At 43.4% G+C, this 72,089-nt stretch overlaps 1 protein-coding gene across 1 annotated transcript; it reads right to left on the reverse strand.

Moving 5' to 3' along the window:
- Window positions 1-15,294: 15,294 nt before the first annotated feature.
- Window positions 15,295-51,434, reverse strand: TRAF4 (TNF receptor associated factor 4). The gene is made up of 7 exons (XM_083172361.1): window positions 51,006-51,434; window positions 24,714-24,765; window positions 23,425-23,529; window positions 21,182-21,343; window positions 20,231-20,392; window positions 19,006-19,161; window positions 15,295-17,058 (listed from the first exon to the last, which is right to left on the reverse strand). Exons 1-7 carry the CDS (start codon window positions 51,146-51,148, stop codon window positions 16,426-16,428), a joined length of 1,413 nt encoding a protein of 470 aa, XP_083028487.1. The 5' UTR covers window positions 51,149-51,434; the 3' UTR covers window positions 15,295-16,425.
- Between the last annotated feature and the right edge of the window lie 20,655 nt (window positions 51,435-72,089).

Here is a 72,089-nt window from a genome sequence, read left to right on the forward strand (position 1 = left end):
TTTCACATTATGCAACACAAATTTAGCCAAAATTCACATCATTCCACCCGGATTGAGCCAAAATTCATGTTATGTCACATGGATTGAGAATAAAATATCACATTTTGCCACACAGATTAAGTATTATGCAACACAGATTGAGCAAAATTTCGGGGGGACAGGGACCGCGGGGAGGTGGGGATGCAGGAACAGGGATCGCGGAGATGCAGGGTGGGAGGGCAGTAGCAAATGCAGGATTTTCAGAAGGGGGTTTCCAGAGGGGCGGAGCAAAGCACGGAGATGGACACTTAGGTGACCCAGTATATGCCGGGTCAGTTAAAGTATTAAAGTTAGACCAAATATATATAAATAATAATAATAATAATGAAAAAAAAAATATATATATATATATATATATATACACACATACATACATACAGGGGTGTCAACAGCAGTGTAGACCCCTGGGCATAGCAATGTATTGGGGCACCTACCGATCTTCCAGCGGTAGGGGTGGGGGAAGCTTTGATGTCCCGTGGGTGGTAGGGGGTATTATATCAACCGCTCAGCATGTATGGCCTGGATCAGTAATTTCCACTAATTACCCCTTTACTGAACAGATGGTGGGAGAAGGGGTGGGAGAAGGAGGCATTAGGCTGAATGAAGGGGCCCTGATACATAACTTCCAGGGTGGTAGAGGATGTGTAATACGCAGAGGAGGGGTGTATAGTGGAGTGGGCTTATTATTCATAATTTTCTGGTGGGAGGACAGCTTGCTTGACTGCAGATATCTCCAGTTCCCAGAAATAGATTTCTTAGATTTTAATTGAATTAAAAACTAGAGGATCCCATCTACCAAATGGTATTGGGGACTAGGGGATCAAGGTTCAGGAGGCAGAGCAATCTGCCAACGAGAATATAAAACTACATACCAGGTGCGTGGAGCTGGAGCAGTAACCAGCTGCTGGAAGGCTGATATCTCTGGTTTTGGGAACAGTAGAGACAAGCTATTAGTGTCTCTCAAAGGGGGAGAGTCCCAGCTTTTGGAATGTACCCTCAGAAAAACTCTATGCCAGACAGAACCTGAAATATCTGACTGGGAAGAGCAATTAACAGGCTTGGATGGGGACCACTGCTTTGAAGTCAGATATCTCCGGTTCCCAAGGGCCGATTTTTAAAATTCTTGTACCCATGGAAAGAGGGGACCCTCACCTTTAAGCCTAGGGCCCTTAGACTCCTGGGGGGGTTTCTGGGTACTCAGAAACCCCCCTGCGTGCGCTACTGGAGGGGGACGCAGGGTGGGGACTCAGGTTTAATATTAAAGCTTACCAGACTTGGGTATTGGAAGCGGCTCCTGACGCTTGTGTCTCTGCTTGTGTGCGACACAAGGGATCGCTTGCTGAGGGTCTGGCAGATGGAATCCTTTTTGCGGCTTTTGCCACTCGTGTCTCCATTGTGTGTGACAGACGGCCGTGCAGCTGGATGTAAGCGCAGCGTGCAGCTGCTTTCTTCTACTGGGAGAGCGGCACCCAGGGGCGTAACTAGAACTAATTAGGCCCCATAGCAACATTTTAAGAGGGGCCCACTTGTACAGGGTGACACACACATGGGTAGTGGGCTACTGGGGGGTCACGCACAGGGATAGGGGATAAAGAGGGTTCAACACGGGGTGTAGGAGGTCACATACGGAGGATAAGGGTGGTTTCACAAAAACACACAGGGGTTGTGGGGTCGCACACCAGAGATAAGGGTGGTAGGGGGAACAAGGTGTTACACAAACAGGGGTTGTGGGGACACACCAGGGATTAGGGTGGGGGGGGGGGCAAGGTGTCACACACATGGGGACATACACCAGAGATGATGGATGTTTGAGGGGGTCATACACAGAGGAACAGGGTAGGGGGTACAAAAGTTTTACATACACAGGGTGTCACACACTGGGGGGTGTATGTGGGTATAGGGCTCACCAGGCACTTACATATCTGTGGGGTAATGAGCTGCAGGGTGTAATGAATAAGGCTTATGGACCCAGGCATAGGGTGAAGGGGAGACTGGCAGCAGAGGAATCCTGAATGAGTAAGAAAGGTGCCAGGCTGGAAGCACAGGGTAGTCACCCCTGTGCATAAGCAGAAGGCAGGCCAAGCACTGCTTGCCGGCCATTCACACACAGTACAGATTCTGGAGGATGGAGGCGTCAAGGCTGCTGGGCAGGGAGAGGGCTGCGCAGATCATCTCCAGCATCTGGGGTGGGTGAGTTAGAGCCGCGTCCAGGGGGAGAGAGCGCCTCAGATTTCCGGTGTCTGGGGGGAGAGAGCGGCACAGTTCCCCGGTGCCCTTTCTGCAGTGCAGTCTGTGTAAACTGGGCACAGGGGAGCAGCGGGTCCTGGAGACGGCTCCAGTCCCACAACAGCTGCACCCCTTGCACCATCGGCACTTACGCCACTGGCGGCACCACTTGCGGGGGGAGGGTGCTGGCGGATGATATCTTCAGCAGGCAGCCTCGATACATCTGTCGGCAGAAGGCTGGCCACTTCCACTGCCTCCTGCTGCACACTTTTTTATTAAATAAAAGCACTTCTGAGTCAGTGGTCGAAGAAGTGCCGGTATGACATACCGCTGTATACAGGCCCACTTCGACCACTGATCTTTATAATAAGTTGAAGAGTGTGTGTGTGTGTGTGCGTGTCTGTCGCATTGCGGGCACACCGTTGCACTCAGAGCCACCAAATTCGACAACAAGGTACCTCTGGACCTGGTGGTATCGAAGCCGTTTTTGGAAAATGTCACTTAGAAATTTAAAAAACACCAAAGTTCAATTTGCCTTGATTGATGATCTGGGAAACCGACGACAAAGGAACAACACCACACCTGATTTCATTGCTGTCATTGAGTATGAATGCGAACACATTTTGGCATTATGGTGGAGGCTTTCAACAATTAGGAACAATTGGGGATATACCATACCTCCCAACATGACCCTCTCCAGGAGGGACACATTGCTCTGCTCCTGGACTTGGATTGAATTTTGGCTCAATCCAGGTGGCATAATGTGAATTTTGGCTTAATCCAGGTGGCATAATGTGAATTTTGGCTCAATCGGGGTGGCATAATGTGAGTTTTGGCTCAATCCAGGTGACATAATGTGAATTTTGGCTCAATCGGGGTGGCATAATGTGAGTTTTGGCTCAATCCAGGTGACATAATGTGAATTTTGGCTCAATCCAGGTGGCATAATGTGAATTTTTGCTATAGCCTTGTGGCATAAAGTAAATTTTGGTTTTCCCGGGCAATGCCGGGCGGGTCAGGTAGTTAATAATAATAATAATAATAGTTTTTTTATAGCGCTTGACTTAAAGTCACTTTTCACACATCAGAGATACGGTTCACGGTTGTACAAGGATGGTATTATAGAATATAGAAAACCAGACAAAAATAACTAAAACAGTAGAAACCTAGGGGGTTATTCTAGTCCATTCTTTCTGACAAAATCCTTCTTAGATGGACAAAACCATGTGGACTGCGGGTGGGGCAGATGTAACTTGTGTGGGTGGGGTTTTTCTTCAAAGTGAGATCTATATTGAAGTGTAAAATCATGCAGTCAGTATTTTCCCTGCACAGAAACAAAATAACTCACCCAAATCTAATTCTCTCTGCACATGTTACATCTGCCCCCCTGCAGTGCACATGGTTTTGTCCATCTAAGAAGGATTTTGTCAGAAAGAATTAACTAGAATAAACCCCCTAGAGAGCACAATAAGCGTATTGCAGGGTTAATACAGGCATTTAAAGCAATAACTTCCAAGGATTATATTCCACCCACACAAAGAACTAGGTGATGCAGCCATTTGTGTCTTATTGCAATAAGATCTGTCCTTTGCGATGCCGCCCTGTACTTCTAGGTCATGCACAGAGTGATGATCGCAGGGCATGCTGTGAGGGTTCTGTGATGGATCCCTCATACAGCTCTGTGGAAAGAAGACCATAGGCTACTGTAGGGTTTTGCCAGACTTTGCTGGTGCTACCCCCTGCAGCAGTACCCTGGCGTCAGTGGCGTAACTAACGCACCGCAGCCCCCGCGATGGCGGGGGGGAGCTGGTGCTATGAGGGCGCAGGGTGTCAGTCCAGTGGTTGCTTGGCCCGGAGCTGCAGGAGCCGGAGGCAACAAGCTGTACCCTGGGCGCTTGTTGCTGCTGGAGCTGGAGGGAGCAAAGACGCCGGAGACAGGATGATTGCAGAGCCGATCACCAGTGGCGGGCTGGGCAGGGGGCAGTGGCTGGCTGGGCAGGGTGCCTTCTGCCCTCCAGGCCAGTACAATTTTGCAGAAATAGGGACACTTTGTGTGCAGATCTGACAGCCGGGAAGGTTTCTCTGCTTCTTCCTGGCTGTCAGTTTCAGGCTGTTGCACACGCACACACACGCTGGCTGCTGGACAAGCAGCATGAGAAGGGGCCGCTACAAGGGGACTCTCCAGTCTCCAGGACACCACTGATTATGAAGCAGGAACCTGCCATAAGACGATCTTATACAAAGTCCCCCCTTCACCAGCAGTTCAGCTACGGTAGTTAACCTTCCCACGTCCTGGAGTAGCTCAGTCCTCATGGTCCCTCCCTGCTGCTTCCGTGGGCACCGCACAGGATGGAAAAACTGAGATCAACCAGGGGGCACAACACCAAGGTATTTGCTGCAGTCTCACTCAACCTCTTTCACTCTCTCTCTCTCCTGTGGACTCTCTCCCTCTCTTACTTTCCCCTACAGTATCTCTCCCTTGCCATTCTTCACTCTCTCCTGTGGTCTCTTTCACTCTCTCCCTCCCCTGCAGTCTCTAACTCCTGTGGTCTCTTTCACTCTCTCCCTCTCCCCTGCAGTCACTCTCTCCTGTGGTCTCTTTCACTCTCTCCCTCTTCCCTGCAGTCTCTATCTCCTTTGGTCTATTTCACTCTCTCCCTCTCCCCTGCAGTCTCTATTTCTCTCCTGTGGTCTCTCTCACTCTCACACTCTCCCCTGCAGTCTCTATCCCTTTCCTGCTGTCACTTTCACTCTCTCCCTCTCCTCTGCAGTCTCTATCTCCTGTGGTCTCTCTCCTGCAGTTTCTCCCTCACTATCTCCCCTGCAGTCTCTCTCTTACTATCTCCCCCTCCAGTCTCTCGCTATCTCCCCACTGTCTCCAATGCAGTCTATTTTGCTATCTTCTCTGCAGACTATCTCTCCTTCTCACCTGCAGTCTGTCACTCCCCTGTGGTCTCCGTGGATATCTCCCTCTCCCTGCAGTCCCTCTCACTGTCTCTAATGTGGCCGTCCTTGCTACCTACATTGCAGTCTCTCTCCCTCTCCCCTGCGGTCTCTATCTGCAACCTCTGGCAATGAGCATGTAGGTTAAAAAATATATAATTAATGTATTTGGGGGGGGGGGGGGGGGGGCGCCAGAAACTTTTTTGGCTGGGGGGCGCAAAAATTCTAGTTACGCCACTGCCTGGCGTGCGGGTTTTAGTGCATTTGGAAATGCAGTAAAAACCCTGAAAACAGGGGTTTTACCACATTTTTGCTTTAGAGCATTCCACCCAAGGAGTAGACTGAGGGAAAAGAGGTATAGCATACAGTGGGGATTACTGAGAGAAAATAGGCAGAACATAGTGGCATAACAGGCATTGATGAAGCCAATGGTAAGGACAGTATTCAAAATGAGTACAGCAATATACTGTAAATGTGTCCAGACTGTAACAATGCAAGCCAAAGTGGGTCTGATAGAAGCAGGGCCTTTGATGCAGGCTCGTGAGCCCCAAATACACAGTCCTGGGCCCGGGGAGGTATAAGAGAGTCCCAAAGGAGGGGGGAGGCTGTACTCACAGTCTCATAGGAGACAATACTTGCATCTCCCCACAGGAAAGTGGTGTCAGCACATATATGACCCTCAGATTGGCACTGTACAGTATATACAGGGCCACCGGGAGGCACCGGACCCAGGTATAGAGGTGATGGGTTACCCACCAAGTAAGATTTGCCTTCCATGGGTAAATCTAGGACAATGGGCCTTATTCTAGTTCACTCTTAGAGGTAAATTCCTTCTTAGATGGACAAAACCATGTGCACTGCAGGTGGGGCAGATGTAACTTGTGCAGAGAGAGTTAGATTTGGGTGGGGTTTTTCTTCATAGTGAGATCTATATTGCAGTGTAAAAATAGTCAGTATTTTCCCTGCACAGAAATAAAATAAATGTAAAAACCAGAAAAATAATGTGGAGCGCTAAAACCGGATCAATTGAATATTACAATGTTAATTTATTAAAAAGAAAATGAAAAAAGAACATCAATGACAATAAAAATAAGTAAAAGGATATGTGTATCAATTTCAAATATGGACAATGAGGGTTAATACTTATTGTATCTGGAACACTGCTAGTTGTATATTACTCCCATGGAGATAGTGACTCCTTGATCCACTAGATCACGGGTGTCAAACACAAGGCCCGCGGGCCAAATCCGGCCCGCCAGACCTCGTCATGTGGCCCGCGCAGCCGCCGCCAGCCTTCACCTTTTATTCTCGCTTCTTTTTTTGAGATCCCGGCCTGCAGTCTGCTGAGGAGATAGCACGCAGGGGCAGTGTGTCCCATGAGATGCATGAGAGCTACCAGAAGCTCTGTGACTCCTACATCATGCCGCACGTCTGACGGCTTGCACTACTACTGCATGGAGTAGCAGCCAATCAGGGCGTGCATCCAGATGGAGTTGTGGAACTTGTGTGACGTCACTCTCCCTTCAATCAGCTCACGTAGCCGGAGCTGCGGGGTTGGTGCTGGGAAATGCTGGGACTGGGACGTCACGCAGCTGGCGATCCGCGCTGGTAGTAGCGGATGGGAGCAATGGAAGTATGTGATTGGTCGCTACTACTGCTGGATTCCATGTGGTAACCGTGTGTACGAGGCGGCTGACTGGAATAGGTTATTAGTGTCAAGCTCGGGCTGGCCGCTGTACATGGGGATCTGTCACTGAGGGTGACGTTTACACACCAGGCCTTGCTCTCCTCCTAACTTGACTTCAAGGCCAAACTGTTCAGGTCGACTGAGCCACTTAAGACGTGTTAGGATAGCTATGTGACCATTTCCATCTTTCTCAAAATCCAAGCAGCTCATATTAGCCCAATAAGTCATTTTCAGGTCCCCAATCTCCCCTATCAGGAAGCAATATCTTTCCTGAGAACTTTCTCAAGTATTATCCAGGTAACTCCTCCCAAAATCATTTTTCAAAAAATTGTACATTTGAATATCTACTTGTCATTATTCTGACTATGTTTCTGCTTTCAGAGCTAGTTATTACTTACATTATTACAAAAAACAGTAATAATTGAATGCAGTGACAATAATTTATGATAATAAAGAGTGGACACATAGTCCTACAGATACAACCGGCCCTTTGAGGGTGACCAAACTGCTGATGCGGCCCCCGATGAATTTGAGTTTGACACCCCTGCACTAGATGGTATATCACTTGGAATGCCGTGCCAGATTGGGAAAATTATGCTGGCGGATGTTCTTGTTCCCAATTGTTTCTGGGGTCCTCACGATAAATGCAAAATTTGTAATCCACAGTGGGTTTATGCGCGCTGGAGGATGATCTTATTCCCAGGTGTTGGAAAGATCCTCACAATTGGTGCGGAATAGGTAATCCCCCCATGCCTAACTTTCTGCATGTTACATGCGCCCCACCTACAGTGCCCATGGATTTGTCCATTTGAGAAAGATTTTGCATTTGCAGTTCACTGTAGGTATGCCTGAAGTGCCTATAAGAATACGGAGGAATAAAGCAATGGGCTTAATTAAGATACCGCTGGATCTGAGGCACAGAGAACAAAGTAGCGATGTTTGGGAATGTGCACGGGACCTTTACTGGGCATGTGCAGAACAGGTCCTGCGTCATTGGATGCAAGAAGGCTGCAGACATCAGTAGACTGACAGTCTGCAGTGGTTGGGGGCAGGGAGGGGCTAGAGACAACCTCCATTTCCCAAAATGGTGGTGTCTCTATGCCGTTTTGGAGGAGTGCAGGCCAGGGTCTCCATCAGGCAGGGGAGATTTTCTGGTTTTGGTGGATCACGCAGCCAGGAGCCCTAGGTGATCTAATGCTGCATCCGAGGATCACAGATGCATACAGGAGGCATCCGCTTATATCAGGCGCCTCCTACTACTGTACCCTATAATATCTGTGCATTGCTGTGGCTTCCAAGTACAGAAAAGCAGCAAAGACAGTATATACAACTACATCTGAATTAGGCCCAATGGATATAGTAAATGATGCAGAAAGGGGCATATAAATCACTACGAGTCATTCAAAGGTGGCCACACTCTCAACTCAGGATCTATGTCAACCTATTTCTAAATATATTAGCATGTGCTGCAAGTACAGATCTACAATGAACATAAACTTACTTATATCAGATTGACAAACTAATCTAAAAAGGCTGAAATGATCCCCTGATATTCTGACCTATTACATCCCTTCTCCTTCATTTTGGGATTCCTGGAATTATTTAACGTATTCTGTCTTTAACCCTTTATGACCCTTTGCCATAGGCAGAAGCAGGGAGGTTCTGGTTGCCTGGAAACCCGCCTCCTCTTGGCAAGTGTATTCAATTATGACAACAATAGCACTGGTATATGGTATGGCCAATAGAGATGCCTGCCACCACATCATACTTGTGACAGATAGGACAGACCTTAGAGAGAGAGCGTATATGTGTGTGTGCCTGTGTTTTCACTACACTATCCACTTAAGAGAGGTAAGATAAAAAAAAATCCTGGTGTCAGTCATAATGAACTGTATGACCATGACACTGCTGCAGACACACATCCAGTACAACACCTGCACAAATACAGCTCTGCTCACTTATCTGATATTTGCATATGGGCATATGGTTACCGTAAGGAGACATTTATGTCACAATATTGTGCTCCCCAGAGATCGGGCTCACTCTTTTGTATCAATAGCTGCAAGGAAACCTCTGTGTAAAAACCGTAAACACAGTGCATACACCAACTGTCTGCAGTACAATTGTGGTCGTTTTACTAAGGTCTCTAAAGGGGATGTGCCCCATATAACATTTATTATTTATTTATTAAGAGTTTCTTATATAGCGCATACAAATTCCGCAGCGCTTTACAGAGCATAGTTATGAGCAAACACATAACAAATTACATTACAAGACATGGTTAATACGGATAGTTGCATCAGGGGACAGGACACAACATGCACATAACCTGTCATCATGGGGTGGGAGAGAATTCATACTATCGCTGCTGAAAGTAGTTGTTTTGGTCACTGGACGAGTTAAGAAAGGACTTCATCATTATTACAACAACGATTTGCCTTCATAATACAAAGTACTAAAAATATTTCCATATAAACAGGGTATTTTCAAATAGCTTTTCATAGAGAATTAATTAATATTTATGTGTGATATCTTTCCCCCCCACTAACACAGTAATTAGATACAATAAATGCATGGGAACTGCTTAAAAAAAGTAAACTTCATCTGCTCTTCTGCCTCCATGCATTCTACGGATACCACCATGGGTATGGATCATTGGATAGACAGCAACTAGGTCGACACCACTAGGTTGACATGCATGAATGTCGACATGGAGTTAGGTCGACGGGGTCATTGGTTCGACATGGGGTTTTTCACTTTTTTTGTCCCAAATGTTGATACAGTTGACATGGACACTAAAATAGTGCACCGCGTCCCCTCTGTGAATTTGGTTGATAGATTATTGGAGTCAATGGGAGGAACCAACATCACGGTGCGTATGGTTATCACTGACACAAGTAGATTCATGAGCATACAGCATTGTGGTTGTATCTCATTGGGCAGGTGTACCTACAAAATGAAAGTGCAGCAATGCAAATGTTTTGATCCTCATGGGTAGGTTTGGATGGTGGGGGGGGGGGGGGTTGGTTTAAGCAGTGGTGGGGACTTAGGCTGCAGGCCGGGGGTATAGGTTCAGGCGGCAGGGAGGCCGGGGGTATAGGTTCAGGCGGCAGGGTATGGGGGTAAGGGATAGCCACTAGCAGTGAGGGTTATGGTCCGGTTGTAAGGGGGGGGGCGGTTAGGCTTCTGGAAGTGAGGGTTAGGGTGGCAGGGAGAGGGTTAGTATACTTGCCCAACCTGTCAGCATCCTGATGGCCGGTCATCCATATGTATCCCTAGTAAACAATTTTACAGTACATTAGGAACTAGTATATCTGTAACTAGGAGGCCATGAAAGCCAGCTAAGATAAAACCACAATTTAGTTTTGTAAAAGTAGAAGAAACAACTGGAGGGGCAGCACTGCTGGGATGGCAGAATATACAGTATGCTATACCACAGTTGCCTATTCTCCCGTATCCCGCAGTAGGCCCACATTTTTGCCATGGAGCTGCTGTTCGGTTTTGCATTACGAGGGGTAAATCTTCTAAAATGGGAGTTCTATTGAAGATGGGATGTTGCCCATAGCAACCAATCAGATTCTATCTATTATGATTTGCTGTAATTACTGATTTTCTGTAGCTGCTCAGAAGTCCCTGCTGTCAAGTTTCATTACCCCCCTTTAGGGAACCCCTGACAGGAGGCATGGCAACACATGATTTGTGATGGTGTGCACTCATCCATAGCATGCTACTGCTGTTCTGTTAGTGAGTTTTTATTTAGCTTAAGGCGAGGGTAAGAATGTATGTCTTTTTTAGCAATATTTCTGTAGTTAAACACATTTTGTTTAGAGCATCTGGTGTCCATATAATGGTATGAAAAACAGCACATCCAATAAATATAGGTAGTATCTACAATATGCAAACATTCTAGTGTTCACAATAAAATAATATTAAATACACTGAAAACATACTTATTTCCTTACGGATGAATGCACACAAGGTCATATTACATTTGGAATTTATTGCATAGGCAATACATTCATCATGTATATTGTGCTGAGAAGAACAGAAATGTTAGTATCAATACTTGTAAAACTGCCCAAAATATATAGTTACTAATGCTTTGTAGAAAATATCTAGCAAAAATAAGCATTTTACTTAAATAAGCATAGACACACCCGTATGGGGAGCTACACACACTCTTTCAGAAGAGGGTGAGATGGCCCACATCATACCATAATCTCCCTCAATAAAACTGGAGTTTTGGATTGACAGAACCGTATATGGCGCTATGCAGCCCTGATGTTCCCAGTACCTTTAAGTGTCACCCACACTTACAAAGACATGTGTACAAGAAAAAATTGGAACTGGTATACAATACGGCGCAACAGGAGAGTGCTTGAGAATATGATGGAGTGTAGTCCTCCTTATCTTGACATATAATTCCACTCTGGTTCAGTGTCCGTTTCAGATGGATCGGTGTTCGTAGTGAAGAAATAAAGTGAAAAAAAGAAAAAATTACTTCTTTGTGTCCTTAATTTGCAATTATTAGTGTGTTGGACTGTGTTTCAGGTGTTTCTGGTTGATAGATCTACAGTGTCTAGACAGACAGTCAATAGGTCTACCCAAAAAGGTTGACATGCAATAGGTTGACAGGGTCATAAATTGATGCTGACATTAAAAAGATTGTCACATGAAAAGGTCGACATGAGTTTTTTTGTGATTTGTTTTTTTAACTGGCTTGTTCTTACTGCACCATCTATATCGGCGATGAGGGAGAATATAATACAGGTCGAGTATCCCGTATCCGAATATCCGTTATCCGAATTATTCCGAAATACGGACATTCCAGAAAGTGAAAAAAATTTTTTTTTTTGCTAAAAACTCACTGGGGACATATGTAACAGCATCACTGGGGACATGATATGTAACTGGCACTATATATGTGCATGACAATGATTGCTTGGCATTCAAATTCAGTGCTGAGATAGTACACACATTTTGTTTCACGTTTTGAAACCTTGTTTTTTGAACAATTAAAATATGTTTGTGTGTATTTTATGTGGTAATAAAATATATTTGTGTGTATATTATGTGTTTATACAGCGTAAATGCAAGATACTTCAAAATACATCATTGAAATATTAAAATATTCCGAAATACGGAATAATCCGTTATCCAAAATTCTCCTGGTCCCGAGCATTTTGGATACGGGATACTCAACCTGTAGTGAATATAATAGTGAGCCGAATGTAGCCGGGCACTGAGCCCGAAGTGAGGGTATACATACACTGTTATGGGTTCATGTCAACAGTTGTCGACATTAACATAAAAAAATTGAAGACAAAAAACTAGTCAACTTTTTCCTTTTCAACCTTTTGACCCTGTCGACCTATTGCATGTCAACTTTTTCGGGCAGACCTATTGACTGTCTATCTAATAACCAACACCCATTTCAGGTAGCAGTGTGGGCGTTCCCATGAAAATGCTGGAGGTTCCCATGATAATCGCCCGGTGACGCGAGTGCGGGGGCGGGCAGCTGACGTCGGTGGATGTCCCGCCTAGGGCACTCACAGATCAGAGACACCATAGAGGTGTCTCTGATCTGCGAGCGCTGGAGAAATCATTTGATGGTCGCCGAACATCGAATGATTTCTCCATGGCTGCAAATGGATGATTATGCAAACCATCCATTCACAGCCGTGCAGGGATTCAAGGGAGATCGCGGCATGCGAGGGGCACTGCGGGCAATGTCTGGTGGACTTGCAGCCTTGCGAGTCAACCAGAATTAGGTCCATAATGTGTGGCTTTGCTGTGACATGTTATGGGTGAATCAGGAGTAAAATACATATAGAAACAGGAGGCCACAAGGTGGTCATTCTTTGAACACTTGAAAGGTTATGAGTGAGATGATCTTCCACAAAATGATCAGAAAACACAAAGGTTTGGATTTTCAATATGGAGAGGATTTATTATACAAAAGTATAAAGGTAATCAGCTGCCTCTCCCATACAATACATTAATTCTTCATTCAACAGAAATTCGTAGACAATAAATAAGAACAACGATAACAAAATAATTCATACACACTACATAACACCATTGTAACCATTGACAGATCCATCCCACTGGGTTCCGAGATCTACAACCGTCAACAGGTTCCAGATTATTTTGGATAAACAAGCAGATCATTTCCTGGTAGCACCATCGCTGTAATGTACATAGCTCTGGGTATGGCTCATGAGTTGGCGTCATCTGCTATATATTATCACAGCGCACCGCAGACTGTATTGCCTATTGGCACGTCAGCAGTAGATTTATTTACATGGAAGATGTTGCATTAATCAGAAGTGGGTGATTATACCGCATGTTTTATTTCTAGAGAACATAACATGAATCCCTGAAAATGGGAACAGCAATACCTTTAGGGGATATCAAGTCATTTTGATTTGAATAGTTGAACCAGAGAATGTACAGCATGGAATGGAATTCGGCTTCTGCAGTAACAGATGCCATTTAAACAGCACACATTAAATATTCACAATACAAGCAACCACTGGCTGAATAGAGAATGCATAAGGTCACTGGGAAACTGTCATCACTGGAGCATCACGACCAATATGTACTGGGTATGTGTGAGTTCATAGTCTGTGTTCCTTTGAATACTGGTTCAGTCCACAAATGTCTTCCACGTACGTACGTACGTGTGTGTGTGTGTGTGTGTGTGTGTGTGTGTGTGTGTGTGTCTGTGTGTGTAGGAGACTGTAGTGTACATGTTTTCCTAACTGCTGAAAGCTTTAGAAGTGTCAGATAAATATTCCATAATAAATATTCTTCCTGCAATCTGCTCATTGGTAACATGACACCCATTAGTAGTAACGTATTAGCAATGTACTCTGGGAAAGTGTAAAATATACCATATATAAATACATATTAAGCATGTAAAATATACCGTATATAAATACAGATGTGCCTTTGCACATCTTACAGCCTAAACACAGCAAACACGACTAATTCTCATCTGCGCCTCATTTGCATGTAAGGTGCAAGCATATTTTGTATCTCAAGATATTTACCCCAAAATGGAATTCAAGTGTTTATAATGACATTCTACCCAATATGACTAAATCAGGACAGTTGGGAGCAGTGGCTCCAGATGTGGAAATAGGGAATCCAAACCAACTGCCCCAAACACTGCTAGAACCTATCACTGCCGGCACCCACTAATTGGGAGATACGCCCACACCATAGTCTTTAAGTGTGAATTTTAAACCTGTCACCGTTTTCAGTGTTAAACAAAAGTTACAGGGTCGGTATTAATGCTTATGTTGTGAAATAAAGCCAAGTTGTATAAGATCTTGTTGAGACTGACAGATGACAATACTGTAAACACAGGTTACCGGGTTAGTTTCCTATCGAGACTGAAGAGTGAGTAACATGATCTTTTGTATTCATGTGCAGTTAGGGTAGGGTGCTCTGCTACAGATCATGTTACATATATGAGTATGAGAAAAAAAACAATGAACACGGAAGAAATATTTTTGAATAGAAATCTATTCACAGGGTATAGATGTAGAGCTGAACCAATATTGAGGAGCGCTGCCATTCAATTCAATAGAAACTAGTGAGATGGCACCGTGCTTGGTGTCTGCTGGCATCGCTAGTTCCTAGTGCACTGACTGGCTATTGTCCAGGTAACACGACACGGTTACAAACATTGCACTGAAAATAGAATTGCTTCTCGTTCTCTTTACAAGGTATGGATGTACGGATAACCTCATCTCCGTCACTGCGGTTAGGTCACTTAGTGTTGTGCTGTAGAGCCATGTACAACATTATTTCTATATGACAGGAGATGCTTAAATCTCAGTACTGTGCCCCAATGGTTACTGTAGGTCCTTTAACTGAAATGTACAGATCTGCAGAGCTCACATCAGAGACATCACATCAAACAAAAACATTGGTACTTGTGAGTTATCCGGGCGTCCGATTTTTAAATCGGGTCGGATCGGGACATCGCATCGCATGCGACCATCGGATGCGATGCGATGCGATGCGATGACCCGATTTTTCCATAGGAATCAATGTTAAAATGGACTGAGTCCATTTTAACATGGAATTCAATGGGAAAAAGGGTCCTTTTCATACCCCTACTATCCAAGTGGGCATGGAGTTGGATATAAACCTGTGGCGAGCGTAGCGAGCCACCGAGCCCGAAGCGTGGCGAGCGTAGCGAGCCCCGCGAGGGGACACGGAATACCGTCCCCTCGCGGGGCTCGCTTCGCTCGCCACGCTTCGGGCTCGGTGGCTCGCTACGCTCGCCACAGGTTTATATCCAACTCCATGCCCACTTGGATAGTAGGGGTATGAAAAGGACCCCTTTTTCCATAGGAATCATTTTAACATTGATTCCTATGGAAAAATCGGGTCATCGCATCCGATGATCGCATGCGATGCGATGCGATGCGATATCGCATCGCATCGCATCTGATTGTATGCCTTAACTTAAGGCATACAATCAAAAAATCGGACGCCCGGATAACTCACAAGTACCAAAACATTTTTTGTCATAAAACTGATCAATAATTGAATCCCCCAGCTACGAAATCATCAGAATCAAATCCCAAAGCCATCCAGAACATCTCATAATCAAACTGTCAATTACAAAATAAGGAGTAAAAAGACTATAAAAGAGTAGAAAATGCTTCTGCGTAGAATACAAATAAACAGCTGCCATACTGTGCGAGGAAGAACCTCGACATACGGCGCTGCTCTCAGGACATGTGCATTGTATAGTGTATTTATTGGCTGTGTCTTCTATTAAAACACTTGGACCCTTTGCAGCTGAAGAACTCAGGCAGGTTAAGAGTTCTATGTACTCCTTTGCACACAAGGCCAGCACTGCAAATACCCCTGAGGTAGACCCACTCCTCTTCTATTGCTTGGGGTACACCTCTCCAACCTTACTCCAATTGGACACTTTGGCTTCATGTTAATACGTGTCTTTAGTTTTCAGGTAATAGTGTTGACCTCAAAAACATCTTTCAGCGCCTAATAGCGCTAAAGGACTCCAACTGTCCACTGTTACATCAACGTAATGCACTGCATATTTCTGTTGCATCCGAGAAACAGACAAACCCATTGTTGCGTGTCTAATTCCAATAGGCACACCAAGAGTTATTGTTACGTGCCAGGTGACGATTTTAGTCAAAATTTTGTAGCAGTTGTTATATTTTTGCCCAAAGAGAAGAATAAAGATGAACTTTTGGTACACTTTTGCTGCTTATTTTGGGACATCATCATCTCCAAAAAACCAAAGAGCATGAATGGTGCAGAAAACCATCTTCTTTTTCACAGTTGACTTGGTCATAGTAACTGAAAATAAAATGTACAGTGTTGGATGACGAGTTTTTGTACCTTAATTGTAACTATCCTCCTTCCTGGAGCTCAAGCATCTGCGATAGTGATGCCAATCAGGAACTGAAAGCAAAACATCACTGATTTTAGTAAGAGGAGAACCTCTTCTCAAATGGGTCCGTAATGCCTAATGATTATGCAATGATTTTCTGAGGAATGTCCACAGATGCTTTAAGGAATATAGCAGCGTCTCGTACATAGTTACGCTTTCTTATGTCCTCATGAGAGATAAACTTGGGATATCCAAAGCCAAGGGTACTTTCGTCCAGGGAATTTCGAGAGCCACTTGGTTTTTGGAAGTTCTTCCAGTTGGGGTCAGGGTTAAAAGTCTCAGTAATATGTTGGGGTTTGGACAAGGATGGATCACTTTGGTCAAGCAAGGAAAAAGTGACACGATAAGAAAAAGGCCATTCTAGTAGGTTGTCGTACTCCCCAGGGAGGACCCTTATGTAGACAGAAAGATAGTTGCCTTCACCACTGCCATTTCCATTTAAGAAAACAGACACCTGGAGCTTGTATCCATATCTGTGTGTGTAAAATGGTGGGCTAAATGACTCGTAGTTGCCCCGAACCTTTGCTTCCTGCACTTTTCGGGTGTAGTCGCTGATCTTCCAGATAAGCACCCCTTCGCTGCTCACAGACAGTTCCTCCACCTGCTTTCTAAGTTCTAGGATCTCTTGCCTCTGTCGGCTGACCAGGGAGGACATCATGCTGAGGTGAATTCTCATATTTTCTTCCAGATGCCTGCTCATCCCAATCTTGGGGCACTAGTAAGTGTTAAGCAAAATACAATTAGCATCATCTTAACCATGGAAAACAACAGCTCTCATAAATACATAAATAAGTGTGGTCTTAGCCCTGCTAGGTAAGTACCATATCTAGTGAAGATTTGAGGTGGAATGGGGTAACAAGTTGAGTTTTTCTTTATATATAATTTGTTCCAATGCAGGGATATTAATGTGATGATCTGCAAAATATATCTACTATATGTATCTGTCAGGAGAATTAAAAAAAAAAGACAATGGAATGGCTGTAGGGTGACTACCGTATATACTCGAGTATAAGTCGACCCGAATATAAGCTGAGGCACCTAATTTTACAACAAAAAACTGGGAAAACGTATTGACTCAAGTGGGACCCTCACTCAAATATAAGCCGAGGGGGGGGGGGGGGGGGGGGGGGCTTTTTTAGCATAAAAAATGTTTTGAAAAAAGTAGGCTTATACTCGAGTATATATGGTAATTAGGATATGGGAAGCAGGCAGATTATTATGCTGTTTGAAATTGGACAAATATTTTATTGCTGGAACAATAAAAGGTAATTGTTCATCACAGTTTAGTCTTGTTATTAATTTTGTCTTGCCACTATCACACAAATTACCCATTGGGCCTGAATCAGCCCCAATCGCTCGGCTGCGATTTCGGTATGCTGTGCGCATCCGTATGAAGGCAGCCAGCGATGAATAGCCATCACTGGCTGTTAGTAGGGCGAGTAGTAACATTTTTACATTTTTCTTTTTTTTTTTTGAGAATTCTCTCATTGAATTTACAGTTGCTATATTGTTTATATTGTCATCGTTCATTATATAATTGATCCAATGTACTTGAATTTTTACACGTGGTAGTGTCACATGATTCAGGCAAACGCAAGCGATGTATATACCCTTCTTTGAGTGACACCCTGCGGCTGTTTGGGGGCGGAAACTGTGCGTTTTCTGGGTTCGTCCTAGAAAATGCAGGTGTTCATCGGCCGTTGGGAGGGAGAGCCGCTGACGTCATCAGTGGCCTCCTTCTCCCTATGGCCATTGCAGCACCGAGTAAGTCCTATTGGGGAAAACCACTGGATGGTGATTTAGAATGGTTTTCCCCTCATGTACACGGCTGCTATCGCATTTTCACATGGGGGAGAGGGGGGTTGGCAGGGTGGCGTTTACCTGATGGGCTCTGAATACTCACAGCCCAGCAATCAGGTCTGGCCCATTGTACAGTGTAATATTCCCCATATCAGTGACTTTTTTGTTCTAATATATATTACTTATCTGGAACCCTGCTTCCCGTGTTTTAATTTGTCTCACTAGTAAATTTGGTGTCGTTCTGATTGCTAGATCAAGCTACAGATGGCTCTAAATAGAGGAAGTAGAATTATGCCCATCCTATACTTGATTGCTATTAGAATATAAATTGACATTACTGTTGTATGTAGGAGGTTCATTCTCCCAGATATATTGGAAATTAAAAAAAATAAGCAAAACCATTTCCCCTTTAGCAGTGCACTGGCATTCACTTGGAATAACTTTTTTTTGTCTACCTTACAAGTGACTCTTATTGATTTTTTTTTCCAGGACAAATACAATTTTTAAATGTATGGGTTTTTTAAATAAATTTTTTGCTTTAGCCAAAAAATTAACGTATTCTTTTAATTTTGAGCTAAATGTGTTTACTTCGTTGGTTGTGTGGTCTTTGTATTTGAGCCATACTAAAAATATTAGATTGTTTCAGAAAAACAAAGTGTTTTTGCTTCTAACTTGCCAGCTGCTGCGGGACTACACAAACCAGCATGCTTTAAAAGCAAAACTATGGTCGGACATGCTGTAATGTGTAGTGCCACCGGTAGCCTACTACCAGCATATTTATCTTACTGCTTCTATACCTGTCCTGCAGCCATTTTAAATTGGCCATTTTTAAAAAAATTCTTATTCTTATACAGAAACTTACTCGATGTTTACAGCCAGAATCCTTGAAAGGACACAGAACTAACGCAGAACTGCAGCTCTCTTTTAAGTGCCCACTTAAGTCTTCCCTGGCAATGGTGGCAACGCCACACTGGTTGGGACAGGAGACTGGGTAGCGAGGACATTGGAACTGGTGACTCTGCAAAAAAAAAAAAAGAAAGAGAAAAGCCACATAGTATGATAGCCAATATAATCACTGCCAGTGGAAATAGAAATCATAAAACAGGATCTAGTCCAACTATATAAAGTAAGAACGTATACAGGTCAACAGCAATTTCAGGTGACAAACTGTTTCAATATAACGTAGTAAAGATTTAGAATTTAAGCTTATGCGAGCAGAGCTCTCTCATTTTTGAAGAAGTGTGTACATGGGGTGACATTACTCTTGTGAGCACAATAAGCTTTTGGCACTGCAGTGACATAATACCTACAGTAGCTTCACAAGGAATCACTGTCCCCCTGCTGTACTGGAGGGCACATGGAGCTATGTAAAAGTACTAAAAGTTATTTTAATGTATTATTTTATGTATAAAAAAAATAATGGGTAATCCTTGGGAGACAGTTTAGCTTTAACAAGGAGACTCCTCGCTAAGATTTCCTTGCTTTAATTACTAAACTAATAAAAGGGTCACACATCCTGCAATTTATCACATGTTTACTGTAATAGATAGGAGCAACCAGCTTCTGTCTTAGTTTTCTAATCAGTGGGGAGTTATTATAGTGGATTATACCTAGGGGATGCAAGGAAGCAAACCCTCCCATCCATCTGCCTGCCAATGATTGCAGTGGCTTCCTGTTGGAAGCACTATCTGCTAAACACATGCTAGACTGTGATTGGCAGATTGGGCTTCCAATTGTAAGCCTTCGTGCCAACTCTAATGTGCTTCTAAATGTGGTTCTCTAACTTAGAAAAAAAACAACTATTTACTGTCGGTGTTCGGTACAGAATAAACAGTAGCCCCAGTGCCCCCTTCTTGTACGATCATGCAGATGTCCGGCGAGCCTACACTATCCTGTATTCTCATGCTCAAGCCACTTAATGTGAAGCCATCCCAGATAGCTGCAGGATAAATTAAGATATGACGTCTCGCCCAGCTGCATGTATGCTGTGTACAGGACAGCATAAACCCCAGACTTTTGCAGAAACATGGGTGACACCCATCTACTCTACTTCTTGTACCCTTATATTATAAGCTCCCAATCATTACCTGGATGGTGTCGAACACAAACTCCTTGCTGCAGTAAGGGCAGGGCTGAGTGCGCTTAGGGCACTCGGACAGCGAATGTTGAGATAAGACACGTCTCATCATGCGGGCCCCGCACTTGTTCTCACAGTATACGCTCTCCTGGGGACAGCATCCCTGGTGATCCTGCAGAGAACAAGGGAATATGGGATGGGTTAATGCCGAGAAATGTTTCTCCCTATTCTCTGCTGAAGCAAATGCGTGAGAGAGAGGAGAGACATTTACATGGTTTGACAGAGCTAATGTATCAAAGATTATCGCAACTTATTGTAAATGTGTAAGTCATTAGCTGGAATTGGGAAATGTTGGGATGAACACAGAGCTCAAGCACTGTAGCTGGCATAGCAGGAATTTTCAGAGGTTTTTGGAAATTGCCTTATAAATAAACTGATTAAAATGGTTCTAAATATAGCAACAGCAAAAATAACATTAGAGGGAACATGTTCAAAATGTGTTTACTATTAAGTGTGGAACAATCTAAAAAATATCCAGCATCAGTAACAGATATACACATACGCTCTCAGCTCTCATGCAGCACTGGTCTGTTCTTTGTTATTACTTTCGATCCTTTTTTGGCCAATAAAAACAAATTTTGACTGATGCTCATTATCGGATACACCATTTTTATCGGCCAAAAAAGGACATGGGGATAAATTGTTGATCCCATGTGTTATCGCGGTTCCAGAGGCTGCGTATTGCCTATTGTGCGTAATCCCTGATAAATGCAGCGTATCGGCGCTAATTGGAAAGCCACAGTAAATTACTCCAGCTGATTGGATACTGGCCTAAAACTACTCGTATATTTTAACAAAATAGACCCAATATAATATATTGACAAAGATCATAATCTTCAGGGCAGTACAGTCCTAGGTAGTTAAGTCGCTCGTGCTCAGCGAGGAACGCAGGAAGTCTCACCTCATAAGCCTCCCCCGTGAAGTCGTTTCCACAGAACTCACAGCGAACTTTGCGTTTGGGGCAGTCATGCTGCATGTGCTCCGGCAAATCTCGACGGATTAGTTTGGTGCTACATCGGTTAGGGCAGGGGATCACATTGAAGGCACAAATGTTGAGATGAGTCTGAGGGGACAAGAACATTACTAAATTAGTCTATTTCTGAAGTTGCAAATTAGAATGGTTGTTTCAAATTTTTTTCGTTTTTTTTGTTTAAATGGGCACTAGTCAAAATGCTTTTGATAACCCTGAATGTTCCGCCATCGAACATTTCCTTAAATGCAGTTTTCAATAACTTAAACCTTGCATCTCATTGGTGTATAGGCAATACATTTTTTTCTCACTCGGGGGTAGATTTATTAAGCTTGGAGAAGAGATAAACTGGAGATAAAGCGGAGAAAAGGTAAAAGGAGATAAAGCACCAGCCAATCATCTCCCAACTGTCTTTTTCAAACACAGCTGATTGGCTGTGCTTTATCTCCTTTTACCTTTTCTCCGCTTTATCTCCAGTTTATCTCTTCTCCAAGCTTAATAAATCTGCCCCACAGTTACCTAATATATTTTAGGCTCCTACATACTCAAGCCTAAAACAGACCTATATTCTCAACATTTCAGGCACGTGCATGGCCAGTGGCCATGCTTCTAAAATGTAACACAATCTGATTTACTATTATGGTGATGTCTTCTAATGTCTTGTGACCCAGAGCCACTAAACCAGCAGTCAATTTAATCAGTTTTCTACAAGTTAGACACAGGAAACAATCGTCTCATTGTCCTTACTGCACATGCTTATTCTACGTCAGGTCAGACCTATGCCAAGGGGCTTGGTAATGAAAAGGTTAATGTGGCGGAACTGGTTACCTTTGTTAAAGGTCACACGAGGGATGTCGGTGATAGAAAATCCAGTCCCTGTAATGCAACTGAAAGGACTATTGCAAAGATCAGGCAGGCACACATTACTTCCCCAGTTACTGGAATTATAACCTGACTTCACAGAAGCACTTTAAGGAACTTGGAAACAGGGATTGGGTACCAATGTGTGCGATGAAACCTAGCTCAGAGATTGATTAAACATGAAGCATGTTTTTTTATAACCTCTAAAAAGCTGCAACCAATTAGAAGGAAAATGGCATTCTACAATGTAATGGAAACACACAAACAATAATCAAGTCATATTTCTGGCTTTTAGCTCCTTGCTGGGTGTAGAATTGCCTAGTGCTTATGGCTTTCATATGCCAGAGGCCTAGAGTTCTCCTGTTTTTGGATAAACCCCCCTGCAATGACTTAGGGCCAGATGTATCAAGATTCAAAAGTGATAAAATGTAGAGTGATAAACAGCCAGCCAATGAGCTCCTACCTGTCATGTCACAGGCTGGGTTTGAAAAATAACAGGTAAGAGCTGATTGGCTGGCTGTTTATCACTCTCCATTTTATCACTTTTGAAGCTTGATACATCTGGCCCTTAACCTTGTAGAAACTTTATGGCATAAACCAGCTATTTTTTATTCAAATATCAAACAATGCTGTGTTTCCCTTGCTGGCTATGGACATGCATTGACTTGGGCGCTGGGGGAATGTGAACTGTTATAACTGGAGCGCTGGTCGGACTCTTATAGATTACATTTATTTCAGCTCACGTTTTCCGGGGTGTGGATCAGTTGATCACCAGCAAGTTGTTATACAGTCATTAGGTCGACACCATTAGGTCGACATGCATTTAGGTCATGTGTCTAGGTAGACATGCAGGAAGGTCGACATGAGTCTAGGTCGACAGGGTCATTAGGTAGACAGTCAAAATGTCCACATAGGGTTATTCACTGTTTTTTAGCCGAATGTCAACTCAGTCGACATGGACACCGGTTAAAGTCCGCTGGCCATGCTTCAGGCTCGGTGCCTCGCTGCGCTCAGCACACTATTTTATTCTCCCACCAATGCCCTAGTGGATGGTAGCGCATGAAATACCGCCTCCCGGCACATGTTGGCTCAAAAAACAGTGAAAAACCCCATGTCGACCTTTTGACTGTCTACCTAACCCATGTCGACCTAATGACCCTGTCGACCTAGACTCATGTCGACCTTCCTGCATATCGACCTAATGATGTCGACCTAATGACTGTCTAACAGCTTGCTGGTGACCCAATGACCGTATCCCGTTTTCCGTATATGACTGCAATGTGTCACAGAGTCCTCCCTGGTATTCTCCTCACCTGGAGCTGCTTCAGCTGCCCACTCCAGCGGCAGCCCTCCTCACTGTGTATGCATCGAATAGTCAGACTGAGTACTTGAGTTTCCAGCTCTCGGTCTGGGTAAATCTGTACAAGGACAATTAGAAACACGGATGAGATAAAATGAACAGGAATGTGGGTTTTACAAAGAAGGAAAGCAGATTCTAAAAAAAAAACACAATGATCACATTTTCCTCAGGATGCCACCTGCCACTTCTGAGTGTGCCCATGTCTTGTGCAAAGCCAATGCCAATTGTCCACAAAAATGTGTAGTAAAACGCACATGACAGCTGCTGGCTCAGCTGTGTCTCTATTAAGAATGCATTTGTCATTTACAGCCACAGAAAAGAGGAGAGGGGGGGAATCAAAGAAACCCAGCCTCAGTCATATCATTCATCCTTCCTTACGGAACACGTGCGACAGAGAACAGTACAGATTTACCACAAGGAAAGGGGACAGCGTTGTTCTCAGACTCTCTGTGTATAATTGTAGGCTGGACTGACAGGACACATTCACACAGAGGCATGGTACACACCAAGCACAGACTCCCCTAATGCAGCTATCACAATGCCCCTTTTTTCTAGTGCATCTCAAAACTGTACTGATGCTGCTTTATCTCCAGTCTGTGCTGGGTTTGGCTCGGACCTGAGATACAAAAGCATGGTTTATGCTACTCTACGAACTGCATTTAAAAAAGCTCATGGAACAGACTGGCATTGTTGTAGGATGCAGTGTCTCCTGGGCTCAGCACATAGAGGTTCTGCAGAGGTTTTCTTTGGCAAAGCTCTATTGGCTCGCACTGCCAGTGGCTATTTTAGAAGACAGATCCTCAAGTACAGCAACAATATCTGTCTCTGAAGAGGAACAAACATAGCATTTGCATACTAACAAACTGGCCTTCGAATGGCTTGAAAAAAGACATTTCCCTTTTAAGAAGAGAGTCAGAGTCCTAGAGTTCAGCAAGGACATTCCCTGGTAAGAGTGAATGTTAAAAATGAGGGATCTGTTGTCAAGTCACTAGTAGGGTGACAAATTCCTTTAAAAATAATGCAATAAAAATAAATGGGTGATCAGTCAACACAGAATAATCCTCAAATTGAAGCATAGATTTGGATAGTCTGGTAACATTGGGCCTGAGACGCAGGTTAATAATTTGACAATTGCTATTTTCATTGAAATTGAATTCAAAGAGCGTGCACTTCACTTATAAAACACAGAACATCAACAGCCAGGTCTGATAAGAGGCGTATAAATAATGAATATACCCGTACCTTTGCGTAGTCAAGCGGCAGTTGGTCTTCTGGACATTTAAACACCCCTTCACTGCAAAGGAAAACACAACAATGTTACACAGCTGACTATGAACACTGCAAAAACAATTACAATATTTAAAAATCTATCCATGACATAATCTATCAAAGAAAATAATAGGGAAATAGGCGGTTACCCAAGTGATACACTTTGTGAGCCTTAAACAAAGTCCTGTTATTTGTGCATCAATATATGCATCCAGCAACATTTCGGTATTTTATATCAAAGCTGCAAATTCATGTTAGCCCTGCAAGCAAGCAATACAATTCACGTCTCTTCACTGCCCAGTTCCAGCCATGATGGATAGAATAGAGGAGCCATCTTACAGATAACATTAATTGGTACCATCTAAGGTTAAAACATGGGGTCATTTCAGATTTGTGGATTTTCCTAATGTTGTGGTTACAAAAGTGTTAAATATAAACTGTACATTTGTACTTGATGTTAACTTTTTAATTTTTATTACTACAGTTTATTTTAGTTTAACTCAGGTCTCCTTACATCACAGAAAAGGTTACGGGTCTCCTATTGCAAGTCTGACACTGGTGATTCATGGTGTCATGCAAAACGATCCTGGAGGAACTACAGTATTGTAACATGATTATACGCAGTATGGTATGGGTAATTATTTATTGAACGTTATTTGTTGTTGCCGTGGCTCATCCAATCGGCCTAGCTAGCTAAATTTCCAAGTGTCCGTTCCTTCTCCAGCCTGACACGTGCCATGTGGTACTACAGGCTACAAATGGGAGAGATTTTAAACTTGTTGATTGATCAAAGAGCAAGCTGGCTCACAGAGACTCAAAGTTCAGGTTACATAATCATTGATTCACATTATGTGCACTGCAATTCCACACTGTAGGGTCTATGTAATCAGCCTTGGAAAAAATAAAGTGGACGAAGAGAAAGTACCAGCCAGTCAGCTCCTAACTGTCATGTTACAGGGTGGGTTTGAAATATGATAGTTAGGAGCTGGTTGGCTGGTGCTTTTTTCTGCCCACATTATCCCTCCTCAAGATGCCTGTGGGGGTGATGGAGAAGTGGACACAGGGAAACCATGAGCTGCAAGTGGTTAAGGTTTTCCCTCTCTGCCTGTGTCCATGCTGTGATGGTTACTGTACAGAGGTTCAGATCAAAATTGCACAGCAATCCATGCAATTTTAATGGGTGTCCCGAGTAGAAACTAGGGGGAAGCTACCAGAAAAGGCCATGCTGCAGCCATGTCTGTGTCAGCAATTGCGTCTAAAGACACCGTTGCACTGATATGGGTGTGCTCGGACATTTGTGCCTGCCATAAGGCAGGTGCAATATCCAATCTTGCACCATTACTGAGTCTTTGTATATACATCGGCGGCAAAACTGGTGGGTGTCTCATTATGATGCTCATCAGTGGTTGCCATAACATACCAGGGTTCACCTCTGAATCGTCCCCCCTGTATTTGTACATTGCAACTATGTTACACAATGTATAGAGAAAAGTTGGTGAATCAGCAATTAGCTGCAATTCTATTCGCAGGACGCTCCCCATCGAATGATTTTCTAGTGTGTCGGATGACGTCACATAACTTCCCCTCAAACAACTGGCATGCCTACGTTTTCCCTGACACTCTCAGAAAATGTCCAGTTACCACTCACAAACGCCGGCTAGCTGTCAATCAACTTGTGTACGTCCAGCGATAAAAAAAATTTGCAGGATTTTATTGCAGGATGGCCTCGCGCTACGAATTATACGCATGCGCAGTCTATCGATAATTGCTCATGCAAATTTGCAGCAATGTGATCAGGCCTGAATAACCCGCATTGTCATTTTGAAAAACAAATATACTTAAATGTGAAGAAGAAGATGACAGCCAATTACATGTTTGTTTTATTTTATATATTTTTTTAAATAACCCTTAACAGTATTGCACATCTGTACAGGCCGCCGCGTGGTTAATGTTCACTTCTATTTCAGGATCAAAATCTAAGGTCACTACCAGGCTTTGAACTCTTTCCAGAAATGTGTATAAAAATATGGAAAAAATATATTTATAAGATGGATAATGATTAGTTGGGGAAAAAAACATACGCTGAAATAGCCCACAGCCCTAACCTTAATAATAAGACAGAAGGGTTCCGTCTACTATTCGGCAAGCTAGCTTATTTTATGTTTCTGTGATCAAAGAGTTTGCTTGTATCTAGTGCTAGTATTTTCTGTATTTAATGAGGTTATATTACAGCCGTAACTAAATTGAACAGGAGATGTCTGGGAATAAGGCCATTTTCTATAATGTAGTAAAAATAGAATTATGTATATCAAACACAACAGCATTAGAAGAGCCTTTACGTGTAGATAATTATAGTGAAATTAAATTGCATATTATGTAAAACAAATAGTGCATGAAAAACAATTTGGCAGGGAATAACCCTATACTGAAAGTAAAATAATCTTTAGATGTAATGTGTACTTGAACCCTCTGACAGCTTCAAAATTAACATTTGAATCTACAGTAACTGTAACGACCTATCAAAGGGCCAGGCACCTGATGAGCGTCATATGTAGGCCAATTGTAGATGTTCCTGCATTGTGGGCCTGATCGCTAATCAGCGACTTTGCAATTAGGCCAATTTTGGAATGACTGCGCGTGTGCATCAGATGAATGGCGCATGCACAGCCACAAATAGCGAAAAAATTCCTGACCGCTATGTAGCCACAGTTTGATCACAGAAGTCGCACTTTGATTGACAGGAGCGTTTGGGAGCTAATACCTGCCGTTTATTGGGTGCGTTTGAAAAAAAACACAGGTGTCCAGGCGTTTCTTGAGGAGGGTCTGTGATGTCAGTGATGACCACTTGCAGCCTGTCTCAGTCATAGATTAGAGCAGCGGTTCTCAAACTGTGGGTCCTGACCCCAAAGTGGGTCCCAACCTCCTCAGCATGGGGTCACGACTCCATGTTGCTGACCATCAGGCTGATGACTTTTCTAATCTCAGTCAGTGATTCAAGGAGTCTGAAATATCTGTTAAATTGTCTGTTATTTTAGACTCCTTACACCATTCTGTGCCTCCACAATGCTGCCATGTATGTGCTGTCTGCTGACTACACATGTGATGTGATGACCATCTGCAGTAACTTCCTGGGGTCCTGACATTATTTTTATTGTCTGATGGGGTCCCAGAGCAAAATAGTTTGAGGAACCCTGGAATAAAGGAAGCCTCAGACCTATTCACATTTGCACAGACGGCAAAGACGCAACATGATTTGCAAATGGATTGCAATTAGCGAAGCATTTGCAATCCTCTCGCAATTAAGCAAGGGGCGGTTACTCTTTCTGTCTGGGAAACGACTTTCTTGATTAATGATCAGGTCTGAATCAGGCTCGGTGTACACAGAAATAAAGATATATATTTGCAAGTATGCTTAGTTCTACGTATCTTTGTGGTAAACTTGCTCCTTTATAAGTTCACAGGGAAGTCATTATAGTGTGGTGTTTGTCACACATGGAAAAGCTCTGAGTTTCCTGATAGGAACTATTGAATGAATCAGCATTTTACAGCGCAGTAAACCATTGTGGTTAGCACATGCTAACCTATAGATTCTGTGCAAAGTGCGGGAATCCCTGCACATTAAAGGAAAAGAAAATCTTGCCTCTGAGGATTCAAAGATTTGGTTCCTGCCTCTGAGGATTCAAAGATTGGGTTCCTGCCTCTGAGGATTCAAGCATTGGGTTCCTGCCTCTGAGGATTCAAGCATTGGGTTCCTGCCTCTTAGGATTCAAGCATTGGGTTCCTGCCTCTGAGGACTGAAGCATTGGGTTCCTGCCTCTGAGGATTCAAGCATTGGGTTCCTGCCTCTAAGGACTGAAGCATTGGGTTCCTGCCTCTGAGGATTCAAGCATTGGGTTCCTGCCTCTGAGGATTCAAGCATTGGGTTCCTGCCTCTTAGGATTCAAGCATTGGGTTCCTGCCTCTGAGGATTCAAGCATTGGGTTCCTGCCTCTTAGGATTCAAGCATTGGGTTCCTGCCTCTTAGGATTCAAGCATTGGGTTCCTGCCTCTGAGGATTCAAGCATTGGGTTCCTGCCTCTTAGGATTCAAGCATTGGGTTCCTGCCTCTGAGGATTCAAGCATTGGGTTCCTGCCTCTTAGGATTCAAGCATTGGGTTCCTGCCTCTGAGGACTGAAGCATTGGGTTCCTGCCTCTGAGGATTCAAGCATTGGGTTCCTGCCTCTAAGGACTGAAGCATTGGGTTCCTGCCTCTGAGGATTCAAGCATTGGGTTCCTGCCTCTGAGGATTCAAGCATTGGGTTCCTGCCTCTTAGGATTCAAGCATTGGGTTCCTGCCTCTTAGGATTCAAGCATTGGGTTCCTGCCTCTTAGGATTCAAGCATTGGGTTCCTGCCTCTGAGGATTCAAGCATTGGGTTCCTGCCTCTTAGGATTCAAGCATTGGGTTCCTGCCTCTGAGGATTCAAGCATTGGGTTCCTGCCTCGGAGCATTCAAGCACTGGGTTCCTGCCTCTGAGGACTGAAGCATTGGGTTCCTGCCGCTAAGGATTCAAGCATTGGGTTCCTGCCTCTGAGAACTGAAGCATTGGGTTCCTGCCTCTGAGGACTGAAGCATTGGGTTCCTGCCTCTGAGGACTGAAGCATTGGGTTCCTGCCTCTGAGGACTGAAGCATTGGGTTCCTGCCTCTGAGGATTCAAGCATTGGGTTCCTGTCTCCAAGGATTCAAGCATTGGGTTCCTGTCGCTGAGGATTTAAGCATTGGGTTCCTGATGGTAACGGAAACGGGGAGTGCGCTCCATTAGCTGCAGAGTAAACAAAGTGGCTAACAGAATCTACCCTTTGTGATTTGATATCTACCTATCTATATATCTCATACAAAAACATAATGCATAATGCCTGACAAAGTAGTGATCCTCACAATGGGGTTTATTCTAGTTCATTCTTTCTGACAAAATCCTTCTTAGATGGACAAAACCATGTGCACTGCAGGGGGGCAGATGTAACATGTGCAGAGATAATTAGATTTGGTGAGTTATTTTGTTTCTGTGCAGGGAAAATACTGACTGCATGATTTGACACTTCAATATAGATCTCTCTATGAAGAAAAACCCCACCCAAATCTAATTCTCTCTGCACAAGTTACATCTGCCCCACCCGCAGTGCACATGGTTTTGTCCATCTAAGAAGGATTTTGTCAGAAAGAATGGACTAGAATAACCCCCAATGAGACTTTAAAATCTGTTGCAGGATTTGTCTTACGAGCGCTCCCTCACTGCTACAAATGACTCAATATGAACCCAATTACAGAGCACATCTGGCCTAACGTGCAGATGCTGCTGTACTCCATCTTGCCAGCTGGCAGCTGAAACTTTTTTTCTGAACTATCTCCCCCTCTGGTAACTTCCTCCCTTCACATAACCACAGCTTTGCTGCAAGAGCAAATACTGTACATACTATAATGATGTGTGTGTGCTTCAAACAATGGTCCACGTGTAAAGTGCTCCTCGTCCTGACCCTTTAGTGCATTTCACAGAAGGCTCATGTGGGCTTCAGGCTTGAGGAAAACTCTGGTATAATTATAAGTGTGTTCCTGTATTGTGCACAAAGATAAATGAGGATTTCACTACTTGATTCTAAAAATACTCAGTTACGGGGCCAGATGCACTAAGCTTCAAAAGTGATAAAATGGAGAGTGATAATGATAAACAACCAACCAATCAGCTCCTGCCTGCCATGTCACAGGCTGTGTTTGAAAAATGTCAGGCAGGAGCTGATCAGTTGGTTGTTCATCACTCTCCATTTTATAACTTTTGAAGCTTAGTGTATCTGGCCCACAGCCTGTTACCTATCGCCTCAATAATACCCATGTCTTTCCAAACAACAAAGTTTACAATAGAATGTATTGTTGCCCTTCAGGATTAGGGACAAAAATAGGAGACAGTCAGGAGTCTGTGTGTACATTAGGTCAGCTTTAATGTCTCTGTCCCACTGGCTAAAACATACCCTAAAACCAAGCTAATATATAACTGTACTCCTGGCAGAGAAATTAAACAAGAACACAAAGCCACCACCATGTGAATGGCCAAATACAAGGACGCATGGGTTATATTATAACTTGTGACAGTCTCTTTCTGAACATTAACCCTTGAGCAAATAGTTCCCTTCACCCACCTCACAGACCAGGATCGGGGACCATCACACTGACAGCCAGGACCTAGAGCAGGGAGCAGCACACTGACAGCCAGGAGCAGGGACCGGCAAACTGACAGCCAGCAAGCAGAGCAAGGACCAGCACACTGACAGCACACAGCAGGAACAAGCACAGGACAGCCAGCGCCCTGGCACACTGACAGACAATATTACTGAGCACACCTTGTCATCTGGGGAGTGGAAAATTCTTCTGCTCTTACTGTCAGGGGAAAAGGGCTGTCCCTGAGCAAGTCACTTTCTAGATATGAAACAGAACTAATTATAGATATTATATCAGGTAAATAAGTAAGGGCACAGCAAAACTGAAGTAGATGACGTCAGTAAGGACAAAGACCATTTCTAAATACTATTTACACACAAAAGCCCTTATTCAGATCTGATCGCAATACAAATTTGTTCTCAAATTGGGCAAAACCATGTGCACTGCAGGTGGGGCAGATGTAATATGTGCAGAGAGAGTCAAATTTGGGTGGGGTATGTTTGAAACTGAAATCTAAATTGCAGTGTAAAAATAATGCAGCCAGTATTTACCCTGCACAGAAATAAAATAACTCAACCAAATCTCTCTCTCTGCACATGTTACATCTGCCCCACCTGCAGTGCACATGGTTTTGCCCAGTTTGAGAACAAATTTGTACTGTGATCAGATCTGAATAAGGGCCAAAGTCCATAGGTTATTCCACCTAGAAACTGTCTATGTATAAACAGAGATCAGCGAAATCTAGTGAACGGTGACCATTACTAGCAAACGGCACGACTACACGCCATGATTAAACACAATATAAATTGCATATATCTCATATATATATATATATATATATATATATCTAGAGAAGGGCAGAAAGAAGGCGCTTCATAGTGCAATAATTAAAATATCAAGTTTTTATTTTAAAATAACAATCCACGGTGCAGTTTAGTATAAACTCGTACCATGTGTAAAAACTCTGTGGACTGGGTACCACAAGGCATAGGTAAAAACCAAAGGCATATGCTGCTCACACTGTACCAGGACACCGGTTACACTCGAACGCCGCAGGGCTGGTTTGCAGAGAAGCGTGCGGGGATACACCACGTCCAGGATACCAGTGATTGGAGGAGAATATATATATATATATATATATATATATATATATATATATATATATATATATGATCAGGCCCTCTGATAAGACACCAAGAGTCTGTATGACGCCAACAGCAGATGTCATATACAGTTGTTGTGTCCTACAATACACAGATACTGCTCGGCTGTGCCAGGCAGCTGCTTGTCTCCACGCCCAAGAATGCTGTGAGAATTCTTCTATGGAATTCCCACTTTCATTGAGAAGGGCCAAAGCTGTTTCCTGCCAATCACCTGCTGTGTAACATGACATGGGGGTTCCCTGTGGAACATTACTGGATGAAGTGTGCGCAGTATGCCGGCACCTGTCCTATCCCGTGCGCTCATAAAATGCTTTGTTCCAGGAAAAGTAAATGAATCTAGCTCTCAGCAAAAAAATTAAAACAATAATTCCTTACATACAACTTTAAGTTACTGGGAACAGCAGTAAAGTAAAAATGCTGGTGAGAAGGAGTATATATATACCGGGCGATGTAGATCATGCATGCATGATAAATCTAGTCATATCACCAGTGTTCTCGCCGGAGAACACTGGCCCTGACAGATCGCTCAGCACACAACGCTGACACATCACTGTGCAGCATTGTGTGCTGAGCAATCTTGCTAAGTGATCTAGCCCCTTTACCCCTTTACCCTCTATTGTAAAGGGGTAAAGGGGCCCCTTTACCCTCTATTGTTGAATACAATAGAGGGTACATATTCATAGCTGCATCAGTAGACGACACTGAAATAAGTATCAACGTGGAAGTGGTATGGATCATATGGTCGACAGTCATTAGGTCGACACCACTAGGTAGACATATTGCAAGGTCGACATGGGTGTAGGTCGACAGGTCATTAAGTCAACACAAGCATTAGGTCAAAAGGTCAAAATGTTTTTTTTCACTGTTGTTTTACCACATGTCAACACAGTCGACATGGAGACAGGATTAAGTGCACCGCGTGCGCTCTCCATGCTTTGGACATGGTGCCTCACTGCCCTCGGCACACTATTTTATTCTCCCACTATGCACTAGTGGATGGTAGGGTATGGAATACCGCCTGTCGGCACATATTGGCTCAAAAAACTGTGAAAAACCCTATGTTGACCTTTTGACTGTCGACCTTGCAGTATGTTAATCTAGTGGTGTCGACCTAATGACTGTCGACCATCTTTAGGTCGACCAACCGACCGTATCCCCGTGGAAGAATCCCGCAGGATTTGGTGCCATCGAAGATGGTTTAAGTAAGAGAAGGAAAAGCATACGAGTGAAGAGGGCCCTGCTCGTGAGAGCTTCCAATCTAAAGTTGGTAATGCAACTGCGTCCTGCCCACCTCTGAATCAAGTCCATAAAGACAACCTAAACAGCAAAGCAAGAGACTAGTGTCATAGATAAAACTTCAACAGTATAGCCAAAAACTTATGTCAGTGCGGCAGCTTCAGCAGTAGCAGCACAGCCAGAAACTCGTGTCAGAGAAAGCAGCACTGAGAGCCAACTGTGTCTGTCAGAGGCAGAGAACATCCAGAGTGCAAAGACAAGCAGAGGATCCATTTAATGAGCCCAGAACAATAGTGACCTCTTCAACTCCAAGGCTTCCAAGTGATTACCTCATGTGATTATGTACTGGCTAAACACACGGAAAGAAAGTAGTATCAATTTAAAATGCAGACAGTTTGCTCTAAAACCCCAAATAACCTGCTATCTCCCTCTCTCTATGTATATATTATACACATTACAGAAATGTAGCAAGTACCACAATTATGATGTATACGGTCTAACCTGCTAAATGTGCTTGTGTTTGTGAGTGCCAAGCTTCCTTCCTGTATCATCTCATTCCCTTATAGGAACTGAGTTGTTTGATACCGTATTTACAGTACATGTGGCTTGTAAATAATGATATGGTTTCAATTTCCGAGCCATTTTCTACAAGAGGAGGTTACAAACGCTGACTCCAGTGTCCTATAGAGGCTGAAAGGAAGTACGCTGTGGGCCATATATAATAGGGTGCTAGAATCAGAAAGGTTATAGGAGGGTTGCCCACCTTTCCAGGGCTAGGGCCTGGAGGGGGACACGATTTATGTGAGCCTTCCAGCCATTCCGGGACGGAAGGCATCGCTGATGTAAATACCCTCTACCCTCTGGGGGGGGGGGGGGGGGGATTTTTGGACAGGTCGAACCATGCTACTGTTAAGCCCAGTGCACACAGGGTGACAGGAGCTGGAGGTGTTGAACATTTTGCTTAAGCAAGATCACTCATCACTGTGCAGGACAGCGTTCTCTGGTGAGAGAACACTGGTGATGACTAGATTTTTAATGCATGCAGTCAAAAAATAGCCAGGCCATAGCGGTGCACGGGACTGCGCATCACCATTGCCGGGGGGCCCTCACATCCCTCCATGTGTATGCCCCTTTAGACTCTAATAGGATGGATCACAGCCAATGAAAGCACAGGGAAACAAAGAAGTTTGTCTCTGGTGCATATGTTTGTTTCATTAATATTCCAAAATATGGATTATTTCCCTCTGTTGGTCAATATGTAGTCATGCATAGTAGTTTGTTCTCAATGATTGAGCCAGAGTCTTCAATTGTCCAAACCAATAATACTTGAAGAAGAAGAGAACAGAAATCTCATGATGTGTCAACACGCTTGTGTGAAACGTGACTTCATACCTGTAATCTCCTGATCTCTAAACAGGTAAAGCTGTGAAGAACCATTTTCCAAATAATAGAATATTAAAGGACTACTAGTTTCACTTCTGCTGGAGGTTGTCTTTTGGTAGCACTGTAGTTCGCTTATCCTAAAATCACGCAGTGAGCAGTAGTGTATTATTAGTACAAAAATATATCTTATCTTTTACTAATATATATCTAATCTTCCATCCCCCGAACATCCCCTCTTCTCCCACTATCTCCATCAGCATTGGTGAAACCGAAATCACCTCCACCGACCAAACCTGCCTCAGTGTCATCATTGACTGCTAGGCTGATCTTCCTCTCCCGCCGCTCTAACTCCGCCTCCCCCCTCTGTCTATCTCTTCACCAGCTTCCCATTCATTTCCGAGTTCTCTTTAAACTCCTCACCACCACCTACAAGGCTCTCTCCTCCTCCACCGCTCATTACATCTCTTCACTGATCTCTATCCACACTCCCTCCCATCCTCTTCGCTCTGCCACCGACCGCCGCCTGACCTCTCACCTAATCTGCTCCCACTCCCGTGTCCAAGACTTCTCTCGCACTGGAACAACCTCCCGCCACCCATCAGGCTTTCTGATTCCCTTACCTCCTTCAAGCGCTCCCTCAAAACACACTTCTTCCGACTAGCCTATCCCTCCTCCTAACCTCCTATCCCTCCTCCTCCTATCCTGCCTACCCTACCCCTCCATCCATTCCCATCCATTCCTACTTCTCCTATTGTTTTTCGTTCGTCCACCCACCTCCTTTTAGTCTGTTAACTCTTATGAGTAGGGCCCTCACGTAATCACCCTACCTCTTTACCTCACCAGTGCTCCTGCCCGGTTCTTCCCTTCCTCTACTTCATCTTCAGTCTCCTCGACAATTTCGACACCTACTTCAGAACTGATGCTAATTTTAGTTCTACCAGCTTTTTATGCCCTATTTATGCTGTATTTTATCAACACACCCTGTACTTTACCTCGTAATTTGTTTTTTGTTTGCTATGTACAGCGCTGCGGACACTTTCTGGCGCCTTATAAATAAACAAACTACTACTACTTTTACTGCGAATGAGGTCTTCCATATTTTTGTTCCCATTTTCTTCATAATAGTCCCTTGCTATTGTTATTCCTTGTAGGAAAGGACTGGAATTTCCTGGTTCAAGCACAGAGTAATGCACGCAGGACATGGCCAACAAGCAATGCCGATTTCAGTCATCATACCACTTTCTACTATATGAGATAAGTGATGCAATTCTGCACACTCCCTCAGAAGAAAGTGCTGTATTGTAGTGTGGCCTTGAAACATGCACATTTCCGTCCTATTCACCTCTGCTTCCAGCCATCAACACTTCCCATGGCTAAGGTTATTCAGGGGCACTAGAACAATGGGGAGGTTCTGTTCTCTTGCAGCGGAGGAGAATGCAGGTTTGAAAATACTTGCCAACATTTGACATCTACTATCAGGGATATTTGGTTAGGATGTTTGCGGTAAGAGAAGCCAGCAGCTGTTTGCTTTGAAAACGAGTAAGTGTGCATTAGGATAAAAGACATTTTATCCAAAAGTCAGAAAAAGAATAAAAAACGGATTGTTCACAAGAGATATCTCAGCTGCGATGTGAATAGAGCCATTAACTTTAGCTGATAAAAAAACTGATTGTATTTTCAATAGCAGTCATGCTGGCAGCAGGGAGTGGTTCATACAAATCTGCTACTTAATCCAGATTGGGGTTTTACAGAGCACAATGGCTAAAAACAACCTATATAAACTATGTTTCATGTTATGTGAAAAGTGTTGGGTCTCAGGCAGATTCCGGAACACAAGCTTTAAGGTTAAGTTATCGCAACCAAACATACATAGACTATGCGGCCAAAAATCTGTCCCTACTGTGACATCCCCAAACATTTATAGGAGCACAAATAAATAAGCCATAATATAAGTACGGTTCTTCTGATAATCCTGTCTTATTACTGGTAACCTGAGATATAACGGCTCAAATGTAAATCTATACGAAAAGCACAATATGATGGCAACATTGGACATGATTGCACCAACTTTACGCTGGTCACTGTTCATACGAAGCGGCACTCATGCACCTACATCCCCCCCCCCCTCATACGCCAATTTCCCCTTGCTCCATTTTTTGAGTGAGGGGGAATTAGCGTATGCGGCTCCTGAAGCAGCGAGACTCGCGGCTAAATACAGCGAGTTTTCTGCATTAGCCGCGGGTCTCGCTGTTTTGGGGAATTCTCGTCGTCCTGTGACGGCGAGGATTTCACCAGAATGTTGAATAGGGCGAGCGGCTGGCGAGGGGGTTAAACAGGGATGATCGCTGGTTTTCTGCATCGCTGTTTAACCCCCTCGCCGGCCGCATTGAATACCACAAACTGTGTTTTATGACTCAGGCGGCAGGCCACCAGGCTTGAAAATGCATGCATGTAGAAATTAAATAGATACATCTATTTACAATGATGTATCAGTCTCAGATCATGCAATAAGGACAAAGCAAACTGGTAAACAATAGCATTTAAAATCAATAAGATTTTTTTTTATAAATAATAATTATTCATCATCATCATCATCATCATGGGGGCTTTCTATTAGTTCCCTTTGAGCGGAGTGATAAAAAAAAAAGAAAGACAACACCCCAGACCATAATGCTTGTTAGGAGCCAAATGGTCCAGGTCTGCCATCAGTGTGAGTTTCAGCGATACTGCACCTTTGACCTTTGCACAGACCCAGAAGGAGACGACATATTGCAAGAAGTAATGAGACACAACCCATCAAGGTCTCTCACTGAAATTAACATGATACTGAGGATCACTTTACACTTCCTGCATCTTTCCCTGACATCTTTACTCTGGGGACGCTACAGTCGCATTTTTACCTACAGGAAAACATTACGGCTATATAATGTGTAATAGATGCAAAACATCCATAGGCAAAACAATGTCAAGTATGCAATAGTTAATACTTATGTGTAAGCAATTAATATAGAGAAGGAAAAAAATATACTGCTCTTTGTCTGAGCATAGCCTTGCAGAACAAAGCCCAGGTCTCCTTCCTCACACCTACTACAAGCAGACAGATGTCAGCACAGCTACACCATCTGTTGCTAGGCAGAGTGCGCTCGTGGTGAGATCTGCAACCTATGCAAACTGGACTAGCCAGTAGGAGGCTATTAAACACCTTGTGAGTTTGTTTTATCTGCAATTAACCTGGATCTATTGTCTCTCTGTGAAAGCATTACTGTCTGAACCGCTCTCCTTTTCCTATACAGATTTTGCTGTACGGTATATTATCCGAGCCTCAAGGTTGACACCTTGAGGCTCTTCTTCTGTGCCTGTGGTGGAACTGCAAGACCCAGAACTTCCATGTCATTTAATTGCACCAGAGAGGAACACTGATTTACAGTGTGTTGTAAGCTCCTTGCTCGACATAGGATTCCTTCCTAGGTCACAATGCGTTTTTTTATTTTTGTCTTGCATAATTTAAATTACCTATAATTACAGTACAAAGTATTATTCATATAGTTGGCACTGCATATGATAACTCATACAGATGACCTACTACTTTTATTTGAGTCATAGACAGGTTAGTGTGGTAATAGTGCATTACTTGCCACTGCAACCCTGACTTAGTCAGCGGAGAGTCAGCAAACTTCTGTATTAGCCTAGTTAGCAGAGAATGACTTATGGTGGTGCATACACATGTGGTGATTCTAAGCGACCTGACAAGATCGGTAAGGAATTAGGCACAAATCGCTGTGTGTGTGCACCCCATAGCCTTAGCGATGTGTGGCCACAGGCGTCATTATCGCCGGGCTAGATATTTCAAGCATGCTTAAAATATCTAGTCATCTCCCGTGTTATCACACGCAAAGCAATGTTGGGTCATTTTCTAAGCGATCTAGTCAAACTAATTCAGATCGCTTCCAAAATGACACAAAATTGTTACGTGTGTAGGCCTCATTACAATCCAGGTCTTAGTGATATCCATACTGGAGCACACATGGTTAAATCAAACAATTGATTAGTTGTGGAAAGACATTTCTTACTGCAGCCTCCTAAGGTGCCATAAGAAAGGTGTCCATTGTTTGAGGGCCCTTACCACTTCTTTAGACCCAGCGCTTTTTAGGTGTGTAAATACTAATGGGCACCTGAACGGAGAATTAATAGAAATGCTGACCTAGAGGAAAGAGTTGGAATCAAAATTAATTTTGGGTAGTTGTGGCTGACAGAATTTCAGGCCTTGGTCTTAAAATATAATTCCATTTTATGGTCATTTCTACAATAAACCAACATATTTTAATGAAGAATTCTGTTTCGTTTAGTTTTTGAGACTCCAGAAATACATTTTGCTTGAATTCTAAAAGGAGTTTTCAGAATGTACTTCTTTTATAATGAGTATAGGGTAGCAAACTGATCTCACAGCACTGATTGTGACCGTACAACTCCCAACTGAACAGAATTGGTCTTTCTCCTCTGACACCGCCACTATACTGCTTTATGTCAGACTGGAGCAGCTAGTGTTTGAACTGTACTTTCACAAACTGAATAGCGCTTTATAATGTGTAGGAGTTCTTGGCAGTACACAGTATGAAACCTTATTTATTTGAGTGCAATCTATAACTATGTCCAAAAACATGAAGAAACCAGTGAAATAATTTCAGAAATTAATAAAATAAGCATCTGAAGGCTTATCAAGATGTGGAAGCTGCTATCAAATTTGTATCAACGGTACTTATGTATTATCTGGGCTCCCATGTTAAATGCACCCCATTTTTTCATACCCCTACTATCCAACTACGCATGGAGTTGATATTATATAGTGTGGCGAGCGCAGCGAGCCACCGTGCCCGAAGCGTGGCGAACGCAGCGAACCCCGCGAGGGGACGCGGTCTCATAAGAAAAACGGGAGCCCAGATATTACATAAGTACCGTATCAACAACTAAAAGTGCCCATACACTTTGGCCTGTTTCGACCCTATTCCGACAGTTCAAGTGGCCAAATTGTATGTGCGTGACGTCCCATCTGATCCAATGTGGGTTCCCGTACACAAAGGGTCGGGCATGCTGCACATAAGATAAATCGGATGTGCCGCCATCAGTGCACCTCGGGGGAGGTTTTTTAGCACCTGCGATGTATCGCATCAAATGTCCCTTGAAATCCCCCAGACAGCTCCCTGGGAGAGTAGTCGTATGTAAAAATGGTGCATCAAGTTCCAAATCTGATGTCGGTACTCCATGGAAGCTACCGGGGACGTTCAAGGGAAATTGGGTCCGACTCGTGCCTTAGACCAGTCGGACCAGTGTATGGAGTCCTCAACTTTAATTTTTTTTTTTTTGCCACAACCTTTTTATAGAAAAAAGAAAAGCACCACATAGGGCTAAGTTTAGATGTGTAAGGGAAAAGCTGTACAATCTATTCAGGGATTCTTATCCAGGTCCCCCATGGTGTTACAAAATGTTCTAATTAGTTGGCTGAATGTATATCTTTCTCCATTTGTTCTTGTGAATAAAATTATCAAGTTATTGGTCATTTTAGTATTTTGGACAGGGGGAAATGGGGTGGACGAGATTTTTTATTTTTTTGGGGTTTGGTGAATACGTCTCTGAAGTAGGGATGGATCCTTTGTCATTTTTCTAATATTAGATTTTAGGATGGTAGGTGTAACCTCAACTGAGGCTTGTCATACAGACCTATTTATGTCATTTTCTATAACAAAGTGATTATATATAATGCCCGGCAAGGCTGTACAAACAAAATCCATTCACAAACCTCTCACCACCAAATGATTTTCCCAGTGTGTGCAGTCTGTGTGTAGCCCAGCTGATACTCGGCAGCTGCGATAGAAACGGTTGGATCGTGGCCAGAGCTGACCTCACACCTCCTACCTTCAAACGCATGCGCATGCCTGCATCTTCCCTAACGACCAGTTAACACCCACAGACGCCGGCTTCATGTCAATCTACTTCCGTACGGCCAGCGATAAAAAATGGAGAAGGATGTTATCATAGGATGGCCTCACGCATGCGCACTACGATCCATACACATGCGCAGTCTACAAATAACCGTCAGGCCTGCAAATGTGCAACTATCGGTCTGAATAACCCCCACGTTTAGGATGTATTCACTATGCGAAAATGTGTTCCTGCAGCTAAACGATATAGCGCCAAGTACACCGGCTTGTGTATAGGTCTATAAATGAGGTTGTTCACATCAGTCCTACAGCGCAGCATACTGCATGTAGGCAATCGACTGACACGTTTTGCTCTCCGCAGGAACTGCTGACAATGACATACCAACTGGGTGCGCAAATTTAAATGCCTGGTAAATTGTGATATTGAGTGGTCTGTTGTTAAATGTCTATAGCTTACCAAATCAGATGCTTGGTCGAGCAGTGGGTCGTTTTGGTGTGTGCCCAGCCTTACGCCATAGGTGGTCTAAAAGTGCCAATCCAATGCTAATAGATACCACAATGCATTGACATATATTTATATTTCAGCCTAATACATTTCATTGAATCCATTTGGTGGAAAACAACCGTGCATAGTCCCACCACTTATTATAATAACTGGTTAGGCTGTGAGCGGTATGTATTGATTGTAAGGGACCAACAGCATTTAAATTACTTTCGTGGATTGCCTGAAAAAATGAGTCTAGAACTCATTTTCATACAAAGTAGAAAAATAACGAGTATTTGTAAATGTCTGCTGCTTTTTTTTATCTTTACAACAATTCTTGCACACTGTATTGTGTCTATGATTATGTGCCTGAATTGTGGTATTAGGATGTTGATAGGGGTCAATGAGTCCCTTACCAAAGATAAATATATTCAACGTCGTCTGGAATGAACAGGAAATATGATGAAACAAAGTAAGCAAGAAGAGAGGATAGTGTGCATGGCCATACTCTGTGCAATGTTTTCAGGTGAATATGCAGTCACGCTGGTTTCTTGTGATGTGTATAACCATACATACACGCATCCATGTGTATCCTTGTCAAGTTCCTTGATGATATATTAGGACAGGTATGAGCAAGCCCTGTCTCTGCTGCTCACACTATCATTGAACAATAAGGTTTCCACAAGACAGGACCTGTCCCCCACGCTTGGTGCACGCACCCGTTGTGCAGAAAGGGTTATATTAATGATAATCAGGTTATGGCAGCCAGAGGTGCCGATTTATGTTTTTGCTGGTGGGTGCTCAAGCCAAGCAAATACAGTGGCCCGACATTGGGACTCTGGAGTTACGGGCACTTGGGTGCTCATTAATTCCTGTGGGTGCTCGGCCCCTTGAGCCCCCACAGCATCGGCACCTACGATGGCAGCATTCCCTATACATTATAGAGTTGTACGATAGTAAGAAGCCTCTCTCTCCCTGATCATCTCCATTACCAAACGATTACCAGGTATTTAGAGAAATATTATCACTTCCGACCAAATCACTTTTGACCGAGTGGTAAGGTGCTAACCGCAGTAGAGGAAATAAAAATTTAAAATAAATAAAAATAAAACACAATGGGGAAAATTTACTAATGCAAATACGACAAAAATTCTAAGTAAATTCCCCCAATCTGTGTTTGACCACATCTTTCTGGATAAGCTTCATTGACAAATGTTCTACCTGGTTCTTACGTTCATTATAAAAGCTTGCATGGTTTGTTATTTGTATTATTGTAGCCTTTAATGCTTTATATAGCAAGCTGTGTTTTATGCTAATCTTGTTATAAATAGCCTACTGGCACACATGCTCCTGTGTAGAACCACAAACAAATGCATGTCCATCTAGGCCAATCCTAGGTGTCTGGTGGAACTGATGGCAGGTATAATTTGTGTGTATACATATTTGAGCACAGAAGAGTATTTTTTTTTATTTTTTTTGCTGAACCTGCAAAATCTGATCCCCTCCCCTCCTAATGCACAAACTCAGAAAACTGTCTGAAAATGCATTAATCAGATTGACAACTGTGTATAAAGAGCCCGTGGGTGAGCTGGGGGTATCAATGCACACGTGCACAGACAGCAATATGAGGAACAGCTGCTAAATGAAACCCCCTCCCGTCCTTTCCTTGTGTGTATCCAACTCCTCCCTGTGTCACTCTCAGCGCAGCAGCCATTGTGTGTCAGCCAAGTGGCACTTAATGAAGTCAGGGATTGAGAGGGGATATTCATCATGCCCCAGACTATGGTGGGGGAGGGAATGAATTAATGGTTATGCAGCTCTTATCTCCAGTCCTCTGCTTATCCAATGAACTAGGCAATACAGAGAATACATTAGTATTAATCCTTTTTTAATGGCTACATATCTCAAAGGCCAAAACACCCTCTCTAACAAGGATTCACGTGCAGACAAGAAGTCTGTCATCTCAAAAGAAATATAAATATTATTTGGCGTAACAGCTTTCTATTTTATGCAAGCCTTCTTTATGATGATGTAAAGACTCTTCCGCATGGAAGTTATAGTAGGGGCACACATGCATGAATGGGAGAGCAGAGAAGGTTTTGGGAGTAATGGGTGCAATGTACTCACTATGGAAATGAGAGGTGGCTCCTTGCAATGTTCTAACATGTTTACGTGTATTTGTGTATGTGTGTTATGCGGTGAATAAGCAATTTGTCCCAAAGCAGCTGATAAGATATCTCACCAGGCATTTGCAAATCCAGTTCTAAAGCACCACCGATAAATCCTGTTTTCTGAATATCTTTAATCATGAACAGGTGGATCTGCCCAGTTGCCATATCATCATCATACCCTCCAACTGTACCAATTAAGCTGGTACAGTACTGTTTTTAAACGGTCTGTACCGGCTAAAATTCACTGTACCGATTGCACCGTTTTTTGAGCTTCTGGACAGTCGGCGAGTCCTCCACGGGCAAAATCCCCCAAAATCCAGACCTGGCAACCTGTCCGGGAACCCTTCCCAGAGGTGCATTGCGGGTACAGGCCAGCGTGAGTCGCATCATGACATCACGCGACACCGCAGACCCGCCCGCACTCAGAGGGGTTGTCTGTGTGAGCCTTCTTACAGATGGCGCATGCGCAGTTGCAATTTGTGGACGGAGCTGTTAGGGAGAGCAGCACAGTAGTTACTTTAACTAGTTTTAATTATGTGGCAATTCTATTTTCAAATATGTGGCTGATCGCTGGTATTTTATTTGCTTTGCAGTGTTTTTATAAGCTTGAAGCATATGTGTCCATTGGCAGTATAGAAAAAGGGGTCGTGGTCACTCCCCCTTTACCCATGACCACTCCCCTTTTCTGATGTTGTACCGATTTTTACTCTTCAAATGTTGGAGGGTTAGTATCATGTCAGTTGTCACCAAGGAGCAAAATGAAGGAGTATCCTTGAACACTTCAAACAATTCCAGAATTTTACTAAGAGAAATATAACAATTTTATTAAGTGTCAAGTATTTCTGTTCTCTAACCAACTTAAAAAAAAAATGTATGCGAATGTCAAGCGGCTCATTTATTTTTATTGTTGTTTAAATTGTCTCTATAAGAGCATTACAAAGCATTCAGCCTCATGTGGGGATTTGATTGTACCAGTCAGTCAGCTGCCTCAGAATCTCTCTCTCTCTACCTTTATGAAAACAAATTTAAATTACAGTGTTACCCCTAGCAACCAATTCGATTATAACTCATTAGCCTTGAGTGGTTTTGAAAGGTATGCTTCTAATTGAGAATATATTGACCAAATATGCCATTGAATTGGTTTTTAAAAATGTTAAATTATACATACTTTTGTTATTAGTTATTGAACAAAACAATTTTTTTCCGCTACAAAACGTATTATTAAAGGGGATGATTAAATGTTTGTCAGATGCCAGGAAGCTGTTGCCAAAAGATACTCAGTCTCAGTCTCAGTCTAATATTTTCTGGTCACAATCATCACAGATGATGTGTGTAATATGTAATTGTGGAAGTCTCTGGCACAAACATTGGAGGCGAATGTTTACTAAGAAATGGGGACATTTTGGAGGATGGCGCGTCATGTCTAACTGAGACCATTAGTTATTAGTGTCTGCATTCATTGTGTATGTGACAGGTTCATGTGTCAGCTGTCAAGACACCACATAGTCTAAAATAAACTCTTATAACAACTTAAAAGTGACATTTCCTGCTTTTTAAATCAAAATATGACTTCTACGAAATAGGGAAGGAAATGCCCCTGCATTGCCATGGTCAAAGTCATTGTTGTAACAACAAACGCAATTGCCTTGAAATGAGAGATAAGCAAGAGACACATGGAAAACAGAGCAAACCAATGCCAATAAGGGAAGGATCCAGGCCAAGGTTGTTTAGTAAAGGCTTAGGAAATAATTAACATGTGATGGATTATATGGTGTGAAAACTGAGTAGTAGCCAAGTACAAAAGGGGAAATTTACTAAGATGGGAGTTCTGTTGAGGATGGGATGTTGTCCACAGCAACCAATATTGCATTATATTTATACTATGTGCAAGGTAGTGTTAATATAAAAGCTTACAACCCATGAGTAATCATGTTATCTATTGACAAGTCAGATGCAGAATACTTCCTCTATTTGCCTAGAGGACATCAGTTGCCCTACTCTCTAAAAAGAAAAAGAAAGCCTGCAATACATCAGATAAGATAGTCTTACTGACAGATGTTCACACTCCAGAAAGCATGCCGATGAATTATGGGGGCAGTATGGCCATAGTTTAAGAGGAGGGAAACATATCATGTATGCTTCTTTGCCAGACTCTACTGAAGGCAATGTGGGGGCGACTCAATTCAGCACAAGTTTTTTAAGCCCTGGGAATGAAAACCTAATCCATTCAATTGCTTGCACTGTAAACCCATGAATAGCATATTTCTGCTTGACCCTTCCTAAGTAAAAATTAGACGCTAACCAGTGCCTTGGGGCTAGTTGTGGTAACAGTCTGCCCAGCACTTACTTCGGAAAATGCGGTTTACCAAGACTGAGCTCATTTGTAGTAAACTGCATCTTCCAAGTTAAGTGGGAAAAAACAGTGTGGGCAATTGAATAGTTCCAGCCACTCGCCGTCATAACTTACTCAACTTGCACAAGACCTCAGTGCTGTGAGGCAATAATGCTAACCATTACACCATCCATATACTGTATGCCCAGATAGACACAAAACTATTTAGCTCAGTTTGTTCTGGACTTTACGAAAAGCTATCAGCTATAAAAATGAGAGTGGTGAACAGAACCAAAAGTCAGTCAAATTTACATCATGGATGTTCTACAGAATTTTATCCCCTTTCAGATGTACTTGGCACCTTTCATAATATATTACATTATTTCTGTATTTTTCTGCAAATGTAACCTCTTTATTATGTTCATGATTTCCATTAAATGCATTGATTTTTTTCTGGAGAAAGCACCATATAAATAAAATTATAATTATCATTATTATACTGGTTTGTGGAATATGAATGCTGCCTACTGCAATGCAATGTCCTTCTGTCAAACACATTATTACTATCTACTGAAACTAGTAAACAATTGCTTCTCAGTCATTGTCATGTGAATTGGGCAATGAGCACATGTATTACTTTAGGGGCCCTGTTTAAGAACAAAACTTATCACTTGCTAAAAGGGTTATGTCTGTAATCTTCGTTTACCACTGTTAGTTGAATACTGAAAGGAGTTTCAGTATTCAACTAACAGTGGTAAACGAAGATTACTGCTGTGTGTCACTGGACCACTTATTCCATCAATAGATGGAGAGAGCGTTATAGTGCCCATTGCTGGCAATGGGGACCCAGCTAAACTTGTTCAGGGTTCAGTGAAGCCTTACAGACATTGCCGGGTCCCTACCGGTGAGAGAATCATAGACATATGTGGACTGGCTGTCATGCATGCACATGAATTGCAGCCTGTACCTGGCGGCAACAGCGAAGAAGATGCCGTCGAGAAGGGGGACGTCGCTGGTCCACACCAGAGAGGTAAGGAATGTTAAACACCAATGGCATATTCATTAGTATCCCTGCGATACCAAACATAATATGCAGCTGGTATTAAGACATGCTGATAAATGGGGTTCTAGGTTTTAAAAATAACTACGTTTTAACAAAGTCCTCTGTGGTTATTAAACACAACTGAAATAGAGATAACCCTTTGAGTTCCAAGTGAATGTGTCAAACGGGGTGTGAAAATTGCCAAGCAAACCATTTTATTTATCATAATGACCTGTAATGTTTACCTTGGATAGGAAATATAAACTAATTTTACACAATTTTATTTTAATTTATATAACAAATGTGAGCGATGATGGCATTTTAATAATTAGATAGGTTAAATCAGGGGTGGCCAACCCATCCTCGAGATCTACCAATATGGTCAACGGTTTCCAAATCACCTAGCTGGTGCTCAGCTGTAGTCATTACTAACTGTCACATGACCAACATCACCTAGCTGGTGCACAGCTGTAGTCATTACTAACTGTCACATTTTCAAATATTCTGCATTCATTCCTACTATAGATCCACAGGTTGCCTGAAAAACATGAACTGTTGATAGCTCTTGAGGACAGGTTTGGCCACCCCTGGGTTAAATAGTCCATCAAAAAAAGTCTGAAACTTCAGCTTGATATTTCAGAGTACACCGATGCATTCTACAAGAGCTGGTCATAATGAACACATGGCGGAGCTTGGAGACGCAAATATTTACCCAGGTTAAATGGTTTCACATAACTTGAATAGAACAGGGAGCAGTAACAATAACTTTCTACAAATACTGTAAGAGCCAAGCTTAAAAATCTCATATGAGGGGGAGGTGGACTGAACACAAGCCATTAAATATTTATAATCTCTGTACTCCGTTTTATTAATAACCTCATGCAGAGTGAAGAATGTGGAGCACTCCCTCTAGAACCTATATTGTTTAGATTCTCAACTGATCATGTTTCTCAACAGGCCACGTTTATAGTAATGTGTGGGTTTTCTCATCGCTTCACATTATGCTGGCTTAAGTGCAAATGTTCTACGGGACCTTTAATGGCTCCAAGTAATTGGTGAACCAACCCCTGCAAAAGCGATACAGTGCCACAACCCAACACACCGATCCGAATTCTACAATACCCAAATTCCCATTTAAGTTCATACTGTAGCTTCCAGTGCTAAGGTCATTAAGGAGTTTTGTTTTAAATATGAATCGATCACTACAGAAATACACTTAAGTTGAAATCCTGGACGCAGAGAACATGATATGGTCAAAAGCACTATATCGCTATAAAAAGCATATATTTGTTTTCTGCAACTCAAAACCTAATCAAACTGACCACTTAAGCCACAAAGTCTATAACATGAATCATTAATGAATGGAGTGAAGTTATCAATGACTTCTTTTGTGCTGGCTTAATGACGTCTTCATAGCACGTTTGGGATAATGGAGGAGTGTGTCCAGCACTGCTGTAATCATTATACATCAGAGCTGCGTCACTACAGATCCTTTACCCCTCAGAGAAGTGAAGAATTACCATCATAGGCATCATAAGCAAGCACTTAAAAAGGAATAACTGGGACCTACTATATAGGAAGTAAGAAGTAAATCACTTATTCTAAATGAACTGCCAGAGTTCTTAGATAACCTTGTATCTGAAAAAGTTCCCTCTTGTGGCCAATATGTGTGTCAACTCTCTAGCACAATGGTTAGATTTGCACAAATGTTACATATTTAGTTGTTCACCACAAATAATTCATATATTACATTTAGTATTATTAGTAATCTACAGAATACACTAATTTTCCACTTTTAAAAGAGTACAGGGTAAATTTACTGATACCCCTTTCACATCACAACTAATTAACAGGTACAAGCTGGTTTCTTGCCGGCTCAACCAAGTAATTAGTGCGATGTTAAAGGGGTTAGGCAAACGGGTAGCAACACGGCAATAAGAACCGGTAAGAACGCAGAGTTCGTACCGGCTCATTGCCGTGCGGTGTGAATGGGCTGACCCGTTCCCCATTCACACTATGGAGGAGGCAGCGCTTGGAGCAGCGCCAGCTCTAAGTGCTGCCTCCTCCCCTCCCCCGATGAAGCGCCGACTCCCCGCGGCAACCCCTGATGATGTAAGCGAACCGGCAATATTGCCGGTTCGCTGTTTGCAGTGTGAACAGACCGCACATGCCGGGTCGCACCCGGACTGAACTGGTTAAAAGTCCCGGTACGACCCTGCATTTGCGATCTGAAAGCAGTATTAGATTATATCTATTATTTTCTAGAAGGTCCTAAATAAATAAGTAGAATTTGATTGGTTATGGGAAAAATCCCATCTTCAATAAAACTCCCATCCCAGTAAATTTACCCCTACATATATTAAATAATTCAAAAATATTTGAAGTTTAGGATTAAGAATCTGACATCAGTAGCTGTGCATGAGTATGGGATCCTCCCTCCCAACATTAGGATGAGGTGTGTGGTTGCATGCAATAGGGTGGATCCCCCCATGAGACATAAGAGAGCCGGATATTGTATGGTTACTCACCCTAGAACTTCACAAGACCAATGTACAGAGAATCTGCAGCCTTTACATCACACACACCTTTTAAATCCAAAAATGATTCCAGAAATGAGCTGACTGCATATAGAAGTAATATATCCCGCCCGTCCGCTCTGAACTTTTTTTCTTTTAAGAAAAAAGCTTGGCTACAAGCCCAGTAAATGAGTTACCCCGCACACAAATGCAGCAGGTGAGTCTAATGCTAATGACGTCTTGTGTACATATAGGCCTAAACTACCCCGGCAATTTATAGTCTTTGCGATTAAATCTGATGAGATTAAGCTCACTACAATCTCATTACCCTTCTCAATATTTCCTGCCCCAAATCGCCTGAATAGGAGATTCATCCTATTACTGTCAATGGACACGATTAATCGCTTAAAGTGCAGGCAACACAGTTAAATTGCAGCATTGCACAATGGAAGGCAATGGTTGGACTACATAGCAATCAAACGCCTGTTTAGTCCCATCCCAAAGTCAACAGGATGTTGCAAAAAGCGCAATACTGGTAGGTGATTAATTGCCCACAAAAAGTCATTTAGCCCTTTACTTTCAGTGTCAAACCTTTGTGCTTATTTTATTCCACAAAAATGACGATGGTGAGTATTCATCCAAATTTAGCACTATGGGTCCATAACTTAATGCTGGAATCTAGGCCAGGTATGTACATATAATTTGGAGAATGTAGACATAAATTAATTTTATTATACCAAAGTCTTGGTTTGTGGCAATTGTGGTTTGCCATAACCGATTTACATGCAAAATAAAATGTTGTAATAAGGACACATTCCCTGCAAGTATTTATAAACTCTAAACTAAGCTGCACCCTTTTTAATGACATCAATAACAAAGGTGCTCCTGGGAGCTACGTACAATGCTGGGACATAAGGTATATTTACATCTGTAACTGTTAATGTCACAGAGCAAATGTTGAAAGGACAAAGTAGTGTGAAGGATACAAATCTGTAGCTTTTTCAATTAAGCTACTAAAACAGGGGATGAAATCCAGCTAAACCACATGGATCCCCAAGAGTTTACAATCTAACAGGATTTAAAAATGTAAAAAGTTAGGAAGTGAAATCCCACTGACTTGAATCCTACTGAGCTTGTCCCTGTGTCTGGCAGAGAGTGTGCCTGGGGAATACCTCTGGCAACAAGGATGATGCTTTTTTGGCAGTTTTACAGGCAACAGAAGAGCTGAGGACACTGTAAATCCTCCTGGCAGTAAGAGGCAGCAGGAATCTGAACAAAGGATTAAGTTGAAGGGCACCACAGCCCCTTGTTCTGTCCAATATTCCACCTTCATCTCCACCTATTTCCCAAACACGTATGTGCATTTCCCCTGCTTCACAACAAAGTCACTTTCTGTTGTTGTGTTTGTTGTCAACCAGCAACCATTCAACACAATGCCCCCTCCTGCTGCTCCATTCAGCTGTCTTCCTTGTGCTGGAGGTGACAGTCACAGGACCTGCTCAGCACACAACCAGCAGAGCAGCCTTGTGCAGAACATTGCACCTCAGGGCAAGGGTGCAAATGTGCAGGAGATTTACATGACAGACACTGGTATGGAGACTCAGATCTGCAGACAAATGCTTACTATGCATGGCACTGCACTGTCTGAGCCTGGGGAGTGATAGGCTTGTAGGGACAGGTCAATATGAGAGAGACATAGGCCAAGCAATCATATGGCAACAGGAGGAAGGCAGGGAGAAGAAGGGGCACAGTGGCACACACAGGGGCACAGTGGGCAGGAAAGGACTACAGAATGACAGCCCCCCGCTTACCTGAGGAACTCCTGCAGGCAGGTGTCACAGAAGCGATGGCCACAGGTGGACACCTGCACCGGCTCCCGCATCGCCTTGCCACACAGCGGGCACACAAACTTGCGCCTGAGCTTCTCCAGGAACTTGTAATCATAGCCTGGCATCTTGTGTGGCAGCCAGGTAGCAGCAGCCACAGGGGAGGAGGGGGCGGCCGGCTACGGGCTCTCTCCTAGTCCAAGGTCGCTTGTGTCACTCTCTTGCCCCCCACTGCCAGAGACCGGGCATCTATGGGGGTAGGTGCCACCGGCAAGATCCAAGGGTAGGGCACCAGAGCAGGTTGTCGGATCCGTGCTTCTTCACCCAGACACAGCTCCCCCTCCAGCTGTCTGTCTGTATACCCAGCACTCGCTCGCTGCCTCTGTCTGCTCCTGCTCAGCTGCTCAAGGTACATCCAGCCCCTGCCCCTCCTCTGTGCTGGGAGCAGGGAGGGGACTCAGGCCGGCTACAGTGCCCGCCCTCCTGCATGGGTACACTGCCCGCCCTCATTCGCGGCTAGTACGGCTACACGCTACACTACAGCAGGCAGTGTGCCCGACTCATGCATAGTTACGCTGCCAGTGCCAGCCTGCCTACTGTACGGGTTTGGGTACAGTCGGTCAGTGTCCGCTTCCTGGGTACCTGTCCGCCCTCCTACATGGGTACACACTACCCGTTCACCTCCTGTACGAGCATGTGTACAGTCAGCTATGCCCGTCATCCTGCATGGGTATACAGACAGCTCTCCTGCATTGGGTACACACATACAGCTCTCCTGCATGGGTACACTGGCAGCCCTCCTCTATAGATACATTGCTTGCCCTACTGCATGGCTTTGAGTACATTGGAAAGTGCCCGCTTTCTGCATATGTGCCCTGTCCCCCCTCCTGCATGGGTACCCTGTCCACCCTCCTGCATGGATACACTGCCTGGCCACCTCCTGCATGGGTATAATAAATCAGTCAGTGCTGCCTGCTTTCTTCATGCCTTGCCTGTCATCATCCTGCATACTTATAATCAATGTCAGTCTGCATGGGTACACTGTCCAACTTCCTTCCTACATGGGTAGTAGTACAGTGCACGTCCTACTGCATGGGTATAGGATTGGTACATTCTACACATCACTAGACACACTACATTAGTCCTTGCTTCTTGCATGGGTATGCTATCTGTCCTACTGCATGGATTAGGGTACAGGTATCCAGCCTGCCCTCCCACAGGTTACACCGCCCACACTCAACGTGCATGTGTACAGTAAATCAGTAGTTGCTTTTTGCATGCCTGGGTACACTTCCTTATTCCTGCATGGGTACACTCCTGTCCCCCTGCATGGGCACACTGCCCACCATACTGCAGTCGTTTAATGGCTGCTTCCTACATAGGTACAGTGAAGTCCTCATCAACAGAGCCCATTTCCTGCATGATTGTACTGCCCAGTTTCTTGCATGGGTAAAGTGTGTTTTTTGAATAGGTACAGTGCCCGGTTCCTCCATAGGTACAGCGTTGACCCTTCTGTATAAATACAATGCCAGCCCTCCTGTATGAATACACTGCCCGCTAGTCTGCATGTGTACCGTGCATGCCCTCTTGCATGGTAAGGGGCAGCACGGATGGTGTAATGATTAGCACCTAACTGTGCAGAGTTTGTATATACTCCCCGTGGTCGCGTGGGTTTACTCTGGGTACTCCGGTTTCCTCCCACAATCCAACAATATACTAGTAGGTCAATTGGCTCCCAACAAAATTAGCCCTAGAATGAATGCGTCTGCAAGTATATAGATGTCTGCGGGAAAATAGATTATAAGCTCCCTTGGGGCAGGGATTGATGTGAATGGTCAACTATTCTCTGTAAAGCGCTGCGGAATATGTGTGCACTATATAAATAACTGGTAATAAATAATATATTTCCTGCTTCTTTGGGTACAGTGTCCACGCTCAGTGGCGTAACTACAGAGGGTGCAGGGGGTGCAGCTGCTATGGGGCCCGGGCCTTTGGGGGGCCCCATAGCATCTGTATCCCCTGCACCCTCTGTACAGCATGAACAGAGGATGCGCCAGTGTACCTTTTCAGCGCCAGAGACCCGGCCGGCAGGAGGTCGCATAGGAGAGCGGCGGCTGAGCTCCCTCAGCCGCCTGCAGAGAGGAAGCCCAGCGCAGGGGAGCGGCGGGTGACAGAGAAGACCTGGTGCACAGCCAGGAAAGCAGGGGCTGTGTCTGAGCCGCTGGTGGACAGGAGACGCAGCCCACAGCTCTCTCCTGTGTGAGGCAGTGACAGCCGGCCGGCTCTATGCAGCACCCCCCTCCTCCTCGTCGTAGAAGCTATGGGCACTGGGCACCCGGTCTGCGCGGCGGTCCTCGAAGCACCTGCTCTAACCAGTCAGAGGAGGCGGGCCTGCCCGGCTCTATGCAGCACCCCCTCCCCTCGTCGCAGAGTCTATGACCACTGAGCACCCGGTCCGCGGCGGTCCGAGGAGCACCTCCCCACTCTCCATACGTCGCCCGGCCAGCATGATTCATTCCGCTCCCTGCAGTCAGCGTGCACTGAAGTCAACTCCCCAGTAAGTTACCGGGGAAGGTGCAGTGGCCTTGTTGGAGTGGCAGCCAGGGGTTGTGTTAGGGGGGACAATTTTAAACATCTATGGAGCTGCGTTGGGTGGGGTTGTTGCATATCTGACTAGCTGCACTATGTTGTGTTTGTGGATGTATATGAGAGAGACACTTATATGTATGTATGCAGTGGCGTAACTACCATGGGTGCAGGGGATGCAGCTGCTAATGGGCCCGGGCCTTTGGGGGGCCCGAAAGCCCAGCAGGCTATCCCCTGCACACTTTTGTTTTTTTTCCCTCACATACTTCAGTGCGGGCAAATGCTGCTCCGCTGTCCCATCAGTATTGGGAACCAGCGAAATCGGCGGACCGCATGCAGGAGCCCGTGCCCAGCCAATTTTCGGACCGCATGCAGAAGCCCGTGTCCAGCCAATCGGCGGACCGCATGCAGAAGCCTGTGTGTCCAGCCCACAGCCACAGGACATCTGGCCCACTGATATCGGCGGATTCCTGAGCCCCTGCGCAAAGAACACGCAACCATCCAGCACAGGAGACTGGCGTCTGCCTGTTATGCCTGAGCCGCTTAGAGGAGCCGGGGTGCAGTACAACGGCAGCTGCATGATATAAGGAAGAGCGGAGGCCGGGTTAAAGATGCCATTGCTGAAGCCTGATGGCGGCCGGGTGAGAAATATGCCTGTCACAAGTCAAAATCCTTTCATTGCTCACCCCTTTCTTTCCTCACCTCACTCCCTCCCCACAGGACATCCGGCGCACATTTCAAAAGCCCCTGCACACAAGAGACATGGCACCTCACCCCTTCTAACTCTTCCCCACTCTCTCCTTGTTCTCCCCCACTCTCTTTCCTCTTTATTGCTCTCTGCACATCCCCTTTTCTCTCAACTCTCTTTATATCTCTGCCCTATGCTCTCTCTTTATCCTCTCTCTCCTCCCCTCCTCTCTTCCCACACTTTCCCTCTCTCTCTCTCTCTCTTTCCTTCCTCTTGAAAATGGTGGGGAGGGGGGGGGGGGCCCATAGCAATAGTTTGCTATGGGGCCCACACAGTTCTAGTTACGCCTCTGTCCACGCTTCTTGTGGAGCTGCAGTGCCAGCAATCGAATACTGACCAATTGCAGAGAGAGATCCCCAATCAGGAAGAGCAGAGACTCCTGGGGACAATTAGATTACTATTCCAATGTTATTTATTTATTATATAAAGTAGCCAATAATTGCTAATGGGGCCATCCATGTATATTTGACTGGCGAAACAATATTTCTGTAACTATCAATGATGCTCATATCACAAAAAAAAATGGTATATATTATTATCGCCCTATCAGCAATTATTTGATATTGGCAACTTAATAATAAATTTTAAGGATCTGTAATGTATTCATTAAATAATAATGCCCCCATAAGATACTATCAATCTTTAATGATTGCCCATATGTGTTGTGCTTCTTAATCTTATGATTAGCCAAATCACTATTTGGTGGATTTGCAGCAGTTGGTGGAATCCACCAGTGGTTTTACATTTATTAAACACCAGCAGTCTAAATCCATCACAAGTTCCGCACATTAGTAAATTTTTCTTAAATATAAAATTTATAATGGGAACAGGACTACATTTTTAATAGCTCCTGTCCCACAGGCTGCTGTCAGTCACCTCTTTTTGCCAGTGTTGGAAATACCCAAAAATGGTCTTACTGCCATATCTTCATCTTCCTCCCTGCGGCACCTTGCTATATGACATGTTAATAATTATGCCACACACACAGACATTTATGCAGAGTCTCTTTGTTCTATGCATGCTTCAAAATTGAACAAATGCAAGTATGGGCCATATAGAATCATACATGTTTCACATGCATTAAATACACTTATATTGTAGAGGCAGTACAGACAGAGCATGGGTACAGTACAGACAGAGCATGGTCAAATAGGTAAAGTACAGTCATTTTAGACAAGAATTTGTCAAGTCAGGTCCTTTCTTTGTGTGAAAGGGTCTACCCAGGCCCAGATTGCCAGGACTACTCACTGGGTGCTGCCCTTTTAAAGGGAGTGTTTAACGTGACATGCTAGACAGACACGAGTTCTGTGTGAAAGGATTTCACATGAGAATAACCCAGGACCGAGGTGCAGCGTGAAAGCAGTATACGAGCTCAAGCCTGCGCCCAAAACATGTTTAAAAACACATAAACAAAAATATGCCTTTTCTGGAAATATATATTTTATTTATATAAGTAGCAGATTAGCACCATATACTACAGATGCGGGTGAATGCACCTCTGCAGGTTTTCCATAAACGCTTCTTTTGAGCAATTTACTTCCTACTACATTAAACCCATAAAATATACAGTAATCCAACTCTAGCGTAATCTACAAGTGCAACTGTACAGCAAATAGGGTCTATGTACTAATCCTTGTAGAGCGATGAAGTGGACAGAGGTAAAGGTCCTAATTAAGACTGGATTGCAAAGCACATTTTTTCTCTAATTGGCAAAACCATGGCGGTGATTCTAATTGCTTCAGTCCCCCCGCGCGTTCGCACTTCGGACCAATGTTTTTCTAGCGCGTATGTGCATAACGATTTATGCGCCTGTGCGGGGTTCTTTGGCAAAACTCTTTTTGGCAAACATTTTTTTTTTGCGTTCCGGGGGCGTGGGGTTCCTGTAATTTTTTTTTAATATAGCCTGTAACTTATCAGTTAGGAGCTGAATGGCTGCTTTATCTATCTCCACTCCTCGAGGCTTACTATATAGAACAGTGATGGCTAACCTTGACACTCCAGCTGTTGTTGGACTACACATCCCAGCGTGCCCTGCTACAGTTTAACTATTTGGCCATGCTCAAACTGATGCAGGGCATGCTGGGATGTTAGTTCAACAACAGCTGGAGTGTCAAGGTTAGCCATCACTGATATAGACCCCTATATGTTTATAAAGGGTACTGTATTGCTGCCACCTGATGGTAAGAACTGGTATTGTGTCTAAAAAAACAGATTTTGGATCATCTTAATAAGGGACTACTGTCTTTGAATTCGATTTGTTTTGAAATGTTAATAAATATTAAAGATAAAAAATACTGAATGTGTGCCACTGACAATGCGCACCCCTGCTCGTCGTGAGCGGCATCCTCCGAAATGCAGCATGGCCGCCACTCCATGGATGCTGGCATCGGAAGTCTGTATTCACTTGCTGATATCGGCTCCATTGACAGTTCCAGTCACAGGTGATGTTGCAATGTTTACGCATCGTATAGCATCCTATATTATTTATTAATTAAAAAAAATTGTATTGTGTTTAAATTTTTTATGTCAACTTACTGACTGTTGACCTTTTGACCCAGTCAACCAATGGGGTTGACTTATTGATTGCTGACCTATTTCTGGGTGACCCAATGACCTAACAACATTTTTGCCCAGAGCAAAGGAGTTATGGGTCTTGGTATACTAAGAATCATTGGTCTTTGTGCAAAACTAATTTCTTCACAGAAACTTTACCTCATTACGGGCCTAATTCAAGTTTGTATACAATGGTCAATTATCATGCAACTGAGCAATTATCAGTACACTGCGCATGTGCTGCAATTGCAATGTCCAAAGGTGATGCTGAGATCCCGCTCACCATGGGAAAGTGATTGGCAGGAAGTGTTAACAAGGAGTTTGTAGGGAGCGGTTGGGAAAAAGCAGGCACGTCATGGCCATTTTCAGGGAGCCTATCTGCTGTCAGCTAAAAGCTCGTATGTACAAAAACATGGCGCCTGTGTGGCTACTGCTTTGTCCAGTCTGCTTAGCTATAGCCAACCAATGCAAACAAGCTTTCTGAGTGCAGGTTGTTATATTCTGCACTGTAGATGTTTCTACTAAGAGGATTTACCAAACCCCTTCTGAATACAAAACTTGGCACAAAAAAAGAAATTGAAACAGCGCTGTGCAAAGTGGCAGTGGGAATGCTTCTTAAACGTTATTTAGCCTCCAGGCAGTCCCAGTGCCTGATGAGACCTAGTAGTTCTCACTTTGTGCATGTGTAATGAGTGCACGTGCATAATAAAGAGCCGCTCATTAAATATGCACATATGTAATGAGCGGCTCATTAGTATGCACATGCACTCATTACATATGCGCAAAGTGAGAACTACTAGTTCTCATCAGGCACTGGGACTGCCTGTACCCTGCATGGACCCCCGCTGCCTCCCCACTGCCCTGCATCCCCGTGCAGGCAAGTACAAGGGGAGGGGAGGTGGGGGCACAGGGCAGGTACGGGGGGTTAGGCACTCTTTACACTTGGGGGGGGGGGATTAGGCACTCTTTACACTGGGGGGGGGGGGGGTTAGGCACTCTACATTGTACACGGTTCACTGCAATGGGAATGGTACTTAAATGGTATTTAAAACGGTAATCTGCTGCAGTGGGAATGCTAATACCCTTTTAAATACCATTTAAGATTACCAGTACTTTAAACTGGTCTGCAGTGGGAAAGCAGCATGAGTTTGTGATGGCCACTTGCTTTATATTAATAATCATGAAATATTAATAAGTTATTTATTAAAAAATTGCATTTCACTGTATCTAATAAGGGCAGACACCCCCCCCCCCCTCTCAATATGACATCATTTATAAAATGAGCTGTTGCTGTGGCAGTGATTATCCCTCTTGCTTTCAGAGAAATCCTCAGAGGAGCTGTTGAGAACCACTGGTATACAATATAGGTCATAAGGCCTAATTTATGTTTGTATGCCAATGTACATGTTTTAGGCCAGTGGTTCTCAACTTCGGTCCTCCAGTACCCCCCAAAATTGCATGTTTTCCAGGTCTCCACACAGAATCACAGGTGAAATAATTTAAAATGTTTCAGTGAATAATGAGTACACCTGTGCACCTGCCAGATGACCTGGAAAACATGCACTGTTGGGAGTACTTGAGAACCGAGGCGGAGGACCACTGTTCTAGGCTATAGCAAGAGATGCTGTTGCCCAGGAATGAGAAAAGATGCCTACTTCATCCATCACAATCTCCATGGCAATTGTGTACACATTCACAAACAAGACACAAAAATTAGGAATATTGGGGCAGATGTATTAAGCCTTTACAAGAGATAAATCCAAGGGTGATAAGGAGAGATAAATGTCCAGCCAATCAGCTCCTTACTGACTTTTTTCAAACACGGCAGATAGCAGGTGATTGGCTGGACATTTATCTCTCCTTATCACCCTTGGATTTATCTCTTGTTAAAGCTTAATACATCTGCCCCATTGAAACTAGAGCTGTGTTCACGGGTGTACACGGGTGCACGCTTCCGTGTGCAGCCCCTGATTGTCGGCTGTTTCCCTGCCTCTTCCCCCTGCAGAGTCTCCTGTTCATCAGCGACCATCTCTGGTCGCTGATGAACAGGAGACACTGAGCAATATATTGCTCAGCAATATATATCCCCCATGTGTACACAGCTTAAAGGTGCGTACACACGGGGGAGATATATTGCTCAGTGTCTCATTTTCATCAAATATATTGCTCAGTTTCTCCTTTTCATCAGCGAACAGAGATGGTCGCTGATGAAAAAGAAACTACCGGGGGAGCATGGCAGTGGTAATCAGCTGGTCGCAGGAGCATGTTCCTGCGACCAGCGATCACTACAGGGGTAAAAATGGGAGCGCGCACCCAACAATATATCGCCGGTGCACACTCCCATCGTGGGCAATATGGTCGCTTAGTGATCATATTTCCCGCGATATTACACAATATAGCCCCCGCGTGTACGCACCTTAAGTCTATGGTTAAGCATTAGCCACACAGGTGCCATGTATTTGTGTGTACAAGCCTGTAGCTGATGGCAGATACACACCCTAAAAATGGCACACCTGTATCTTCCCAACTACTCCCTGTTAATGCCTCCAAACGGTAAAGCCCCGTACACACGGGGGAGATATATTGCTCAGCCATATATTGCTAGCAATATATTGCTCAGTTTCTCCTTTTCATCAGCGACCAGAGATGGTCACTGATGAAAGGGAACCTCTGCCGGCGGTGCCGCAGAGGTAATCAGCTGGTCGCAGGATCAAGCTCCCGCGACCAGCGATTAGATTAGAAAGGGGCTGAAACCGGGAGCGCGCACCCGGCGATTTATCGCTGGGGCACACTCCCATCACTGGCAATATGGTCGCCAGCGATTTCAGCCCCTATCGCCCCCGTGTGTACACAGCTTAACTTCCCGTCAATCACTTTACTATGAATTCCTCATTGTGATCAGGATCGCAGCAGTACCTTTGCGCAATGTGATTATAGCAATGATAATCGCTTCATTGCATGATAATCTGCCATTAGGTCCTAACATAAATTAGGCCCATAATTAGGGTTATGTTTAAAGTTAGGCTAAAGAAAATACCCAGTATGTCAACATTTATGAACAAATTGACATGTTAACTGTGTTAACATTTGTGAATGTTGGCACGTTTTCTGTCGACCTGTTGTCCATGTGGACATTCTGAATGCCAACTTTTCATATCACACCCACCCAGGATTATCTAAGTATTTTTGCAAAGTATTAAAAATTCATAGGTCGCCAAGCCCATGAAGATATATTCAGATATATTCAATCAGTACATTCCGTAGCGTGTCAGAGCCTGCAGAACACGTATCAGTAGTTATTCGTGGAATACCTTTTACAGTTGGCATTCTTAACTTTGTCTGTTATGGAACTTACTTCCCCCTCAGTTCGAGAAGCTTCCACTCTGGAAAAATTCAAAATTAGACTCAAGACTTTCCTGTTCACCCAAGCATTTCACTAATGTCCCTTGTTAAGTTTGTTTTGCATTTTGTGTTGTAAAAGGCTAATGCAAGCACTTTGAGTCCTATTAGGAGAAAAGCACTATATAAATAACATTATTATTATTATTATTATTATTATATACATATTCAACAGGCCCTGCCCACTTGGTGCGTCAGACTCATTGCTCATTTTGAAATTAATCTATAACAAAAAAACCTCTAAGGATTTTATAAAAAGACATAAATAGTTGCATTATAAAAGTAAAAGCACTAAAACCTCTCTCCTCCCACTTAGATAACAGTGTAAAACAGTGTAGATGCAATCTGATTTATTGTTATAATTTCCTTATTATCTTAAGTGAAAGCACTGAGCACATCAGCTGTCACTGATGTAATTAAAAGCCTGAAAGTCACTGCGGCAAACTCAATATCATATTTCATGAGTCGTCATACAACTGGGATCAGCAAGCACGCAACAGACAACACATGATGCTTTTGTGGCGTTCTAATCTAGTGCAGAGAAAGAGAACAAAAAAACTATAAAACTTCTAATACTATAAAGGCTTGTGGTACTGAGAAGTTTTATTCATTATGTGTCATCCTACCATTGGAAAACGCATCAGAAATAATTGGAGGTAAAAATGTTGGTGGGTGCTGCAGTGTCCCACATGGCAGGGGAGGACTGGTGCCCACACAGACGTACGTTATACTGTCACAGTTACATAATGAGGTCTTACTTCAGCACAGTGTGGGCACCCACATCATCTATTCACTGACAATACAGTTTGTTCTGTACCAGGAGCTGTCTGACTTCATTCTGTAAGGAGGGATGGCTTAGTCAGTCCACATTTCAATTGCTAATTTTACATGTAAATGTAAAACCTTTCTAATATTTTAGAACTCAAGTTAACTTGTCATAATTAAAAAATACATATACATAAATAGATCAGGTTAACTCAGCATATTCATTAATTCTAGAGAATTAGTTGGGTACGGGAGGGGAACACATCCTACAGATGGGGCCATTCTCTGTGTTGCCGCCGGCGCGCCATCCGCAGGTACAGTATCTGGTGGATGGCGATTCGGTGGCCGTGGATGCGCGAGCATCTCATGCTCGCTCGTCCATTGTTGAGAATGGCGGCTGGGGGGGTGGGCTACGGTAGGAACCACTGGAACATACTGAGGAGTTTGTGCTATGCTGTGACATCGGGTGTGGTATAACACACCGACAGTCGGGATTCCGACAGTCATTACTCCGACGTCGGAATCCTGACTGCACAACGGGGGGAGCACAATGAAGCCCCTTGCGGGCTCGCTTCGCTCGCCACGCTGGACCCCCACGAGGGAGCAGTCGGGATTTCGACGTCGGAGTAATGACTGTCGGAATCCCGACTGTCGATGAGCCGTCCGGCACCCGTGACATCTGTATCGACAGTGAAAATGTTGACATGGCCAAAAGGTCAACATGGAAATTATCGACATGAGTTTTTCATGTTCTTTCGTGTCTATGTCAACATAGGTCGCCATAGACACCGTCTAAGTGTGCCGCGTCCCCTCGCCATGCTTTGGGCTTGGTGCCTTGCTGTGTGCCACGCTATTGTATTACTGTATATTTGCTATTATATTTGTACAAAAATGCATGTCGGCCTTTTGACCATGTCAACCTTTTCACTGTTGACCCTTGGACCCTGTAGACCTTTTGATTGTCAACCTATTGACCCTCTCGACCTTTTCACTGTCGAACAACAGTGGTCGACCTTATGACTGTCGACCTAGAGTCAATTTATCATGAGTCCGGATGCCGCTGTAACCATCCTTGCTTGTTTACCTGCTACAAAATAAAGACCAAGACTTCATCTTATCCAGTGTATGTGATTCCTTGTCACAATGGCTTATTCATTTTAGAAATTGCTATAGAGTCTTCCTGAAAGTTATCCTGAAAAGTTTATCTACATTTATTAATCATGAAGTTAATGTGCAGTAGGAATAGGAATTGGCATAGTTTTATAACTACAAATACCACAGAAAAACTATGAGTGCTCAGTCTGAGTCAGAGGACATTTTTCATCAGAGTCTCTAGTAAAAACAAATATGTCATATTCAGTATTCAGCAACACAAATGGAACTATTGGAGCTTTGGTGACTAAGCACATAGATATAGAAATACATTTTTCTAGTAAATCTCCCACTTGTCTAATATTACACACTGCGATACATCATTGTTGTCTGCTAAAGGTTAAATACAGTGGGCGAACTACTGTGATTGCAGGAGGTGCAGCTGTTATGACCTGGGCCCCCTTACCTTTCCAGGCCCCACACCCACCTATGAACAAGAAACAGGCTCATGTCATAAATGTTTAAAATAAACAATGTAAGATAAATACATCCAAAAAAGTATCACAGTTATTTACTCACTTATACACTAGCTGTTCTGTTGAGGTCTAGGTGCAGATCCGACCCTAGCTAATTTGATGCCCTAACCAAGATATTGGTTGGGCCCTCCAGCACTGCCGTTAGTCCCCCCTCCCCCCAACCCATTGTTCCTAATTCACATTACAATATATCATACTCCATGTTAACATTACACCACACTGTATTGCTTATTATTCACAAAGCACCACACAGTAGTCTCCTTTATACACATTACGCCACACAGACCCTCCTCCAGGAAAAATGGCCATTTTTGTTGCATTGGCACTCCCACTGCTGCTGGCTAAGTGGTATGAGCTGCATGCACCTAGGTACATTCCTAGTTTGCCTTTGCCTAGTGTTGGCTCTGTCTAGGAGCCAATGACAAACACAGATTCTTCCAATGAGCTTCTAGGATAGATACGCAGTGAGCATCAGAACAGGAAGATTTCTAGCACAACTGGTAAGCCAGATGGGAAAGGGTATAGGACTTGCCAGGTGTTCGCCAGGATATAATCTTTCCTCGAGTCCTTCCCCAACTGCACTACAATAATACCTTCTATCAAAAGCTAATTTCTTAAGGCACTAGATAATATAACAATTTTATTGCACGATAATACCCAGTCACAATAACATTCCCCGTATATGTGTGTGCAGTGTGCATCTGATAACGATGTTCGCTCCTGCAGGTCGTTAGTGATGTCATCTGTCGTCTGTACATGCAGCTCAATCTATGGATGTCATCAATGACAGCTATATGGCTGGGTGTGGCCACAGAAGATATCGAACAATATCGTTTGTCTGGTGGTTCAAGAGAAACCGTGAGCAATATCTCATCGTTTTCATTTCGTCTATTGTGTACCCAGCTTAATTGTCAATAGGATAGTTTATGGACCAAAAATGGGAATCTTCACATATTGTCAAAGGACAATTGTGGGCAGTGGCGGATTCAGGGGGGGGGGGGGGGGCACCCGGGCATGTGCCCCCCTGTCATTTCATTTTGTAGCTGAGGACCAGGGCTTTCCAACGAGCCAAGCCCCGTGTCTCTAGCCCCCCGGGAACCGGAGATATCGCCTGGCAAAGCTGTAACGTTTTTTCCCCATAGGATAATATGGGACCCGTCAATTACGACCCCCACCCGTTTCCGATGGGTGCCAGTCCCCCCCACGGCATCACAGAAGCTTGTTATTGATCTCATTTAATTCCAAATCGCTGGGCCTTCAATATGATACCAGGCTGGTCCATATCGGTCATTCGGTTCCAGAGATATTGTGTGTAAACCGATTGTTTTATTTCTGAAATGTAATTTCATGGCTGTTCATGTTCTTTGAGGGCAGATTACTCTGGAACCAAACGTTCCAGTTTCACTGGACCAAAATCATTCAAAGCCCACTCAAAAGTTCTTCAATGTGATACTTGTCTCATGTAAATGGGTCCGTTGGTTCCGAAGATATAGCTGGTTAAATGAGATAACTGGTTAAAGGGGAGGGGTGGTTTTCTCTCCCCCTCACACCAGAAAATGCAGGGACTAGGCTGGTGTAAAAGGGGCCAACCTGGGAATGCATTTTCTGGTGTGAAAGGGGTATTATTTCAATTAGCCGGGACCTGCAGTGCTCTGAATACAGCCAGGCTCTGCCACTGTCAGTGGCTATCACTTCTGCATGGCGGCTGTCCCCCATTTACCGCGAGCATGTATCCCCCTTGGCATTGAACCTCTGGCAATGAGCATGGAACCCTTGGCAATGAGCATGTAGATAAGTAGCACTTGTGTAGCATAATTTTCAATAGGCATTATGGTGTTTGGCATAATACATAATGGACATAATGGCGTGTAACTTAACGTGTAATGGACATTATGGTGTAAATGTTTAATGCGCGCCTTTGGTGGACAATGTCCCTGTTTATGAAGCATATTATGAATTTTGGCTTAATCTGTGTGGCATTATGTGAATTCTGCCTCAATCCGTCTGGCATTATGTGAATTTTGGCTCAATCCAGGTGGCATTATGTGAATTTTGCTCAATCCGTGTGGAATTATGTGAATTTTGTCTCAATCCGTGTGGCATTATGTGAATTTTGGCTCAATCCAGGTGGCATTATGTGAATTTTGCTCAATCCGTGTGGAATTATGTGAATTTTGTCTCAATCCGTGTGGCATTATGTGAATTTTGGCTCAATCCATATGGCATTTTATGAATTTGGCTCAATCCGTGTGGCATTATGTGAATTTTGACACAATCCATGTGGCATTATGTGAATTTTGGCTCATTCCATTTGGCATTGATAACGCAAAGATTTGATTGATAAGATTAGATATGATTAATAACCCAAACTTGTATATATTTACTTTATTACCTTTAAATATAATGGCAACGCTAAAAAAGATTGCACACCCACACAACCTTGTTATAAAATGTATGACAATGCTTTACTTAAAGAATAGCTTCATTACAGGTATTTGCAAATGTAGACTAACAGAAGAAACATAAAACTGACTAGCTAATACTTAAACAGTAATTCTAAATCAAATCAAAATGGACACCTTTCAAGGACAGTGATCAGCCATGATTAAAAGTCCTTCATAGTTACCTCCAGCCCCCTGTGCTTGCTTGTTCTTCCTCAACTGCCCCCTCCTCCTTCTCTAACTCTGATATTTAAACCTTAATCACATTAATTAATTAATTACTCATAAGCATTGAGTCTTATTGGAAAGCTCTGCTTTCAATCATGATGTCATAGTTAACCCAACACCCAACTTCATTGTAACAAGGCAAAGATTCAGTGGCCTTGGGGTCTACGCATGTGTGGCCCTGTTCCCATATTATTCAGTTTGTGGAGACTAGCTTTCTGTCCTTGCTCTATTATAATGTCAACATCACATTCTTAAGCTTCTAAAACCAAAAACAATTCTCTATAAGAAATCACTTTTACAGCACTGTTCTGAATGATCAGCCATTTTATAATGTTATTATGCAAGTCATGATTCAACAAAATGGCTGCTGCTTCTAACAAACACCTGCTGCTTAGCACAAAGGGTAGGCCTCATACGCCGTGGCTAGTACCCTGTGCAACAAGCTAACGCCACCTGCAGCAATAAATACCAATATTTGAGAAAACAGAGTATAACAAAAGTATAGAATTATTGATGCGTTATTTCTGTTTTAACAGCATCATGTGTAAGGGGCAAGTATAATGGGGTCTAGTATTTTGTTGCATAATGTGTAGAAGTTGTATATGGTGTTGTACACTACACTCAAGGACACGCCCCCTGTTGAGTGGCCACACCCCCTTTCCCGGAGCGTGCCTTCGGCGTGCGCACAACTACATCCTTCACTTTTGTTGCCATGGTGGGCCTGCGTACTTTAAATGCCAGGGCCTATTTTTAATCCCATTTCCACCCTCTCTCTGCCGCTCTCTTAGCATGTACACTGGCACCACTAACACCGCCCTCCCCCACCTAAGCACTCTTTTATCATGGTGCCCCCCCTGTCATTTTATCCTGGATCCGCCCCTGATTGTGGGACATCCCTCCCAAAACACCCATTTTCAGGGAAGGTATGTGCTTTGTATTCTTTCAATGTATGTATGGGGGTAATCTGCTGCAATTCTAAGTTTTTGATTGTAAAAGCAACTCCTCATAGAAACTGTTTCAATGCCGTATTTACCAAGTCCAGAATGCAAAGCATTACCGAGCTTGCCCCTGGCAGTAACACCATCTCCTATGCAGCTCCTGCCCCTGTCAGGCAGTGGTACTGAGAGGAAGTGAAATCTTAACATTGGTTATTTGTATGATGCAGCGTGGGATGCCAAAGGGAAGATAATTATATTACAGCCAAAAAACAACATATACTGTAGCTGGTTATTAGGCTATCAAGTCAGACCGTCAGTTTACTGTATGTATAGGGACACTTAAAAGCTTAGGCTTTATCTCACAATATGAAATAGCTGATAATCTTTGCAGAGGTGAGATGTACAGAGACAGCAGTATGAAATAAGTACATAAGCAAGGGTGTGTAGTGTAGTGATTGCTGCTGAAAGCCTCTCATTCTGTCTGAGAATTCTAAGGTTTTAAAAAGACTAATTGTACCAGTTTGACGGACTATAAGGAATTTCCACAAGCATTGGGCAACACAGAAAATCATACTAGCTGACTAAGGAGATAGCTGCAAGCACCTGTGTTATGTAACAAGGAATGTAAAGTACACATTTTCCTCTTTACAGTCATTTCCTGTCTCTTGTACTGTTCATAAATATACCTCAGAGCTTGGCCCTCTAATACCATACAGACAACGGTCCAGACAAGTAATCCCATCAGTTTTAAGTCTTAAAGAGGAGATAAGCTTAAACATCTATGTCTCTTTGTATATGTTCACATTTAGATGTTGATTTGTTGTTTTAGCACTTTATATTGGGCGTAATTTAGCTTGAGTTTTAATTTTGTGAGGATTCACAAACGGCGGCGGTAGCCTGCGGGGACCTACCACCACGGGGCAAGGTCGCCCCTCAATCTGGATCTCTCCCCATGATGCATTTGAAAAATTTAGCAAAAGCATCATTATTGTGCAAGCCATTGGTGGAATTTGTGGTTGTTGGACACAGGTGCAAAAATATAATTTGGACCCCCTCCACCACCAATGGGTGACAGGGTGAGGCAGTGGGTGACATGAAGAGGTAGAGTGTGACAGGGAAATACAGTGGGTGACAAGAAGAGAGTGATAGGGGCTCTAGTGGGCCATTTAATCCTCAGAAGAGCTTGCACATTAAGGGTAGCCCCCTGGCTGTGTAGCCTAACTGTGAAGCCCGTCATAGGACCGGCATCTTTTGGGTCGCATCAGCTGTATGTGACATTATGTAGCTGACGAAGCCCCCCAAAACAGTCTGGACAGTGCAGAGTCGAAGCCCCATCACCACCATCATTTTTCCCTAGACTGCGGTGGCAATTTTCCCAATATGTCAGCAGTAAATGTGTGTATTCGCGCATGCATAGATTGCTTTAAAAAACTCGATTAGCGATTTTAGCCAATTTGTATCCAAAGCTAAATAAGGCTCATTGTGTCTCATTGCTAGTATAACATGTGTATGCTCTGGTTAAGTATTACTTTGAAACGTTCCATGCCTGTTATATCCCACACCAAGTGGGGAAGGTAATGTCCTCCAGTTTTGTAAGCTGGCGTCATTCCAGTGAGTTTCAATGAGTTTTAATCCTCCTGGTTTAATAGTATGCCAAAAAAAAACCACCAGATCAATATTGGTAAGTCTCGATTTCTTTCATTTTAGACATTCGTGATAAAATTGATATTAATCAAGGTCCTTTCTCAAGTGGCTCCATATCTAAGATCATGTTTTATATAATTAGATAATAGGAAAATGTAAAGGGTCCACCCAAAATGTGCAAATAGCACTAGCACTTCTGCTTCAGCTAGTACAGTGATGGCTAACCTTGACACTCCAGCTGTTGTTGAACTACACATCCCAGCATGCCCTGTATCAGTTTCAGCATGGCCAAATAATAAAACTGTAGCGAGGCATGCTGGGATGTGTAGTTGAACAACAGCTGGAGTGTCAAGGTTAGCCATCACTGAGCTAGTATTTAAAGATCAGGGGACAAAGGGCATATGTTCCTTCCATCATAGTGCCAACTACCCAAGGCCCAATAGCATGGGGATGGAAACCTTAAGGCCAGTACACACTGGACAATCCCCGCAGAGGGGAGATCACAGGCATTAGGTTGTCATGAGTTTTTTATGTTTTTTTGGCGTCTATGTGGACTTAAGTGTGTCTAACGGACTTTATCTGATGCAGTGATGCAGATGTGTAAAGCCTTCAAAAGAGATATACGCTAACTGTCATGTGATAGGCTGTGTTTGAAAAATATGTTAGGAGATCATTAGCTGAATGTTTATCAAATATCCAGGTATTTCTTTTTAAGGCTTAATACATCTGCCCCAGTGTGTCAAATTGGCTTTAGCTGAAGCAGTGTGTCTAAGGGGCTCTACCTGGCAGTGTGTCTAAGGGGCGCTACTTGGCACAGTGTGTCTAAGGGGCTCTACCTTGCCTACCTGACCCTCTCCATGAGGGAGAAAATGCTCTGTTCCTGGACTTTCCTGGTAATGTATGTTCACTTGTGGTGAAACACCTTTCTTATCGATTACCTAGCTCCCCACAGGTGATGGCAATCATACATTACCAGGGAAAGAGCATTTTTTCCTTCATGGAGAGGATCAGGTTGGCAAATATCGCACAAAGACCCTATGGGGATCTACCTAGCTCAATGTGTATAAGCGGTCTACCTGGTGCAATGTGTACAAGTAGCACTACTGTGTGGTGCAATGTGAATAAAGGACACTACTGTGTGGTGTGGTGTAATGTGAATTGGTACTATTATTTGGTCATGCCACTTCCCCATGAATCCACGCCCCTATTTTGAGTATGGGGGGGGGGGGGGCACCAATTTAATTTCTGGCACAGGGCACCAAAATGTCTAGTTACAGCACTGGTTGTTGGTATATTAGGTCAACAGTGTTTTGGTTGACCCCCAAAAGGGTGACAGGCACCAGGTCAGCATAAACAAAAGGTTGACACAGGCAATATATTTTCCATATTTTTTTGGGGTGTTGTAGATTTCAACACATAGACTCCAAATTGGAGAACCGAGTCCGCTCACAAATTTCTCTTTGAACACCATGCTTCAGGCTTTTCCATTCCCAATTGGATTACAAATGGATGGTAAAGTATAAAAAGTAAAAAAAAAAAAAAAATCATGTTGACCTTTTCATGTGTCAAGCATTTAACAATATCCACCTTTTGATTATGTTGACCATATGTGTCAACTTATTGACTGTCGACCTAGACCCTGATAACCTATCATCGGACTACCCCTTATTTGCCTTTGGGAGGCTGACCTGCCAGATCAATGTTTAATTAGGATTCTCCAGACAAGTTATTATCAGTGGTCTCAGCTGTGAGGGTCTCAATTGGTTCTTTCTAAATTGCTGGAAAAAAAAGTCACCTCCCTAATGCAATTAGTGGAATTCTATGAGTGCGGAACACAGGGATTTATTGAAACTGAAAAAAAAAAATCCATTCAGCATTATTTTTCTAAATACAAAATAAATCCAGCTGCCACCTTCCCCATCCATTCAAATAGCCACATAAATATCTCAAACATTTTTGTTTGATTGCCTCAAAATATAGTGACAATATTATTCTGTGGAACGATTGCATTTCCTAACCAATTAACAATAATTATGTGTTTAGCAAAATGGCTCAATGCCAAAAGCAAGGTGACTGTGATGAAGAGCAATTTTTCAAAAAATTATTAAAATTTTCAGAGGCTACTGGATATAAGTAATACATTAGCTAATATTTAAAGGCAGACCCCATTGTTTTATGTTAGAAAATATATTCAGTATTTTCTATCCCAAACTGGGAGTTTTTCCCTAAAAAAAATAAATAAAAGCGGCTTCATATACTGAGCAGAAATGGCAGAATATTATGATTTGGGCAAAACAATCTTCCTTACAATCCCCGAAGGCTGCAGGTATAATATTACAGTCTGCAAAGCTGCTATATAACACCAGGGACACCAGAGATTCCTCTGGGCATGGGGCCTAATTCAACACCATTCGGCCCCATTCCGAAATATGAAGCATGTATTTGCGCATGGGCAGCACCAGCAACGAAAGGCTTTGTCAAGTTACACACTCGCCAAGCTGTTTTTTGCGGGGAGGGAGGGCCGGGGGCCACAGGTTAGTCTGACTCATTTTCCTGCCGGAGGCCCTGTCACTGCGGCAGTCAGCAGTGTGATGCAATGGCTGCACCACCAATAGATTAGTCTCTGACGACCCAGCACAGATCTCTCTTTGGCTGGATCTCAAAAACTATAGAGGGGGACACATGCCTTAGTGCCCCCTACCCCTAATCCATGTATGGCAGTGTCAGCACGCATAATGTGCACTTATACCACCTTTCCCCCATATTGACAGTTCATACATCTACTTAGAGCACAAGTTTCATGTTGCTTCAATATATATATATCTAAGCAGTTGGCAGTTTAATAATTAGGATCAAATGGATTGTCCTATATAATAAAAGGCTAACGATGTTCATCACCTCTACGGCACCCGACAGAGCAATTTTTTACATGTATTTATTTATTTAGTAAGTTATTTATGCTGCTTTCAGACCGCAAAACTGGCTTTGACCAGGTATTTTAAAACGTTTCTAAAAACGAGTCTGCAAGCTAAAACCCCTTTCACACCGCATGTCTTTAAACGGTATTTCAATGCAGTTTTTGTTCCTTTACAACACTGAACCCATTTTAACCCATAGAAAACAGTGGATAAAAAAAACGGGTCTGAAATGGGTAGGACCCTGCTTTATTACCGTTTAGAAATACCAGTTAAATAGAACCGGTAAATTCACTCTGCACCTTTCAGACTGCACAAATTACCGTTTTAAAACGGTAAAAAAACCCCGGCAAAATAACGGGTAAAAAGTGCGGTCTGAAAGGGGCATAACATAGTGCACACATATTCTGTAGCGCTTTACAGATAGAATATTTGAACATTCACATCAGTCCCTGCCCCAGTGAAGCTTACAATCTATATTCCCTACCACATGTACATGCACACAGTCTTTCTATGGTTAATTTTTGTTGGGAGCCAAATAACCTAACAGTATATTTTACGGTTGTGGGTGGAAACCGGAGTACCGGAGGAAACCCACAAAAGCATGGGGAGAATATACAAACTCTGCAGAGTTAGAGCCATGGTGGGAATCGAACCCATGACTTCAGCGCTGTGAGGCAGTAATGCTATCCAAGTGTTGCTACATTTAGCTGCACTCAGCCATCGGCGCTGACACTACTGTTTTGTTGTTCCGTCATTTTAACGGGTTGGTAACTAGTGTTTATATAATTCACACTAATTGCCAGTTAGTCACTAATGCAATGAGTCCTCTGCCCTATTACACACTGACGGTGGATGAGCAGACTGCATAATAGGTATAAATATACAATGACACATGAGGGAATCCCATCATAATTTTGCTCAGGGGCCCAGAAATTTGTACTGTGCTCCTAAATGCCAACCTGTCTATTTAATGAACATGAATAGAAAATATAAGATACTTATGAAGAGGGAATGTTTTCCTTTTTGAGGAAATAATAATAGTAGCTGAATTGTTTGAGGTGGTTTGCTGATCTGATGCTGAGCTTGCTGCAGCCTGCTCCAACTTGCCCTACAAAACAATTACTTTGTATCTAGATTAGATGCAAATGTGTTTAATGGAAATGTGTTACAATTCATTGAAAAAGCTACAGAAATGTAGCATGTATAGGATATTTGGCCAGA

Source organism: Crinia signifera, chromosome 2, assembly GCF_055691185.1.
Source record: "Crinia signifera chromosome 2, ASM5569118v1, whole genome shotgun sequence".
NCBI classification, from domain to species: domain Eukaryota; kingdom Metazoa; phylum Chordata; class Amphibia; order Anura; family Myobatrachidae; genus Crinia; species Crinia signifera.

Coding starts and splice junctions, on each gene's coding strand:
- TRAF4 (XM_083172361.1), bottom strand. CDS start 51,148: ATGCCAGGCTATGATTACAAGTTCCTGGAGAAGCTCAGGCGCAAGTTT. Junction 24,766..51,005: donor TGCCTGCAGGAGTTCCTCAG/GTAAGCGGGGGG, acceptor TTTCCTTTGCAG/TGAAGGGGTGTTTAAATGTC. Junction 23,530..24,713: donor TGCCGCTTGACTACGCAAAG/GTACGGGTATAT, acceptor GTCCTTGTACAG/ATTTACCCAGACCGAGAGCT.